This window comes from Agelaius phoeniceus, chromosome 6 (assembly GCF_051311805.1).
Source record: "Agelaius phoeniceus isolate bAgePho1 chromosome 6, bAgePho1.hap1, whole genome shotgun sequence".
Classification (NCBI taxonomy): domain Eukaryota; kingdom Metazoa; phylum Chordata; class Aves; order Passeriformes; family Icteridae; genus Agelaius; species Agelaius phoeniceus.
The window spans coordinates 500,397-568,826 of record NC_135270.1 but is presented as its reverse complement, the minus strand read 5'-3'; the positions used below and the strand labels follow the sequence as shown (position 1 = coordinate 568,826).

The following is a 68,430-nucleotide window of genomic DNA, read 5'->3' as shown; positions in this document are numbered from 1 at the left end:
GAGTCTTGACACAGCTGACTGTGATTGGTCATTAATTAAAAACAATTCACATGGCAGCAATCAAAGATGCACTTGTTGGTAAGCAACCTCCAGACCCCATTCCAAGCAATCAGATAATTATTGTTTGCATTTCTTTTCTGAGGCTTCTCAGCTTCTCAGGAGAAAATCCTGGTGAAGGGATTTTTCATAAAATATAACCGTGACAACAGAGGTGGCTGGCACTGGAACAGGCTCCCCAGGGAAGTGGCCACCACAGCGAGTCTGACAGAGTTGAGGAAGTGTTTGGGCCATGCTCTCAGACACGTGGTGTGACTCTTGTGGTGTCCTGTGCAGGGCCAGTGATTGAACTTTGATGATCCTTGTGGGTCCCTCCCACCCCAGCATGTTGTATTCTATGATCAGGCTTTAGGCACAGTGCAAGATGAACAAGACTGATCAGGCTAAGTGTAGCTGTGGTAAGGAGAGAAAGGTAAAGCCATAAAAGATGGCCAGCACAGTACATTGCTCCATGAATACTAAACCAGTGGCAATCCTGTTTTTCAGTCTCCTTTTGTGCTTTTTAAGAGAAAAAGTGATTTCTTTTACTTCCTGTTGCTAACATCAACTTGGCAACGCAGTGATTGATGTGTGGGTTCTTGACTGTGCCTGGCAATGAGATGGACACACTTGGCAGAGAACTGGATGGGGCCCTAAGTGACCCTTGCCATGTGTTACCTCCAAGTAACACAGGTGGAGAGTGGTTCCTGCAGTTCCAAGGAGCAGCACACCATGCATAGTTTAACAGTACACTCTAACAGTTTCACAGCTCATGAAGATACATGCAAAATTAATCCCTGCAGAACAAAACAATTGAAAAAGTACATAATGAAGCAATTAGCTAAAAGAGGAAGACAAGTAATGACCATTTAATTTGTGAAGAATCCTTACATGGATTAGGTTTTCAATAAGAGTGTTCTATGAAGGCACAATTAATGTAAAATGAGGCCTGTGAGGCAATTAATGATGACTTCAAAAGTTAGATTTAAGGGATAATTTACATATTAAAACTGAAGAGCAGCTCTAGTTATGTTAAAGTCTTTTATTTTTCTTTTAAAAAGCCTTTTAGATTGTGAGGGGGTGTTTTTGTAGGTTACTTAGAGTTTCACATTAATCTGTCAGCTTGGTTATGAAAAAAGGCTGTTCTTCCATACAAATAAATAAGTTTACCTGAAAGTAAGTATGACAGGATTGTGTGATGATCAGACATATTAATAAAGGTTAACTGAATTCAGCGGAGATATTACCTAAATAAATATTAACATATTCCATCCAGTGGGTATAGTTTCTAGCTCTGCAGAGGCAGATACCCAACAAATGTGCACGACAATCCAAAAACTTCCAGGGTGTGATGGAAAAGCCACTGATAGCAACTAGAAATATGAGCCTTGATTTCAGTGATCTTTGTGTCTGACACTCTCTCTGTCCTTTCTGCAGTCACCTGTCCAGATACCAAAATAAAAATGCAGATTCAAAATGATTATGGTATGAAATGCACATAGCTTATTCCTACTTGTCTGTAGAACATCAGGCTCATTACTTTTATCAGTAAACAATTAATGGTAATGACAAAGGATGACAAGATTTTACAATAAATTGTTCCCAAAAATATATTTCAAAGATACTGGTAACTAATTAGTTTGTATCCACAGTAGTAATTAATTTACACTGACTGTTTTTTTAACTCTGGGGCATCTTTAATGAGTACTTCTAATTTTGTAATCTGATAAAAGCAGCTCAGCCACGAGGGTTTGCAGGCACACTGCCTTCTCTGTGCAGACCTCAGGCCACAGAATGCACTTCTCAGAGTTACAGCCAAGCCTGCTCATCTGTTTCCAGCAACTGATATGTGTAATTAAGAAAACAATGCAACCCCCCTTTATGTTCTTACATCATGTTTTCTGTAGTGACAACATGCTGAAATGGAATATCCCTTCCTGTTAGTTAAAAATTTAAATAACCAACAATTTCCCTTTATGTTTTCTAGTCGTAATTTCAGGTAAGAGGTAAACGAGCTGCAAGAAAAAGTTCATCTGTAGGGTGTCCTAACAATCCCTTTGTAAGATCATCTTGACCTTTTAGCCTTGCTCGGTCACTACCTCAGTTTCTCCAAAAAAAAAAAAGTCTAACTAGATCATATACATGTCTAAAATAGTTGCTCTGGGCCTGTCTAGAAAGTGCATTCTTCATGTTTAACAGTTTTCTAAGGCATCAGTTTTGTTTGCAGGAATGTTAATAACCTGAGTTGTGGATGCAGAGTGATCTTGTTATAGTTCTTAGAGTTTACTTCAGTCATAACCATCCATTCTGGAAATGTGCTCTGCCAGTTCCTTTATTACCCTGCTCTCCTCCTGTAGGGCATAACTAAACTATTGAGCTTTTCTCTGTTCAACCTCTTAAAACTTCCACTCACCTCACTTCAGCCAGCTCAAGCTTGTTACTGGGTCTGTGGGGTGAAAACAATGAAACTTCATTAAGGGGGCAAAACCTGGGCTTAGTCTAAACCATTAATGGTAACGTAATTAACTTGAGTGCAGCTCTGGCAGGTTACATCTGCCCTGGCAGTGCTACAGGAGGGTAAACTGGGCACACAGTCTTGCCCAGAACACCACCATTTGTTGTGGTTGTATTCAATCCCTGAGTTGACTACTTACAGCATTCCATTTTTTTTTTAATTTTATTTTATTTATTACATGAAGCTCCGAAATCTTTCATCAGACCTGGCTTGTTCTGCTTTTCTGCTTTCTCTCTTATTTTACCAGAGTGTTCACAAAGGAGAACACTCACACATAAAACAGTTCACAACACCAACAATGAACAAATACCAGGAAAATCTGGGCACCAAAAAGATTCCCAAATACACCCAGCAGAATTTCCAGTTTCCCTTTTGTTACAGACAAATAGAATAGTTACAGTAAATGGCAGGGGCATTAATTTGGTGCTTCTGTCCACTCTTGTCTGTTGTGACTCTGCCACCACTGAGTTACCACAGACTTAAAACCTGGAGCACGATGTTTCCCTTTAATCTTTCTCATGGTCCTTCCAAGAAAAAGGTCTGATTGTAGCAAAATAAATTCTATTTGTGATTAGCAATCAGGCAGTCCTGGTATAATCCTGTGTTACCTTCCTGGGCTTACACGTAACCTGCCAATCTGAAAGGGGACATATCCCCTCCATCCTTCCCCTTCTTTCCTTTCTTCCAGAGAAACCTTCCACATATCTTTGTAGTCAAACAGAGTAGAAAGAATTTGTATAACATAATGAACTCATGTCTTTGGTCCCAGGTGTAATCCCTGAGGCCTTTGAGGGCCCTTCTTTGCTAGAAATACAGAGCAGCCAGTGTCTGTCCCTTTTCCTTGTCTCTTGTATCTGTGTGTATTGTCTTAGAAAATGTAAAATGAGAACAAATGCCTTGAAATGTGGCCATTCTGTTCTCTCTCATGCCTGTATCTGTCACCAGTTGCTAACAACTTTTTCTTTCTATATAGTATCTGCTTCAAGTGTGGATTTTAGCATTTGTTTGCAGAAAACCTTAATGTATCTTTGTATCTGTCCTATAAAAGACGGAGATGCTCTGAACTCCTGTGCTGCTGTTCTCTTTTTTTACCTCTCCAGTGAGGTGTTATCCTCAGATGAAACAGTCTAATCAGAGCTGATGGCCATATTCAAGCCAGTCCCAGGGGCTCTATCTTCCTCTTTGAAGACCCTCAGAAACAGAAGGAAAAAGTCCCATGATGAGACAATAATCAGTTGTATTTGCATATTTCCTCTTAAATACTTAACCAATATTTAAGCAGTTAATTGTTAATTTAGACCAACTTTTAAAATGTTGTCTTGCTTCCTGCATGAAAGGAGATCCTTTCAAAGCCACCATGGGGTCAGCCTATTCAGCATATTTATCTTTGCCATTAGCTTTTGGGTGAAAGTGCTGCTTCTGTGTAGAGGCCACAAATGCTGTTTGTGCTTCCTGTTGCAGAATGTTCATTACACGAGCAGTCAGCAGCTCCACGTGGGTGTTCTGAGCCCCACCATCGACGACGATGACAACAGATGCCTGGTGGATGTCAGCAGCAGGCCCAGGCTCATTGAATGCAATTATGCCAAAGCCAAGAGAATGAAGCTTTACTGGCAATTTACTCAGGTAATTTTTGCCCAGCAGCCATTTCAGAAAGTTTTAAAGCTCTGTTTCTGTGTTGAAGTGTGAGTAATCTGTTTATTAGCAGAACAGAACCAGATTTATCCTCGCTTGCTTTGCACAGAGCCAGGAAGCTCTGTGCAGGTTTAGTTTTGATCCCAATGTCAGCTACCTCAGTAGGGTACAAAACTTGTATTATATTTTCTGAGTTCACCATGAATAACTCCTAAGGCACAGCACTGTTATGGGGAGTGGGAAAAAAAGGTTATTTCAGTGGAGTCAAATGCAAAGTAACCTATTTAGGAAAGAGGAACAGAAATCTGTTTGGTTTTCTTTTAGAAGTAGCTGTCACAAATGGTGGTAGTGGCTCATTGGTGCTAACAGCCTCATAATGAGCTAGTTCTGCAGTTTCTTTTGTAAAAAGGCTCAGGCTTTTACACATGAGTGTGAGAGAGGCAGAAAGAGGCTCGAGGAAAGGCTGGGAGGTGCTTTCACAGGGATGAGAATGCTGATAGGACACTAAGGCCAGGCCTGGTGTCTGCATTCCTAACTGATTTAGAAACATGAGGGAGAGTAAAGAATCCACACAAGTTCTGGGGCTGGAAAAGGTGCTCCAACACTTAGGGAGATCACTCTGGTTTAGCTAAGAGGAAACAGCAGGGTGACTCAAGGCATCTCAGTGCTTCCACAGTGGAACACTTCCAACCACTGGAACCTGTTTTGGCTTCAGGCTAACCTATACCCTGAGGACAAAACAGGTTCCAATGGTTGGAAGCCAAAGACAGTCAAATTCTGTTTTTCAAAGAAAGATGAGTTTTTCCCAAGGTAAGTTTAACACAGTGGAACTTTGCCATGTCAGGTGCTGGCATGCAGATTTGTGGTGGTTAGTGGTGAAAAAGCCATTTTCAATAACTAGACACTATGATCAGAGTCCCAGGGAGCTCAGCCTAAATTCCGTGTTAGAATATGCAGATCAATTGAAATACTGGTGCAAATTCATTTCCTAATTTTCTTCACTTTGCACTCAATTTATTTCTTAGGCCCTAGAGACTGGTTTAATCATAAGCATATAATGATAATGCAAGTAGTTCAGTTTCTGGGTTAAAATGCATGAAGCCTCCTTCTTATGAAGCATTCAGATTAGAGAACTTAGATTAATTAAATACAACACCCACACAAACGAAATAAAATCATCATTCAGTATTTTTTTTTCCAAGGGAGTTATTTCTCACAAATAATCTCATCTAAACCCCATAAACCTTTGGAAGTCTGTTAACATGTCTGGGAAAGAGATAAAAATCTTGGGTTTCCTAGTTGTGCTGAAAGGAGTTTCTCATTTATCTGGCTGAAGAAGAGTACCTAGGTATAACCTATGCTAAGGCTGGTAAATAGCAATGTGAAGTTGTGTTCCTCACATCACTTGTGCTATATTAGGACAATATTTTCATCCATGGAGAGAAAAAGAGAAAGAACAAGGCAGTGAGGTGCTCCTAGGCATGAGCTGCAGCTGCAGGATGTGAATGTGTAAAGGTTTGGACCCCTCACTGTCAGCAGGACATGGAGATGCTGGGAGGTGCCCAGAGCAGGGCAGCAGAGCTGGTGACAGGTCTGGAGCACGAGGCTGAGGGAGATGGGGATGTGGTGTTTGTGAGGGTCCCCAGGACGAGGTGAGAGATGAAAATCTGACTCCATGTTCCCAGAGGGCTGATTTATTATGATAGGCTATGCTGTTATTCTATTCTATTCTATTCTAGAATGCTATACTAAAACTATACTAAAGAAAGAGAAAGGATACATCAGAAGGCTTAACAAGAATGAATAATAATAAAAACTTGAGACTCCTCAGAGCCTCAACACAGCTGGACCATGATTGGCCATTAAATTAAAACAATTCACATGGAACCAATCAAACATTCACCTGTTGGTAAACAATGCCCAAGCCACATTCCAAAGCAGCAAACACAGGAGCAGCCATCAGATAATTATTGTTTTCCTTCCTCCCTGAGGCTTCTCAGCTTCCCAGGAGAAAATCCTGGGCAAAGAGGATTTTTCAAAAAATGCCATGGTGGCAGGGGGTGTATAGTCAGAAGAAAAGGAGGCTCCTGGGGCCCTCATTGCTCTTTGTGAGGGGAGGCTGTAGCCAGGTGGGTGTTGGTATCTTTTCTCAGAGCTAGGAGGAGAGGAAATGGCCTCGAGCTGTGCCAGAGGAGGTTTAGATTGGATATCAGGGAAGGGTTGTCAGGCAGGGGAATAGGCTGCCCAGGGAAGTGGTGCAGTCCCCATTCCTGGATATTGAAAAGACACCTAAAAGTGGCACTTAGGGACATGGTTTGGTTTGGTTATGAAATTGATAGTGTTGAATTAATAGTTGAACTCAATGATATAAAAGGACACTTCTGTAATTCTGTGTACCACAGTGATATTACTTTTATTAAAACCAAATAGGAAGGCAAAACCTAGGAATATACAATTTGCTGCATCACAGATCACAAAATTAATGAAGTGGATTATTTACCTAATCCAGAAGACTGTCCCAGGCAATGGGCAGTGCTTGCAGTTTCACAGAAATGAGCTGTTGTGAGCCAGCAATTCACTGCAAGTCCAAGAGGAGGATTTCCTTCTTGACCCCTGATTTGCTCTCTTGGAGAAGATTGAGGCTTGATTTGTCTGAATGATCATCTCAGCATGCCTAAAAAGAGCTATCAGCACTCTTAAAATTAACTCAGCCATCAGAAACATCTAGTCAGTCACTGAACACTGATGTCTGAGACAGGGAATTCAACAGGTTTCCTGTACTCTGATAAATCACCAATAGCTGTAGCAAATTTTTAACCTAACACTTATTTTCCTTAGAAGCTTTGTTCACCAGTTCCTCACTGCTATTCACAGGTATGCATCCTTTGGAATGCTAAAGGCAGGTCCCACTGATGTCCATTCCCCTACTAAGCAAAGTCCTGGTTTTATTTCATGTTACTGTATTTTGTAATTCCCCACCATCTGAACAGTCCATCACACTTCAAAACAGCTTTGTTGCCTTCCTCTGTCTTACACTTTGAACATCTTGAAGCAGGCCTAGATCACAGCAGATAAATCAAGCCTGAGTTGTTTGCAGAAATAATTTATGTAATCTCAGAATGAAAAAGGTAACTTTTCTGAGAGTTTCACAAAATGCAGTGCTAAAACAAATAAAGCAAATGTCTCCAGCACTCCTGGTTTTTTCTTGGTTGTATCAAGGTATTGTTTCACTACAAAAGCAGCTGTTGCATGGCACAATAAATGAAAAGATAGGAAAGAATTCTGGGTTTAGTTAGAGAAGAATTACCCTGCAGAAAACATTGGGCAAAGCATTAACTTTGGATATTTTCCATAGGTTGAGTCTCACATATGACTCCAGAAGTGTTTAAAATGCAGGATTTGCCTATATCCAACTCTTCTACTAGAGGGAGTATAAAATGTAGCAGTTGTTGCTGTGAACTGACATAGTTTAGAAACACATCTTAAGTTCTAGGTTAGTGCTTGAGTATCAGAGCTGGAGCACAGAGTAGCCAGTGAGCCCTGAATGTGGTGGGTTCTGCATATGGAGGTTTCTGAGTGCTGCCCAGTAGCATAAGCAGGCAGATTAGGGCAAGGGAGGACACAAAAGACAAGTGTGAACATCATCCCCTTTAGTGATGAGGAAAATAAAATCAGAAATACCCATCTGTGAATCATCCCCCATCAGCATGCATCTCTGCAGCTTACTCCTTCAAGTTCCCAAACAGGCAGTTCTTGCTGAGTGCTGGTAGGGGTTGCTCAGGACAGCTGTGGTCAGAAAAGCCCAGCACAGCATCCTCAGCTGCAGGGCATGGAGCCAGTCCTTCCTTTTCACAAACGGCTTGCTAGGCAACCCTGGCTCTCAGAGCATCAACACAACCCAGCATCATCTGGGTTTGCTGCCACATAAAAACCAACAATGCATGCAGCTCTAAGTTCTGCATTTCCCATCATTATCAGGGCCATGTAGGGATAAAGGATTCCCTTTTTAATCTGCTTTCCACTCTGCCACAGCCACCCCCCAGCCCTGAGACAGTGTTCAGTAATTAATTACAAAAATCTCATCATACACCTAGAATAGCTGTTTCTGCGTGTTTTTCTAGCATGTCAGGAAGATTTCCTGGCCACTGCTGATTGAGTAATAATTCATGTTTACTTTCTGTAAAATATCTTAGTCTGGCTCATGTATTCTTCTCCAAAACTTCTGGTTTTGTAGTCTTATCCCAATTTTCTGTAGTGAAACACATTTCCAGCTGTGATATCCTGAAGAGCTTCTTGGTATTTCAGTAAAGGCTTGAATTTAATTATTTTCAGGTTATTATTTTTCTTAATCTTGCTATTACCAGGACTGCAACCTGTTATAAATCTGTGATAATTTTTTTTATATGTGGAGAAATGTTAGTGATAGGTAGAGATCCACGTGTTCCATTTCTGATTTTTATGCTGCATCTCTCTAATTTCTTTTCTATTCCAATTACATTCTCTGAATGAAGCTGCATTTCCTTGTACCAGGTTTAATTGCTTTTATTTTAAAACCTTAATTAACAGTATAGTGTATTTCTACATCCTGGAGAGAGTAAGCAAATCAGACCATCCAGTCTAGAGTAAAGAAAACAGAAAATGATTGCACAGATGTCTAGTTATTAAATCCTGCTCTGGACATGCAGATGAGGCTGCTTCATTTGATTTGTCACAGCTGCAGTATTAAAAATTTAGTGCAGCATTAGGAAAATGTAGCATTTATGATCATGTAAAACCTGAACACTCAGATGTCTTGGGAAAGGAATGAGACAAAATTGTGATGCAGACATTGAAGCTGTGTAACTGATGAATGGTGTGCCTAATCCCTCTGTCAGAGGATGTTTCACAGTGTTTACACACTGAGTACCAGCAAGTGGATGCCAGTGCTTGGGTGGCTACCTGACAACAGAACTGGAGTGCAGGAGGAGGGAAAGAGTTTACATTTCCCTTAAGAAATGGTTTGGCTGATCCCTACTATAGCACTACTTAAGTTTACATTGTACATCGTAATTAGTTTTGTTTAGTACTGGAAAAATGAATTCAGATTTTAAGTGAGTCTTGTAAAAATTCTCATGTGCTTAGCTACCCTTTAAACAAAGATCCAAATAGCTGAACAGATAACAATATATTTTTAATATATAAACCTGCTGTATATGATACTTCATATACATAAAAGCAGTTAAATGCACCTCATTTTCACAGTACTCATCTAAAATATATTAGGAAGCATGTGTTTGAGTAAGGGCAGCTATCAATATACTTGAGTGAGAAATATTTGAATTAAAATAGTTCAAGTTAATTGATGAAACATTTGAACAGGAAAGGATATGTTAAAGAGCCTGCTTTACTTCCAGCACACCTGTTAGACAAAGAGTTGGAAAATTTGTCATACTTCTTTGCATTCAAGAAGAAGTTAATTCATTTCCTCTATGTTATATATATATCTGTGTCCTTTATACAGCTAAAAAGCAGAAAATTTAAACTGAATAACATCATCCAATATTTCTAAGAAATGGGCAATACTGAAAATGCATAAATTACTGGATGGGATAAATTATTCCCTTCTTCCTGTGAACATTTTTTTATTGCTTCCACATCCATACAGAGGTGAATCACACGGAGGAAAAAAATAGATATATTTTTTGTATAATTTTTGAGTAATTTTCTTTAGGTTTAAATTTGGTGTACTAAGAGTCACTGAAAATGTAGCCCAGTATTCCTGGGAAATGCACAAGGAGATCAAGTGTTCTGTTTGAAGTGGAGATTGTCTCATACACCTCACCATAATTCTTTGATTCAAATGTATCAAAGCAACAGCAAAGATTAGAGTTTCTGCCTCAAAGGCAGAGTGAACATGTAAATATTTGAGGTCACTGGTTGAGGTCCACATAGAAAATTAATAGACTGGAGAATGCAGTGATCTATACAGTGTATGTGATAGGAGGCTGGATATACTTATTAACCTTTAAGGACCTTTTTCTGAAAAATCCAGGTTTAGGCGAGCATGTTTTTTCTCTTTCAGGCAGAATAACAGGAGCTTTAATATGATGAGCAAAAAGCAGGTGTAAACTCTGAAAGGAAAAGTGTTCCCTTTAGAGTAAGTCCTTAAAAACAGCCATCAGTCTGATTTGCAGTAATGCTGACAACCTCCAGCCCTCATCCTTCTTCTCTGCAAGTGACTGGGCCTTACAGAGTGATCAGGTTTGGTACCTGTGCATCTGCCACCCCCAGTAAACCAAAACAGATCCCATAGAACAGTTCAGCAAAAACTAGCCTGTCTAAACTGTCTGATTGCTTTGCACAACTTTGTACTGCAAGGGTTTGCAGGCACAGCAGATGGTGTCCTTAAATGCCATGGCACTGGATAAATTCTGCTTTAGTGAAGGACTGGGAAGGAACCCCCTTCCATCCAGTAGAAATGCAGAAAGTGCAGTAACTCTGAAGGAAGTCAGAAGCGTTGCTTTCCACTCTGTGTACAGGATGTTGACTTGGGACAGTGTTAGCATTAACAGTACACTTACAAATCACCCAGTCAGCCTTCTGTGTGTCTGAGTACCAGCAGGAGCTGAGAACATTTGTGTTTCTCACAGGAATTGCTTCAATTTGCTTTGCAAAAACCATGCAGTTCCCAGTCAAACCTGTTAGTGCTGACACGTTCAGTCCATTTTTTACAGAAGAGTTGACCTGGATGCTTATTTATCCTCTTGAGACTCCTTCTGCCATTGAGCTGTCTCTCATCATCAGTGCTCTTAATCCTAATTCTGTTCAATTGCCCACAATGCCTCTTGAAACTTCTTTCAGTCTACAGAATTATGTTTAATGTTTCATGCTTAAAGACATTACTCTAGGCTATCAAGTTTTGCCTTTAAATTGGAAAGTAGAGATCTTGCCTAGAATGGGGGAAGGAACCCAGATGGGCATCTCTCCTTTCAGTGAGCATGAAGTGTAGTAACACAATAAAGCCTTTTGCCAAGCATGCAGTAAATCCAATTATGAGAGTTTTATACAAGTTTGGATAACTGCTTACTATAAAAAAAGGCAAAAAATAATTCACTTAAAGGGCACCTTTGCTTGCATTTGGCTTTAGGGTTCCAAATGCTAATGATGGCAACAGACTGCAGAAACCATTCAGGAATGCTGGAATTTGGAGGCCAAATTCCAGTTAGAGGAGCACAAGACAGTGTTAGCTTTTGATGCCTCAGTCCTGCCTGCTCATTTTTTTCCTGGAGTTACTCAGTTTGTGTGCTTTAATCCTTACACAGCTCACTAGTTCAGGCTTTGCAGCCTGTATTAGGTGCACTGTCAGCAGTCCAGAGCTGACAGGACAGTACCACTGTCCCAGGCTTGGATTGGGCATATGAAGGGGTGAAAACAGACACAGTAAGTAGAAAAATAACAGGAAATTTTAAGTAATGTGTGTGAATTGAATATAGAAACCTTCCTCCCTGTACTTCAGAGCAGTTCTAAAGCCAAAGCAGAGGCAGAGCTGAACCAGGCACTGCTCTTGTTCCTCCCTGTCTGTGTGGATCTGAGAGCCAGCCGTGCTCATCCTGCCTTTCTTCCTTGCTGCACCCCAGGCCATTGCTGTAGGACACATTCAAGGCCCTGTGCAGAGGAGAACAAGTGGCTCTGTGGGGGTTTAAATGATCTGCCCAGTGCCCTGAAGAGCTGCTGTGCAGGTGAGCTGGGAGTGCTCATCCAGCTGTGCTGCAGCCCCGTCCTCACACGTTCACCACAGCTGGATTTCACCAGAGCCCCCGGGGCAGAGTGCAGCCACTGGCTTTCAAAACACTTGCAGAATGTTTGGGCCTAACTCTTTGGGGAGGATTTAATTTTCTTAATGACTCTGAGTAAAGTGTGCACTGCACCCACTCTGAAGGCTGAAGGCTGAGGCTCTGCACAGGCCTCTCATCTCTTGGAAACAGAACAGCTTAGCTCCTCACAGGGCTTGAGCCTTCACATTTCCCTTTTGTGGTTAAAAAAAGCACATCTTGCTAGAAGCATCTGTGCTCCCTACAATACTCAATTCACACACATGAACCACTACTTAATTTTGGTGTCTCTTTGTATTCCATACAGCAGCTCCAATGTACTCAGCTGGCTGGTTTTCAGTAGCCAATGCAGAGCACTTTCCCCACATCAAAAAGAGCTTCCTTGGCTTTTTATCTCCCAACTCCCTTGTTTCTGTTAAATAAAAGCCAGATTTTACATGAGGGCACTTCAGAGAGAGTGAAGGAGTGTGAGGGGGCTTTTAATATGGTTTTTTGGTTGCTTGTTTGTTTTGTTTTTCCTTAGGAATGGTTTACACTTAGTTTGTGTAGCTGCCTGTATTAGTGTTTCTCATGAACACATTTACTATAACACCTAGGTCTGCGCTACAAAATTTAGAAAAAAGGAAAAAACGTTGTCTCCACAGTGAACATCCTCCTTCCTCCGCCCCCAAATCCACATGGCATTTCAGCCCATTCAAGTGAAAGAAACCCTTAACCACTGACACAAATGGGAATTAAGCAGAAAAATTCCAACTCCTCATGGCAGTCTTTAAGTTTTAACCCTGTGCCTTCCTCTACCTAACAGAGCTCCAAGTGCTGTACTTCACAAAAACATGGAGAGAGGGAATTCTGTTCCTGTTCTTACGCCAGTAAATTAGAAATGACAGGAGAAGCCTAAGAGTGCCATGCACAGAGTCATATCCCAAGTCCAGAAATCAGGCAAATAATGGACCCCAACTAAGGCAGTTTTCTAACAAGACAAAGTGGGACAACTTTCCTCAGCTTCAGTGCAGGTTCCGAGCTGAGAATGTCTCAAGCACCAGAAGTCGGATGAGAGACAACCAATAAATGGAAGATGCAAAACTGCTTTACATAGCTAACAGCGACACAAGCACCTCCAGCATCAGCTGAGAACACAGGGAAGTTCATCTTGATTTTGGCTTTAGGCAGAAACACTTGTAAGGTGTAATTCCCAATTGCCAGTTTAAGCCAAGAGAGCTGAGCCTGGGTGCCATGCAACCCTGAGTCTCCCCAGTGGAAAACCACACTCTACAGCTTTCATCAAGGATAGAAATGTTATTCTGGAAGAAAACAGGATAACTGCTCCTTTCACAATGAGAAAATATCCATTACCTCAGAGTTTCACATGTGAATAATCTGGTTCAGAGCTCATTAACTTGGAGAAAAAAAAATCAACCTCGCTGCAGTGATCTCCAGAAGGCCAAAGTAACAAAGGGAATGGGGGAATGAGATTGGTGGAGGGGCAGGGATAAAGTGTGAGTGTCTAGGATAAGACAAGAAATGGCATATAATACAGAACTGAAAAAAATTTCATCTTAGTTTCTTCAAATTTCTTGTATGTCATGCAGTGTTATTACTTTTGGATAGTTTGGAGTTTATTTTCCCACCAGGCAGCCAAATTTAACTACTGTTATTAATACAAATGTCAATAACAGTTACACAGCAGTGGGAAAATACAGTTCATTCAGCATTTCATTATGGAGGTGTATTAAATGCCTCTGCAAGCCTGTCTGTCTGGTAAAGTAATCAGTGGGAGTTTTATCAAGGCTGCACATAGGCCTACCAGGAGGATTTATGGGAGCCACATGTTTCAAATTTTTGTGGATTATTCTAGAAATGTCCCTCTTGTCCAAAGCTATATTTAAAATGTGGAGCTTTCAAACCTAATTCTGTATTTCATTAACCAGGCCCAAAATGGTATTTTAGAAGTCCCATCTCAGAGAAAGTTCTCGCTAAGCATTACTGGTGGGATAGGAGGGGACCCTGAGCCACCTGTGTGCATGAAGCAGAACCTGCCCTGAGTGGCACAAGCTGCCCCTGGCTGGGGAACAGCACACAGCCTTTCTGTGGGGTTTGTGCCAATGTCCTTCCACTTTGTAATGACTTTATAATACAAGGGACAACACAGACTTGAACAGAGCTATGAGGTGGTGGGCTTTTGCATGGAATTGGGTATTCAGTTTGGGTTTTTTACAGAAACTCTTTTTTCCCATCGTACCTATAAGCGATTTGAATGCTTCTGCTCCTTCCATACTTCAGGTGTACCAATCTGCACCAAATCCTTTCTTTGATTTACAGATTCAGCCAGTGATTCTCTACACAAGCCCAAGGTCCTTTTTAGAGAAAGCCACTTTCAGACCTGTGTGCAATTTACTCTATCTCCATGTATCTTGGCAGAAACCTCCCAGACCCTGATGTGTACACGTTATCTGTTGCCTTCCTTAGACAGGAGAGAGGAGGAGAGAACCAACTGAAAATAGATTTCAAGAGGGGGAAATGTAATTTATGTCACCTGCATGACAATTTAATTGTAATTGAGGTCTATAGGTTTTTGTGCGATAGCAGAGATTTAAAGCTTGATGCAACTCAACAATGAAGGCAAGGCTTTAATAAGGCAGCATTAAGCTGGGAATTGAACAGAATCAATACTGAGAATTAGCAAGAAAAGATTATAAAAGACATTTCAGTATTCAAGGAAAAAACAGTTTTTGCATTTGATCATTTATGCAGCATACCATGGCTGTGTTTTGCCTTATTTTGGTGTTCAGAAGTGCAGCAGAACCACAAAATCAGGGAACTCAAGCAAACAGGAAAGCTTTTGGCTTTTTTATGGTTAAAATGCATGGGTAGAAACACAGCTCCATTCCAGAAATCCCATTTGCTGAAATGGAAACCAGGCAATTGAGACTATTGCAAACTGCATCAGAGATTAAACCAGCCTGCAACAAAGGAACCTTCATTCCAAATCCAGCAAATCCTCACCTTGTCTCTAACTGTAAAGGTTTTCACAGTAGATGGACACTGGAATGTTCTATAACTTCTGTTACCCCGCAGGAGCAATGCAACAAGGTCAGTGTTTAACACAAACTCCTCTTTTTCTTTTTCTTCTTCTTTTTGCCCCAATCTCTACAGGGAGGTCCTATCCAGAACCGAAAATCCAAGCGCTGCCTGGAATTGCAGGAGAACAATGAAAATGAATTTGGATTTCAAGTGGTCCTTCAGAAGTGCACTGGACAACGCTGGTCCATAACAAATGTCCTGAGAAGCTTGTCATTATAGCAGACTAAATTTTGTACCCATTTCTTTTGCTACTGTGTAGCAAGTACTGCATTGTCGCCTGCTGTACTGTATCCCTCCCGCTCCCCGTCCCCCCAGCTCCTTCTCTCCCCTTTTTGTCTCTGATTTGATTTTGTGAGTGTGTGGAAATAGGGTTTGTGGGCTGGAAATAAGAAGTTTTTATTTCACCATGATGTTTTCACGACATTTATAGAGATGCTGAATGACAGGTGACGGGTAGGCTATCCTAAAATATTTTACAACTGTAACTATTAAGCAAATGGAGAATATTTATATCTCAAACTTTTATTGAATAAAAAAGCCCAAACACTATTACTGGGTAGGTGTCTCCATGGAAATCAATTTGGAAGCTAAGTGCTGGTTTCATTGCTTCATTAACCCAAGCCTGATCCTGGCATGTTGCTGCAGAGCATCAGAATTCTGCAGACTTTGGATAAAGAGTTCTACCTGCACACCAGCAGCTACAGCAAGGGAGGATTTTCTCCAGTCTCCCTCCAGAGCTCTGTCTAGGCCACGGTAGGTACCGGTGTGCAAATACAGGGGAAAGGTCTGGGGTGTGGAGGTGTTATGTCCCCAAGTATTTTTCCTCTCCAGTACCACTTAATAAAACCCCAGAGAAAGCTCCAGGGCTCAAGTGAGGCAGGGAAGAGAATTTATTAAAAAGAAGGGAAAAAATATCCCAAGAGAAAAGCAGCAGCTACTGGAAGAAAAGTAAAATATAAACCCTGACATTTCACAGTGGGCTGGCCTCCATTTCAGTGGCTGAACCTTCCTTCCAATTCTTCATTGTTCTTACAAGTCTTTTTTTTTTAATGCAGTTGTTCCCTGGGTGCTGCAGACTTGGGTAAAAGTGGCTCCATCCAAGAGAAAAAGGGATGAATTCACTCTGCTTTTCTTCCTGCCTTGAAGGAGGTGTGAATGCAATTCCACATCTCTTCATCTCTGCTCAGACTGGCGAGGAGAGGAAATTTGATGAGGTAAACCAGAGCACTGGGATTACTAGAGTTCATTTCCAGCAGCTTTTATTTGTATGTAAATTCCCCCATATTTTGATCAGTTTTTCTTGACAATAACAGTACACCTACCACATCTACCAGCTGATAAGGAGATACTGACAATTAAAGGAAATAGAACATTGCAAGAAACCCCAAGCCGCCTTCCTACAGTACTTGCTTAAATATTTATGGACAGCAAATATCTTGTCAGGTATCATCCCTCGTGCCAGGATATCACCTAGGGTGCTTTCCCAAGGTCTCCCACTGTGTGTTCTCTCACCACATTTGCACCTGGGGCAAGCCACCAGCACCAAGGAGGAAAAAGTTGTGCTGGTGATGTGAGGAGAGCCTGCAGAGCACCTCCACATCCTCAGGGAAAAGCTGTTAGGGCTTGGTTGCTATCAGAGACCCTGGGTAATACTTTTGAAGATGGGCTGTTCAGAAGGGATCCAGCTTCCAGGAATTTATTCATTGATCTGTTTATATACTTATTTTTACAAAGCTACCGGTTTCAGGAGCACAGATGACTGACACCATACCCAGTCATTCCCAGCTGGAACTCTGACAGGAGAATTCCTGATTATCCTTGCCTGCCTGATCTTTCCAGGCTGGCCAACATCTGCTGGGAGTGACTGTGCAGGGCATGGTTTAGGATTGTCCTCTTTTGCTGGGGAAGGTTCTTTGGCTTCATCTTTCTGAAGGACCAGAATTTCATCCTCCAACACCATGTGTCTTTTTCTCTGTCTTTTATAAACAGAAGTTAATCAGTCAAAACTAATCACTGAGCCTTTTTGTGTATGGTAATCAAGAGGTAGTTGCAAAAATTATAATTAAGCAAGTAGCTGTCATATGTCATTTTATACTGGGTAGCACTGAATACTTATTTAGCTGGAGATATAAAGGGAAACAGATTTTAGAAGGTCATCCTTACATTTTACAATCAATGTAAAAATGTGTCTGTAAGCATCATTTTGTTTGCAGACCTAAATTATGTGTATTTGTGTGTGTGTATCTCTACATCATCAAATACATGTAAATTTATATGTAAAACATCAGCATGCATGTACACAGACAGCTCACTGGCCAACCACAACAGAAGCAAAATTACATTAAAGTGCACTTTCTCCAACTAGAGCCTTTTGAGACGTGCAGATAAGACACCAAAATGTCAGCTTTGGTTCACAATTACATCACTGCTACACAGATCACCTTCAGCACTGCAGCTATTTTTAATGCTGACAAAAAACACAGAACACATGATCCTTTTTCAACATTTTTTCAAGTGCATGTTGGAAGTTTTCCACAACAACTTCTCCAACCAGAATACAAAATAGCTGTGTTCACGCAGAGGCTCTGGAGGCAATTAGCAAGGCTTTTATCTAACAGTGCATTTTCTACTGATTTTCTAAACTTTCCCCCTGCTGCACACCTTGCTTTAAAAATACTTAAAAGTGCAAAAGTTGAGTCTCAGGTCTGTCCTTCATGGCTACATTTTGACAGCAAAGCAGTGTATTGTTGTTTACTGGCTAAGATGAGCTTTGCATTGTCACATGAAATGACAGTTTTACCTGAATTCAGTCTTGTTCTGAACAGTCTGAGGGGATTTTTGTGATAAACCAGCTGAAAACTGTTTAGCACTACAAAAACATACTTTTCATGATAATATATTGTTTCCAGTGAAGTCGTCTCATTTGAGGTGCATATATGATAGGATAGTTTTTCAATTGAAGAATATAATCTTAGGATATGAAAACAACAAATATATATTAGTTCAAAAGGCCAAAGGTGCATGAAATTTTAATTCCAATTTTAAAAGGAAAGAAACTGAGTAGTCTAAATAAACTAGACCACAGTTTAGAAGGTGGTGACTGCTCAGGCCTAAAAGTATGAAGAGTTCAGCCTTTAAACTCTGCTGACATTCTTGATCAGAAGTCTGTGTGGGTGGCAGTTTTGGGGTTTCTTTAATCAACAATAGCAGGCAAACATTTTAACATAGAGACTCTTTCTTACTCCTAGAGAACCAAAGCTCCTGTAAGCACACACAAAGAATGGTGTGAGCCCCAGCTTGTCATTTGGACTGATAGTCCCTTAGCTTCTCTCATTGCTAAAATCACTTGATTTCAGTGTTTTATTTCCCCATCTGCTCTAGAAGTGGCATACCAACAGCTAACCTCAGGAAGATCTGCCCATTTTCTGCAAACACAGATAGTAAAGAACCATATTTAAGTGCCCATAAATGCCAGTTATTCTCATAGCAGTTAGGAATATTTTGCTGCATATTTTGCTGCAGATGACAAGAGCACTCATTCAAATTCAAAACAAGCCACCAAAGGTTACATTCTTATTTTCAGCATCTGTTAATAAGGGTTTTCTGTGCATCATATTTTTGTGATTTACCATTATTTTATAGTTTTCTGTATTCTCCTAGACATTGTTCAGCTGTTAACACAAGAAGTATCACTTGAGTTAAATGCTCTGGAAATGCTCACAATTAAAGAGGAGATTCTAAAAATATGTCCCAAACTTGTGGACAGATCACCTTGAATAAGCACTGACAACCACAAAAAGCATCCTGTTGCACAAAAAGGACCTTGCCACCAATATTGGATGCCGAGACCTTTCTAAACAGTAGAAAAAGTACAACACAAGCAGTGCAAAGACAAGAATCAAAAGCTGTGCATGGGCAGCACTTTCCAGAACAGGTCTCGTGCTTTAGGCATTTTTGCTGACCATATCTCATCAGATCTGGCAGCCATTCAGAGAGAGCTTCTTTTATTAAGAGATGAAGAAAGATCATCACACTAAAGAAGTGAATTGCCTTGACTTTTAGTGTGCCTAACGTGCTTTGCTATTGAACACCTTTTACCTGGGCATGCATTGCAGGAGGGAAAAAAATACCACAAAACCACCAAACCTGTATCAAAGGTAGCTTTACATTTCTGGCAGGCATCACTTTCCTAATCTGCCTCACTTTCCTGTTCTTAGAAATCAGAGTCCAAAGTTCAATTGAATATCTTGGAAGGCACATTGGGTATGTGTGAGATAGCTAATCCTTCTGCCTGCAGCTGAATGCAATGTGTACCACCGCCATTTTTCTAACCTGTGTGTATTGTGCCTAGGCACTTCAATGTTAGATTTCTGTGTATTTAGCAATGAACAAAGTTAAACCCCTCTCTTACACCCAATTTTTTTAGCAGAGAGACAGGAACATTCAAAGTGTCAGTTCAGGCTTGAACCAGTTCATATTTAAATCATTTTATTGTTCCGCAGCATGACTTCCTCTACTTGGTCTCACAATCACAACTCCTGTCAAGGATGGCAAATTTAAATGATTCTTCTTGAGAGTAAAGCTTTCAGATATTAAACCCTTGACTGAATTTTCCTAGGAGAGATTGAATCACTTGGAGATTTCATCATCTGGGGAAGGGCTTGGGGGAAGCGCTGCGCTGCTGTCCAGGGCAGTCGGACTCGTTCTGAGCCTTCTTTGGGGGTCAGGGAAAGGGGGGGTGAAGGCTCGGGGCTCTGATGCCGTTGGGGGCAGCCCAAGGTGCCCAGGAGAGGGAGCCCCACGGCGGTGCAGGAGCCGGTGGGGGGCGGGCGAGGGGCGGGGGTCACGCTGGGTGCCGTCCCCCAGAGGGACCCAAAGCTGCCACCAAATGCACAGGGAAATTGCATTCCAATGTCTTGGAACAGAGGCTCATCGGGAGTTTTCTCAGCTATCCAAGCACAGAGCCCTGGAGCCAAGTCAGCCTGAGCTGCTGCATGCTTGCTGTGAGCCTTGAGGTGAGCGCGCATCATTCCGGCCTGGGATCGATTGAAATGCGCTAAGGAAACCAGCTCTGGGGAGGGAGGGAGGGAGGGAGGCAGGGAAATGCTCTCTTAACATGTGCCAATGCTTCTGTCAAACTCATCAGGGCAGGACAGCGTTCAGACTGAAAGTGTAAGAAGATGTGGAGGGAGACAGAGAACCTGACAGGAGCACCGGACTCACAAGTGCACGAATTTTGCTTTTGGCTTGGATTGAAACTCAGAAGTTGTAAGGAATTTGGAAAGGAGAAGGGACGTTTCAGAAGGAGAAGAAGAAAAAGAAGTTGTTGGTTTTTTTTACAGCCCTGGCAAAATCTTTGGTTCTAGCTAATAAAGGAAGCTAGTTGAAATAAAAAAAAGAAAAAAACATGGGTTTTTCTCCTTCATTGTTGTATTTGTTGGTGGTAGATGGTGTGTTGTTTTATTTCTTGGTCTTATTAACTCTGTGTAAATAGTTTTTTGAGTGAAGCTAACTTTCTGGACAGGTTGGTTTGTATTTGAGGTAGGATTAATTTCAAGAGGTTTCTTTCCTAGACTTCTGATAGGTATTCCTGGGATTTTGGTTTTATTTACTGCATGTATCAACAGAGAGATTTGGTAGGGCCAGCTGGGCTGCTGAAGTTCTGGGTGTTAATTTATTAGATGGCTTTTGTTAAACACAGATTAATTAAGTAAGTTAACAGCAAATTACCCAATTTATCTAGGTATGCTACCTAAACACAATGCTTTATGTCTTACCATTTTTCTGTTGTTCTGCTCCAAGTAGTTGTGTCAAAAAAGAAAGCGCTGTTATTTTTCTGAAGAGCTTTCTTCTATAACAAGGCCTTTACTCCCTTTGGATTTGAATCAGAGGAGCCAAACAGCTGCAGCTGCTCTGAGGGCTTTTCTATTCAGTGGGATTAGCCCCCTCCCTTTTCCCAGGCATCATGGGAATGGGAGGCGGGCACCATCAGGGGTATATTAACCCCAGCCTTTGCTGAGGGGTTTCATTCCCTCTCTGGGGTGTGCTGGGGTGAGGGCTCTCCTGTCATTTCAGTGACGAGGCTCTTTCAGCTTATCTCAGCTTGCTTTCAGCAGGTGTTTCTGGGCATCTAAAGCAATAGAGGCTTGGAAGATCCTGTGAAGAAAATGGCATGGAATACAGGGAGTATTTAAGGTGACAATGTCAGATTTTGTGTTTAGGGGTGATAAAGTGCATTTGCAATTTCTGGTTTTGTTCTTGTTTTGTGTTTTTATTGTTTTTAGGAGGTGCACAGCTTCCAGAGATCCCAGGTTGTGTCCAGCACAGCACTTCTTTCAGCAGATTGATCATGTCACAGGAGGCATCTGCCCAGTGTCAAAAATGATGTTTGAGATGGAGGCTTCAGGTGAGTTGAGGGTTGTGACTGGGAGAGGGAGGGTGAGCAGGTGTCCAGTTAGGAGTTATTGGGGGGCAGGGGGGTTTGCAGGCAGCAGGGTGAGAAAGGGTGTTTATTTGAGGGCCCCCCCACACAGGGCTTTTCAGAAGCACAGCAGAGGCATTCCCATGTCTTCCTCACACAAGGTCCACTGCACTCACAGGAATGCCATTGAACTTTGCTTTTCTCTAACCCAGGTGTCACTCATAATAATGCCCACAGCCTTGGAATCAGGATGAAGGTGGAGCCTGAAGGAGCCAGGCACACTCAGGAGAGGGCAAGTAGCTGACTTGCTGGGATTTGGCCCACATAACTCTGAACTCATACTTTGGTTTTGGTTTTCTTTATTGTAGCTGACCGAGAGGCTAACAGGCGATCACAGGGCCCTCCGAGGCAGACTCATTTCAGGTGCAACGTGGATTCACATCACTGATCATCCAAAAGATAAGTCTGGGTCACGGCCTGGAGAAGGGAGAGCAGCGGGTTGGGAGTTCCTGGGACAGATTGAAAAATTAGCAGAGGGAAAAGCAATCTTCTCCAAGGGGCCTCTTAGGACAGCTAAGGGGAGAGACTCCACATTTGATGGCAGCGTGCAGGCGGGCAGGGCAGAGCAGTTCCGGTCCACGTCGTGTTGTCGGGTGTACCGTGTTACCTACTGTGTCTTTGGGGTCCCTTTTGCCTTTTCCCCTCGAGGCCCTCACCACAAGCATAATGTGTCGTGTTTAACGTCCCCCCGTTTGTCACGTTCTGTGTCACGGGTGTCTGCACATATTTGTGCCGGAGCTGCTCTGCCCTGCCGCAGAGGCTGCTGCAACAGGACAAGGCTCAGGGACACGCAGTTTGTGGGGTGTGGCCGGACTCTAGATGATATTCCTAGATAGACAGAAGATGTTTGGAGCTGTGAAGATATCTTGCAGCCCTTTGACGTTTGTCCTCGCTTTCTTTCAGATGCAGAAGGATAAAATCCAGGGCAAAATCCATCCGCCCATCCCGAGTGAGGAGGTTCCCCTGAGCAGGTCAGTCACCGTTTGTCTCTGCAGGGGGAGTGTCAAGTGTGACTCTGTTACAGCTCTGTTCTTTTTCTTTTTAGGAAGCTGGACATCAGCAGGCAAGGTGAGATGGGCAAGGTGAGCATTGAGTAGCGTACAGAAGCAGTTAGTTGTTATTGCTCCAGTCTCACTTTGTGGTGCAGCTCTAAGCATCCGTTCCTGTTTCTGCGCTTCAGGCAATCCACTCGGAGTACGCCAAGCCCCAGTCACCAACCGGCCGACGCGCCGGGTTTGCCGCTCTCCCGAGCCCTGGGGAAGAATCCCGGGACTCGGCGATGAAGCCTCTGCCTTTTCTGTTTAAAGGTGTCACCAGGGTAGCCTTCAGCAATGGCCGAGGAGTTGCGGTGAGTCAGGGAAGTAGGGAGGAGGAGCGAGGCTCCGCTCAGGTTTCAGCAGCGCCACATCCCCTCGTCTCCTCTTAGCCCAGGCGTGCCCCACGACGATGGCGTCAGCCTCCGAGTGCGGCTGAAGCGTGCGGCCCCAGGAGCCGGGCATTCTTGGGAAAAGAGTGAGTGGCAGAATTGTTGGGTTTTGGCCAATGTGCTGCTGAGGTTATGCATTGATATTTTGTTTACTTTATTGGAGCAGATGAAGAAACAACAGGAAGTTGTTGAACAAGAGTGCCAGCAGGACCTTCCCAGCTGTCGAGGCAGCCTTCCCTTGCACCTGACACAGACCGGCATCCCCAGATGTCTGAGAGATAAGTAGAGGGCCACGACCCACAGAGGGGATGAAACCAGGGCGCAGGGCAGGGACCCACCGGGAGGGGTTTTTGAGTCCACTTTGGAGACGGGGGTGTGCACGAAGCGGCCCCTTAGGCCTGGGGGGGAAATAAAAGCAAAGTCTCACTTTTGATCACAGTGCTGAGGTGCGCAGGGCAGAGCAGTGCCGGTGTGTACTGTGTCATTTGTCTATTGTGTGTTCTGTGTGGTTGGATGTGTCATGTCCTTTACCTTAGGCCTTTGAGGAGCCTAGCAGAAACCCTGGCATCATTGTTAGCATCTGTAATCTCTGCATTCCTTGGCCTGGTACCCAGGCCATTGACCTTTTGACTCGGGAGCTCAGACAGGCATCAGAATTGCATCTCTCTTTGGAAGCATCCAGTCAGGTGGCTTGTCAGGTCTTGTTCTGAGCTGCACGGACAGCCGTGCTCCTCAGTGCTCCGTTATGACGGATTAGGCTTTGTAAGAATGCGAGGTTAGGGAGAGGATTCTGACCGTAGGATTCCTGGGTGTCCATCTTTGCAGTTCTTGGAATAAATCTTTCAGCCAGCATCTTCCTCCAGGGTTCTCTGAGCCTCATCAGTTTGCCATCAGTCTCACCTCGGTCATCTCCTTTTGCATTCTCTGAGTCCTTGCAGCCACTTTCCTTGCCAGGAGCTTTCTGTTCCTGTTGTGTCCCCCCTGTCTGTCACGTCCTGTCCCGTGTCACAGGTGTCAGCACACACATTTGTGCCGGAGCTGCTCTGCCCTGCCGCATAGCCTGGTGCAGTAGGAGAAGTCCCTGGGAGTTTGTAATGTGGGGTGTAGTGGGACTCTAGATGGGATTTGTAGATGGACACAAGACGTCTGGAGCTCTTAAATTATCCTGCAACAGTTTGAGTTTTGTCCTAACTTTTTTTTCAGATTCAGATGGATTAAATGTGTGCCAGAGGGCCCCATCCCGAGTGAGGGGTTTCCCCCGTGCAGGTGAGGCACCGTTTGTCTCTGCAGCAGAAGTGTATATGGTGACTCTGTTACAGCACTGTTCTTTGTCTTTCTTTTTAGGAAGTAAATGTGGATACCAGCAGTCAAGGTGAGCAGTGGAGAGAAGTAGTTGTTATTGCTCAGGTCTCAATTTCTGGTGCAGCTCTAAGCTTCCGTTCTCGTTTGTGTACTTTAGGCAATCCACTCGGAGTATGCCAAGCCCCCGTCACCAGCCAGCCGATGCTCCGGGTTTCCTGCAAATGTGAAGCCTGTGGATGTATTACAGGACTTGGTGATGAAGCCCTAAACTTTTCTATTTAAAGGTGCCATCCGGGTGGCCTTCGGCAGCTGCCCAGGAGTTGTGGTGAGTCAGGGATGTAGGGGGGAGGAGCGAGGGTCCACTCAGGTTTCAGCCGTGCCAAATCACCTCATCTCCTCTTAACCCAGGCGTCCCCTGTGGCAACGGCCTCGGTCTCTGAGTGTGCCCGAAGCGTGCAGCCCAAGCAGCTGAGCGTTCTTAAGAGAAGGGTGAGGAGCAGACTTGTGGGGTTTTGGCCGATGTGGTGCCACGATCAGGCATTGATGTTTGGTTTTCTTTAATACAGCTGTCTAAGAGACACCAGCCCGGTGCCAGCAGGACCTTCCCGGCTGACGAGGTGGCCTTTCTTTGCACCTGAGACCGGCATCCCCAGATGTCTGAGAGAGAAGTAGAGGGCTACGACCCCCAGGGGGGATGTAAGCAGGGTGCTGGTTTGGGAAATACTGCGACGGGTTTTTGAGTCCCCTTTGGAGGTGGGGGGGTGTCCATGAAGTGGCCCCTTAGGCCCCATAAAAGCAAAATCTCACTTTTGATCACAGTGCTGAGGTGCGCTGGGCAGAGCGGTCCCGGTGTGTATTGTGTCCCTTGTCTATTGTGCATTATGTGTTGTTTGGGTATCTCATGTCTCTTACCTTAGCCTTTTCAGGGTCCTGTCAGAAACCTTGGCATTGTTCTTATCGTCTGTGATCTCTGCATTTCTTGGCCTGGCACCCATGCCTTACAACCTTTGCCTGGGGAGCTCAGACATGTATCAGAATTGCATCTCTCTTTGGAAGCATCCAGTCAGATGTCTTTTCAGGTCTTGTTCTGAGCTGTATGGACAGCTATGCCCTGCCAGGATCCATTATGGCAGATTAGGACTTGAAAGAATGTGAGGACCGGTAGAGGCTTCTGACCGGTCTGATTCTCGGGCATCCATCTTTGCAGGTTCTTGGAATAAATCATTCAGTTAGCATCTTCTTCCATCAGTGTTTTCTGAGCCACATCAGCTTGCCATCAGTCTCACCTCGGTCATCTCATTTGGCATGCTCTCGTTGCTCGCAGTAATCCTTTTTGCCAAGAGATTTCTGTCTGTGTTGTGTGCCCATTGTTTGTTGTGTCCTGTCTGTCCTGTGTCACGGGTGTCTGCACATATTTGTGCCGGAGCTGCTCTGCCCTGCTGCATAGCCTTTTGTAATAGGACAAGCCCTGGGGAGTTGAAATTTTTCATGTGGGGTGTACTTGGACTCTAGATGCTGTTCCTAGATTGATATAAGGTGTTTGCAGCTTTTGAGTCATCCTGCAGGTGTTTGACATATGTTCTAACTCTCTTGCAGGTGCAGATGCATTGCATCCATGGCAGAGCACCCCATCCCGGGTGAGGGGGTTCCCCATAGCGGGTCAGTCACCATTTGTCTGTGCAGGGGATGTGTCAAGTGTGACCCTGTTACAGCGCTGTTCTTTGTCTTTATTTTTAGCAAGTATAGCAGGATCTCAGCAGTCAAGTTCAAGAGGGTAAGGTGAGCAGTAGCCTTTCTTGTTGCTGAGGTCTCAATTCCTGGGGCAAGTCTAAGTCTCCATTCTCATTTTTGTGCCTTAGGCCATCTGCTCGGAGCATGCCAAGCTCCCATCCCCAACGGGCCGCCAGACCGGGTTTGCCGCTCTCGCGAGCCCCGCGTTCCGGGCAGCCGTCAGGAACCGCCGAGGAGTTGTGGTGAGTCAGGGATGTAGGGGGGAGGAGCGAGTGTCCACTCAGGTTTCAGCAATGCCACGTCACCTCCTGTCCACTTAACCCAGGCGCACCCCACGACGATGGCATCGGCCTCCGAGCGCGGCCGGAGCGTGCGACCCGAAGAGCCGGGCCTTCTTAGGAGAAGGGTGAGTAGCAGACTTGTGGGGTTTTGGCCAATGTGGTGCCAGGATCAGGCATTGATGTTTGGTTTCCTTTGATATAGCTGTCTAAGAGGCAACGGCCCGGTGCCAGCAGGACCTTCCCAGCTGACGAGGCGGCCTTCCTTCGCACCTGACATGGACTGGGATTTCCGTATGTCCAAGAGATAAGTCAAGGGCTACGACCCACAGAGGGGATGAAAGCAGGGTGCTGGGTTGGGGCTCCTGGGGGGGAGGGGGTTGAGTTGTCTCTGGAGATGAGGGTAGCCAAGATGTGGCCCCTTAGGCCACGTAAAAGGAAAGTCTCACTTTTGATCACAGTGCTGAGGTGCGCAGGGCAGAGCAGTCCCGGTGTGTATCGTGTCCCTTGTCTTTTGTGTATTATGTGATGTTTGGGTGTCTCATGTCTCTTATCTTAGCCCTGTGAAGGGCCTGTCAGAAACCTTGGCGCCATTCTTAGAATCTGTGATCTCAGTGTTCCTCAGCCTGGTGCCCAGGCCATGGAACCTTTGACTCAGGAGCTCCGACAGGCATCAGAATTGCATCTCTCTTTGGAAGCATCCAGTCAGGTGGCTTTTCAGGTCTTGTTCTGAGCTGCACGGACAGCCGTGCTCCTCAGTGCTCCGTTATGACGGATTAGGCTTTGTAAGAATGCGAGGTTAGGGAGAGGATTCTGACCGTAGGATTCCTGGGTATCCATCTTTGCAGTTCTTGGAATAAATCATTCAGCCAGCATCTTCCTCTAGGGTTCTCTGAGCCTCATCAGTTTGCCATCTGTCTCATCTTGGTCATCTCCTTTTGCATTCTCTGAGTCCTTGCAGCCACTTTCCTTGCCAGGAGCTTTCTGTTCCTGTTGTGTCCCCCCTGTCTGTCACATCCTGTCCCGTGTCACGGGTGTCAGCACACACATTTGTGCCGGAGCTGCTCTGCCCTGCCACATAGCCTGGTGCAGTAGGAGAAGTCCCTGGGAGTTTGTAATGTGGGGTGTAGTGGGACTCTAGATGGGATTTGTAGATGGACACCAGACGTCTGGAGCTCCTAAGTTATCCTGCAACAGTTTGAGTTTTGTCCTAACTTTTTTTTCAGATTCAGATGGATTAAATGTGTGCCAGAGGGCCCCATCCCGAGTGAGGGGTTTCCCCCGTGCAGGTGAGGCACCGTTTGTCTCTGCAGCAGAAGTGTATATGGTGACTCTGTTACAGCACTGTTCTTTGTCTTTCTTTTTAGGAAGTAAATGTGGATACCAGCAGTCAAGGTGAGCAGTGGAGAGAAGTAGTTGTTATTGCTCAGGTCTCAATTTCTGGTGCAGCTCTAAGCTTCCGTTCTCGTTTGTGCACTTTAGGCAATCCACTCGGAGTATGCCAAGCCCCCGTCACCAGCCGGCCGATGCACCGGGTTTCCTGCAAATGTGAAGCCTGTGGATGTATTACAGGACTTGGTGATGAAGCCCTAAACTTTTCTATTTAAAGGTGCCATCCGGGTGGCCTTCGGCAGCTGCCCAGGAGTTGTGGTGAGTCAGGGATGTAGGGGGGAGGAGCGAGGGTCCACTCAGGTTTCAGCCGTGCCAAATCACCTCATCTCCTCTTAACCCAGGCGTCCCCTGTGGCAACGGCCTCGGTCTCTGAGTGTGCCCGAAGCGTGCGGCCCAAGCAGCTGAGCGTTCTTAAGAGAAGGGTGAGGAGCAGACTTGTGGGGTTTTGGCCGATGTGGTGCCACGATCAGGCATTGATGTTTGGTTTTCTTTAATACAGCTGTCTAAGAGACACCAGCCCGGTGCCAGCAGGACCTTCCCAGCTGACGAGGTGGCCTTTCTTTGCACCTGAGACCGGCATCCCCAGATGTCTGAGAGAGAAGTAGAGGGCCACGACCCCCAGGGGGGATGAAAGCAGGGTGCTGGGTTGGGAATTACTGGGAGGGGGGGATTTGAGTCCGCTTTGGAGGTGAGTAGCTTTGGAGGTGGGGGGGTGTCCATGAAGTGGCCCCTTAGGCCCCATAAAAGCAAAATCTCACTTTTGATCCCAGTGCTGAGGTGAGCGGGGCGGAGCAGTCCCAGTGTGTATTGTGTCACTTGTCTTTTGTGTATTATGTGTTGTTGGATATCTCATGTCTTTTATCATAGCCCTTTGAGGGGCCTGTCAGAAACCTTGGCACCAGTCTTAGTATCTGTACTCTCAGCGTTCCTTGCCCTGGCACCGATGCCATGGAACTTTTAACTCGGCAGCTCAGACAGGTATCAGAATGGCAACTCTTTTTCGAAGCATCCGGTCAGATGTCTTTTCAGGTCTTGTTCTGAGCTGTATGGACAGCTGCACCCTGCAAGGTTCTGTTATGATGGATTAGGACTTGTAAGAATGTGGGGACAGGTAGAGGCTTCTGACCGTAGGATTCTCGGGCATCCATCTTTGCAGTTCTTGGAATAAATCATTCAGTTAGCATCTTGTTCCTCCAGGGTTCTCTGAACTTCATCAGCCTGCCATCAGTTTCACCTCGGTCCTCTAATTTTGCATCCTCTTGGTGCTCGCTGTCATTTTCCTTACCCAGAGATTTCTGTTCCTGTTGTGTCCCCGTTGTTTGTCCTGTCCTGTGTCACGGGTGTCTGCACACATTTGTGCTGGAGCTGCTCTGCCTTGCTGCATAGCCTGGTGCAATAGGAGAAGTCCCGGGGACTTGATGTTTGTAATGTGGGGTGTCGTTGGACTCTAGGTGGGATTTGCAGATGGGCACAAGATGTCTGGAGCTCTTAAGTTATCCTGCAGCTCTTTGATTTTTGTCCTTTCTTTCAGGTGCAGAAGGATGAAATCCAGGGCAGAGCCCCCCATCCCGGGTGAGGGGATTCCCCCGAGCAGGTCAGTCACTGTTTGTCTCTGTAGAGAGAGCATAAATGATGGCTCTCTTTTTAGGAAGTCAAGGCCGAGTGGGCGAGGTGAGCATTGAGTAGTGTACAGAAGCAGTTGTTTTTGCTGATGTCTCAGTTTCTGGTGCAGCTCTTAGCATCTCCACTTTTTATTTTAGGTGGTCTGCTTGCCATCTATCCTGGCCGAGCATGCCCATTCCAGGTGTGTGCAGCTTAAGGTATCAGTGTGGCATCCTTGTCAGATTTGGGAGGTTGTGTTTTCACAGTGTCTCAGCATGCTTTTCTGCTTTGTTTCTTTGCAGGTGCTGTCGCTGCCCTAGGCATGCCAAGGAACAGAGGAGGGCAGGTGAGTCGGTGTTTAGGCAGGCTGACTCACAGGTGAGTGTTACACAGCAGCATGCTAAGTGTGTACCTATTCTTTTTGCAGGTATCTTCTGGGCACCCTCTGGAGTCAAATCAAGATTTGAGGTGGGCCGGGGCAGGGGTGCGGAGGAGCCCTGGGGATTACTGTTTTTGACGGCAATAGTCACCTTTTCTGTTTTGTCTTAGGTACCCTGAGGAGCCTCGTAGCCAAAGGTTGGAAACAACAGCACCGAGGCACACACGGAGCACATTTCACCATCCACGTCCGACCGAGGATGGATTTTGTCTGCTCCTTTTCCAAAAGATAAGTGTCGGGGCCAGCAGTTGGGAGAAGGGGAAAAACCTTTACTATCACAGAGGGCAATTTGATGTCAGCTTAGCGGAGAGGTCTGTAGTGGGACCAGCTCTCTGGAAGAAAAGGGAGAGGGTTTCTCCTCAGCCTGACCAGAGCCTTTGCTGGGCAGGGCAGTTCCGACCCATCTCAGCATTCTCGTGAACTTTGCGTTGTCCGCCTTCCTCGGCCCGACGTCGTCACGGATCATTCCCCCGAGGAGCTCGCCTTCACGTCCGGAGCTACAGCCACGGTCACCCGGCCGTCGGCTTCCTTCTCTAGGCTCGCTGAGCCTCTCGAGCATCCTCTTAACTGCTTTGGCACTAACTTCTTTTAACGAGTTACATTTCATCATCACATGCTATCGTCATAGGGCTTCCTCTCCTTTGGCATCATCAGCCTCTGGCACATCTTGCGCTAGGCATCTCGGGTGCCTAAGGGGACAGTGCCAGGCAGTTGCCACTTGTCTCTGTGTCTATGTTGTCCGTGTCTGTGTTGTCCGTGTCTGTGTCCGTTGTCTTCCACGTCATAGGCCTTTATTATGTCTCAATGCTTTATCGGCACTATTCTGTGCCATCTAGGCTGTGTTCTACTCACGTTCCTTTCTGGATATCCCTTATTCTGGCATCTTTACATTTTTACTCTTTGAGACATTCCTGTCTCAAAGGGAGAAGATGTTCTCATCCATCTTCCTTCTCACTACCAGCTTTGGTAGTGCCTTTTTTTCCATGCCATTTTCTTGGACTGCTAGAGGGAGTGTCTTGCACCCTCCTCATGTGACTGCAGTACTTCTATAGGTTCCATCTTCTGAAGGGTATAGGACTCAAGAATTCATCTTCCAGCGAGTTATCTCAAGTCCTGGCTTATATTGTGTGTACCTGTGCTGGCTTATACTGTATGTACCTACCCTCTATGTACACTTGCACTGTATGCATCGACTTAGATTGTTGTGTGTACTTATATTGTACCACTTATGGTTGGAGCTGCCCTGCCCGGGCACGTAGTCACAGTCAGGTAGAAGAGTTATAAAAACTTTACTGTTCATCTGTCTTTTATGGGATTTTGGGTAGAAAACTTATTGGTCCAGAGTGGAGACAAGTCCTAGCTGTCAGATAGCCACTCGTTGACCGCTTCCTGTCGTCTCACAGGTCCCCGAGGCTACCGATTTCCCCAGAACCTACCAACTGACGTCAAGGAGCGCAGCCAGAAGATGTGTGGCAGCACGTTCTTCAGCGTCTCGAGTAAGGGCCGCAGCGAGTGTGTAAGTGGGAAGAGCGTGTGAGCGTGTGTGAGAGCATGTGTCTGTCTGCGTCTGCTCGTCTCTGCGTGTGTCAGCGCATGCCGACTGGATTACTGGATTTAACCTTGTGTGTGTGACTTTTGCTTTTCAAGTTTTTCAACTCATTTTCAAATTTAGAATAAAAAATCCCCAGCTGGGTTTCCCCCCCCCCCCGGCTGTTTTTTTTTTCTCGGTCCCGGTCGGTCTGTGAGGTGACGTTCATCACCAGAGTTTGGGCGCGGACTGTCCAGGGACCGGGGTTTTTGTCAGGCAGGAAGATTTTTTTGAGGCTCCCGGGAACCACGTTCCCGAGGACCAATGATTGCTGGGGTGTAATTTAGCAGTTGTGATGAGAGGGATGGTGACTTCGTGTGTCATCTGAAGGGGGTGTTAATTGTAGATGAGTGTTGTTTTTTGCGTGCTTTTGTTGTTTTGGGTTTCCTGTAACAATAAATCCACATGTAAAGAAAATAGAAAAAGGTTATCATCTTGTGTTAATATGTGTGTTGTGTTGTATTGCTCTGTATTGCAGGGTGAGCACAGGGTGAACTCTCTCCTCCTTGCTGTGACACCTGGGCTGGCAGGGATGACACAGTGACCTCGGCCGGCCCATGCTGCCTGTGCCATCACCTGGCACTGACGTGTTTGATGAAAATCCTTTTGCTGGGATTTTTCTCCTGAGAAGCCTCAGAACAGAAATGGAACCAATAACGATCTGCTGGCTGTGGAGTGTGGGCTGGAGATGGTTTAGCAACAGGGGCATCTTGGATTGGTCTCCTGTGCAGTGTCTACTTGATGACCAATCATGGTCCAGCTGCGTCGGGGCTGTGAGCAGTCCCAGGTTTTTATTATTCATTCCTTTCCAGCTTTCTGATGTCTCCTTGCTCTTTTAGTATAGTTCTACTATCTCATTTTCTTTTAATATAATAGAGATCATAAAATAATATTTCAGCCTTCTGAGAGGTGGAGTCAAGATTCTCGTCTCTTCCCTCGTCCTGGGGACCCTCAAACACCGCCACAATCAGCGGCCGAGCGGGTTTGTGCGAGCCTCTCAGTAACCCTCGGCCGGTCCCGAGTCGGCAGACACCGGGGGGCAGCCCTGACACGGCCGAGAGCGGGGAGACACTGTCTGTGCCCCGAGGGTGCTGAGGGCACCTGGGCTGGGGGGAGACACTGTCTGTGCCCCAAGGGTGCTGAGGGCACCTGGGCTGGGGGGAGACACTGTCTGTGCCCCGAGGGTGCTGAGGGCACCTGGGCTGGGGGGAGACACTGTCTGTGCCCCGAGGGTGCTGAGGGCACCTGGGCTAGGGGGAGACACTGTCTGTGCTCCGAGGGTACTGAGGGCACCTGGGCTGGGGGGAGACACTGTCTGTGCCCCGAGGGTGCTGAGGGCACCTGGGCTGGGCCCCTGTGCAGCACAAGAGACACCAGAGACAGCGGTAGATGATAAAGGGCCGACTCTTAGCAGGGGTTAATCCAAGGTTTTATTAGGAGTCCCAAAGGAGCTCCTGCACCTCAGGGGCCTCCTGCCAAGCCCCAGGGAGATGTGCCAAGGTTACGTTTAAAGGGAGGTGGTAACCCAAAGTAGATAACATTTTACCAACCATTAAGTGACCCTAAGGGATGGATGCTGGGCCATAGACATTTAGGACAGCGTATGGGGCAAGGCTCGGGGGGCTGACCCCTGGCCTCTGGCTGATCACTGGACGACTTGGACCGAAACTTCTGCATGGAGGGGATGGGAGGCTGAGTGATTGACAGAGAGCCAGGGTCGGGGTTTGGGGATGATCTCATCCCGGGAGAGGGATAACACAGGGAGAAGGAGGGGGGTACAGTTTGGGATAAACCATTTGGGAAAAATATGGGGATACAAAACAAAATGACTTCAAAGTATTATAAAGTATAAAAATGCACTACAGCAGGTTTGGGCAGCACCAAATGAAATGTAATAAAATGCTTTAAAAATAGAAAAATTAAAAATAAAAATTAAATAAAAGTAAAAAAACAAAATTAATTTAAAATAAATGAAAAACAAAACAAAAACTGTAAAGTGCTGTAAAGTGCTGTAAGAGTTCCATAAAAGGTAGTGCCGTAATGCAAGACCCTCAAACACCACCACAATCACCAGCTTGAGTTGGTCTGGGCAGCACTGAATAAAAAAAAAATAAAAACCTTTAAAAATAGAAAAATTAAAAATAAAAAATAAATAAAAAATAAAATTAGAAAAATAAAATAAAAGCTTTAAAAATAGAAAAATAAAAAATAAAATTAAAAAATAAAATTAAAGCTCTAAAAATAAAAAATTAAAAATAAAAATTAAATAAAAAATAAAAAAATAAATGCTTTAAAAATAAAAAAGTTTAAACTTAAAAAAATAAAAATCTTTAGAAATAGAAAAATTAAAAATAGTAAGTAAATTTAAAAAATAAAAAATAAAAACGTTAAATATAGAAAAATTAAAAATAATAAGTAAATAAAAAATAAAATTAAAAACTAAAATAAAAATGCTTTAAAAATAGAAAAATTAAAAATAAAAATTAAATAAAAGTAAAAAAACAAAATTAATTTAAAATAATTGGAAAACAAAATAAAAACTGTGAAGTGCTGTAAGAGTTCCATAAAAGGTAGTGCCGTAATGCAAGACCCTCAAACACCACCACAATCACCAGCTTGAGTTGGTCTGGGCAGCACTACATAAAAAAAAAAATAAAAACTTTAAAAATAGAAAAAAATATAAATTTAATCAAAAATAAAATAAAAAAATAAAATAAACTCCTTATAAATATAAAAATTAAAAATAAAAATTAAATAAAAAATATAACTAGAAAAATAAAATAAGTGTTTTAAAAATTGAAAAATAAAATTAAAAAATAAAATTAAAGCCCTAAAAATAGAAAAACTTTTAAAGAATTAAATTAAAAAAAAAAGCTTTAGAAATAGAAAAAATTAAAATTAAATAAAAAATAAAATTAAAAAAAAAAAGCTTTAGAAATAGAAAAATGAAAAATAATAAGTAAATAAAAAATAGAATTAGAAAAATAAAAGCTTGAAAAATTAAAAATAAACATTAAGTAAAAAAAAAAATTTAAAAAAAATAAAAATAGATTAAAAACAAAATAAAAACCGTAAAGTGCTGTAAAGTACCAAAAAAGTTCCATAAAGGGTAATGCCATAAAGCGCGACTGTCGTAAAAGGTGCCGTAAAGCGCGGCTGTCGCAAAAGATACCGTAAAGCGCGACTGTCGCAAAAGGTGCCGTAAAGCGCGGCTGTCGCAAAAGATGCCGTAAAGCGCGGCTGTCGCAAAAGGTGCCGTAAAGCGCGACTGTCGTAAAACAGCCGTAAAGCGCGACTGTCGCAAAAGGTGCCGTAAAGCGCGACTGTCGCAAAAGATGCGGTAAAGCGCGGCTGTCGCAAAAGGTGCCGTAAAGCGCGACTGTCGTAAAACAGCCGTAAAGTGCGACTGTCGCAAAAGGTGCCGTAAAGCGCGACTGTCGCAAAAGGTGCCGTAAAGAGCGGCTGTCGTAAAACAGCCGTAAAGCGCGGCTGTCGTAAAATCCGTAAAGCGCGACTGTCGCAAAAGGTGCCGTAAAGCGCGACTGTCGTAAAAGGTGCCGTGAAGCGCGACTGCCGCAAAAGGTGCCGTAAAGCGCGACTGTCGTAAAGCTGCCGCAAAGCGCGACTGTCGCAAAAGGTGCCGTAAAGCGCGACTGTCGTAAAAGGTGCCGTAAAGCGCGACTGTCGCAAAAGGTGCCGTAAAGCGCGACTGTCGCAAAAGGTGCCGTAAAGCGCGACTGTCGTAAAACTGCCGCAAAGCGCGGCTGTCGCAAAAGGTGCCGTAAAGCGCGACTGTCGTAAAACTTCCGTAAAGCGCGACTGTCGCAAAAGGTGCCGTAAAGCGCGACTGTCGCAAAAGGTGCCGTAAAGCGCGACTGCCGTAAAATTGTGCCGTACAGGCTGGCGGCGCCCTGGCCGACACGGGGTGCCGTACAAGATGGCAACGGCCGCCCGAGTGGGCGTGTCCTGGTCGGGGCGCCGTGTCGACGGGCTGACGTCATTAGGCGGCACTCTGCCTGCAGTGCGCCCATGCAGACGGCAGGGGGCGCTGTGCCTGTAGTGCGCCAAAGCAAACGGCAGGGGGCGCTCTGCCTGCAGTGCGACAAAGCAGACGGCAGGGGGCGCTCTGCCTGCAGTGCGACAAAGCAGACGGCAGGGGGCGCTGTGCCTGCAGTGCGCCAAAGCAGACGGCAGGGGGCGATGTATAAATAGAGTATAAAGTATAATCTATATAGAAGAAGAAATAAAAGCTCTATGTTACCTGCAGCTGTAGAAAATTTCAGGCTCCCATGGAGGAAATAGTTTTCCTAAAATCATTGCCGTTTTGGGGTTTTTTGCACTCCCCAGTCGCCTGAACGTTTCTACTGCTGCTTTTTTTTATTCTAAAGCTAGAATGGAAAGCCAAGATTAGAAATACAGCGAAAGAAAGAGAGAAAGAATTAAAGAAAGAGAGAGAGACAGAGAGACAGAGACAGAAAGAAAGAGAGACAGAAAGAAAGAGAGACAGAAAGAGAGCGAAAGAAAGAGAGAGAGAGAGAGAAAGAAAGAGAGAAATAGAGACAGAAAGAAAGAAAGAAAGAGAGACAGAAAGAAAAGGAAAAAGGAAAGGAAGAAAGAAAGAAAGAGAGAGAGAAAGAAATAAAGAGAGACAGAAAGAGAGCAAGAGAAAGAAATAGAGAAAGAAATAGAGAAAGAAATAGAGAGAGAAAGAAAGAAAGAGAGAGAGAGACAGGAAGAGAAAGAGAGAGAGAAAGAAATAGAGAAAGAAAGAAAGAAAGAGAGAGACAGGAAGAGAAAGAGAGAGAGAAAGAAATAGAGAAAGAAAGAAAGAAAGAAAGAAAGAAAGAAAGAAAGAAAGAAAGAAAGAAAGAAAGAAAGAAAGAAAGAAAGAAAGAAAGAAAGAAAGAAAGAAAGAGAGAGAAAGAAAGAAAGAAAGAGAGAGAGAGAAAGAAATAGAGAAAGACAGAAAGAAAGAAAGAAAGAGAGAGACAGGAAGAGAGCAAGAGAAAGAAAGAAAGAGACAGAGAGAGAGACAGAAAGAGAGACAGAGAGAAAGAAAGAAAGAGAGAGAGAGACAGAGAGAGAGACAGAGAGAGAGACAGAAAGAGAGACAGAGAGAAAGAAAGAAAGAGAGAGAGAGACAGAGAGAGAGACAGAGAGAGAGACAGAGAGAAAGAAAGAAAGAGAGAGAGAGACAGAAAGAGAGACAGACAGAGACAGAAAGAGAGACAGAGAGAAAGAAAGAAAGAGAGAGAGAAAGAAAGAAAGAAAGAAAGAAAGAAAGAAAGAAAGAAAGAAAGAAAGAAAGAAAGAAAGAAAGAGAGAAAGAGAGAGAGACAGAGAGAAAGAAAGAAAGAAAGAAAGAAAGAGAGACAGAGAGAGAGAGACAGAAAGAGAGACAGAGAGAAAGAAAGAAAGAAAGAGAGACAGAAAGAAAGAGAGACAGACGGAAAGAGAGACAGAAAGAGAGACAGAGAGACAAAGAGAGACAGAAAGAGAGACAGAGAGAAAGAAAGAGAGAGAGAAAGAAAGAGAGACAAAGAGAGAGACAGAGAGAGAGACAGAGAGAGAGACAGAGAGAGATAGAGAGAAAGAAAGAGAGACAGAGAGAAAGAAAGAAAGAGAGAGAGAAAGAAATAGAGAAAGACAGACAGAAAGAAAGAAAGAGAGAGACAGGAAGAGAGCGAGAGAAAGAAAGAAATAGAGAAAGACAGAAAGAAAGAGCGAAAGAAAGAAAAGGAAACAGGAAAGGAAGAAAAAAAAAAGGAGGAAGAGAAAGGAAGAAAAAAAATGAAAAAGGAAAAGGGTGAGAGTGAAAAAGAAAGAGGGAAAGTGGAAAAGGGGATGAAAAACAGAGTGAAAAAAAGAAAAAAGAGTTGGAGTGGAAAAGAAAGGACATTCGGGAGGGGCGGTGCTGCCTAAGGTGCTTCCGCGCCCAGGAGCGAAGGAGCCGTTTGATCCCCTGGCGGGAGCGCAGCTCCCGGTGGCGGAGAACGGAGCGGTGGCTGTCAGTCCGAGACTCCAACTCCCGGCAGGCCCTGCGGCCGTAAAGCGCGGCGTCTGACGCAACGGCCGACGCGCCATATGAATGGCTGGCGGGCCGAGGCGGCCGCGCGCCGGGGGAGCGGGCAGCTCCCGGCGCCTGTGCCACGCGGGACGGAGCCGCGGCAGCGACGCTGGAGGGGCGAAGCCTCCGTCCGGCCGCCCGCACGGAGCCGAGCGGCGCGGAAGGGGCGTCCGCCCGGTGCCTCGGCCTCGCTCAGAGGTCCCGGTGGCGGGGGCTGAGCTCGGGCGGGGCGCGCTGCCGCCCGCCGATGGCGGAGCGCCAGGCGGTGCTTTGCTGCCGCGGGCCGGGAGCTGCAGGAGCCGCCCCGGGCGAGCGGCGCCGGGCGCTGCCGCGGTCACTGTGCGGCGGCTGCCCTCGGGCTGGCGGAGGCGCGGGAGCCGCCGAGCTGCAGCGTCTCCCTCGGGCCGCTGCCGCTGCTGCGGGCGGGGGCGGACGAGCGGCTGCGGAGGCGGCTCCGCGGCGGGCTCAGCCTTGCGAGCAGAGAGCGCTCGACATCGCTGGCATGACACGGCTGCTGAGTGCCTCAGTGCTCGTGGCTCTTCCTTCCACGCAAACGGATGGAGCGGCATCGCTGAGCAGTAAAACACAGCGATGGCCCGGAGAATGGCGAGCGCAAGGAGCGCCGGGCAGGATCCTTCTGATGGCACAGGTGCGATCGGCAAACTCAGCCCCTTGTGCCCCTGCCCTCCCGACCCCCAGGGGAAATGCTCTCCAGCCTCGAGCTGCTGAGAGACAAAACGTGTGATTTGACACTAGGGTCCGGAAAAGGTTTCCGTTTAGATTAGCAAATGCCTCCATTGTTCTCGGTTACATCCTAGGATCGGTTTTAGGCAGTGACTTTCTACCGCTTGTCGGATTTTCTTGTGCAATGGTAAGAAAATAGGCAGGTCTGATACTGGTTTCGCTTTTTTTCTACTTCATGTTCCATGAGCTGCTTTTATCCAAGCAATTGGTTTAAAGTTCTACTGTAGGCGTTTCTGGTTCACTTTTTTTTTTTTTTTCCCTCTAAATCGGCAGTAAATATAGCTGAGTAAAATTACCTTGGTTTTCTTCCTTCTTAAATGTTTTTATTGATAATCCTATTTGAATATGCAGAACACGTGGGTATGTCCTGTAATATATCCTAGCTTTTCTTGTTTACAGGGTACTCAGAAAATATTTTTCCCTTAGAGTCCCACTGAAACATTCTCCGTGCAATGTCCGTTAAGGTCTGTGTTTGCAAATAAGCCACCATCAGCTGAGATATTTGCCTGTGTACCTTTTCCTGTCATTCAGAGCTTGCGTTCTGTGGTTTTTAGGATAAACCTATCAAACTTGCGAAACCGTTTTGCAAGTCTTAACCGTTGAAGGCAGCAAGAAGTGGTTTTAAAGGCTGTTCTTGAGCAGACAAAGGGGAAAAGTGTGAATTTGCTGCTGAACTTGTCCTTTTTCATTTGACTTGCCTTGAATTATTTAGGAAGAGAGAGCACTAGAAAAAAGAGAGAAATAGAATTGGTTCTTGAGCCCTCCTAAAATGCTCCCCGTGATTCCGTGTGGAGCCAAAGTGAAGGGTGATGGAACAGAGCCCCTGTGCTTTAGAAGGAAATCAATTTCAACCTGATCTCCACCCTGAGTCTCCCTAATTTCTGTTTTTAAAATGCAAACTCAGTTTAGGAAGTGTTGGGAGTTAGTATTTTGGGGAAGAAATGGCAGTTGCACAAACCGTTCCATTTCCCAGAGGCTCTGGGAAGGATTCATTTTGTAAGCGCTGTAACTGCCATCAGTTGGGGGTTCGGGGTTGGAATGTGCACTTGCCCTCCTATAAAGCACTCGTTCATTTGCATTTCAGTGCCAGGAGTCTGGAGAAACTGGAGAAGAGCCCAAGAGACATTTTTCATCCTGAGATACAAAAGGTAGGAAGTGACTTTTTTTGGTTTGGTTCTTTTTCTTTATGATTTCCTGGAAATAGAAGTAATTAAGTATAGATCCTACTGGTTTGTTTCTTCCAGTAGCTAATAATAATAATAATAATAATCTAATACTACTTAAACTGTCTCTTTATCCATTGAGCTGGCCATTTCAAATCCAAACTTCTAAACACCAATAAAACCATCATCCTTGTAGAATCCTTAATAGGAGGGGGCTAAAGATGCTGTTTCTGTTGACAGGATTTATTGGTTCTTGAAGGGCAAGAGGTGAGTACAAGCCTAACTACTTCTTGCTCACAGACCCGTCCGGTGAATACGGCTTTGTATTTGGATGGGCTTTTGATGAGTTCTAAATCAATTGCTCGTTACAGTAAAAAGAAGTCATGTTTTTTTGAACCTGACAGCAAAAATAACTTGAAGCACCAACTTAATCATAATTGATCACCCATCTAAGTTAATGATTTTATGCTATACTATCAAAGTTTAAAGGTAAATTATTGTGTAGTAGGAGATGGTATAAAATGTATGTTCTAACGTGTAGGATGTAGGCAAAGATTAGAGGAACCAAATTTTTATGTCTTCTGTTTGACTGTTCACCAAATAATATTTGGTTTTATTTTCCAGGGATCGGTGAATTTTAAATTTGGAGTCCTCTATGCTAAGGATGGTCAGCTTACAGGTGATGAAATGTTCAGTCATGGTGAGGTTTTCACCTTCTCCTTAATTGTTTTGCTCATCTGAAAAAAAAAAAAAAAAAAAAAGGTATGTTTATTATTTGTTACCCTGTTCTGATCGTTTCCTCGGTATTTGCTGGAGCTCTGCTTACCCAAGCTTTGGGTAAAACAAGCTTTGGGTTCCTTCTGTCCCACTGGGAGTTGCCCAGTTTGGTTGCATCTGGTGAAATTCACCCTGAGCCCTTACAGAACCAGCTCAAACCAGGTGAGAGCCATTCGCAGCTCTCTCAGGACACCCGGAGGAGGATGGGTGACGTTTCTGAGCATCTGGCAAGTGTACTTCTATCAAAACTCGGCCTGTGACATTGCTGGGGAAAACCCTTCTGTATCCTGAAGGGTTCCTCAAAGTCTGTTGAGGATCCAGTTAGCAGTTGCTCACCTGGATGGTTCCAGCTCCTCAAGCTAACACTTGTACTCTTGCCCTGTAGTTTAGATCTATTGTAGTTTTGGTATTTTGCAAGATTTTACGTCTTTGGACAATAACGTGCATTTCACTCTTTGGAACCTCTCGGATCGTGCTTTGGTGCAGCACCACCTAATGGGACACTTGGCTGCTGTGCTGAAGGGCTTGGTTACTGGAATTGTAAATCCCGGAGAGTTTGTAAGTCTTCTGTCCCCAGGGAGGTGTCACGCTTTGTTCACCGTTGCTCTGTTTGTCGGGTGCTGCTTCTCGTCGGAGGTATTAACTTCAAACTGCCCTGTTCTTTTTTTAACTTTTTTTCCTGGTTCTCTCCGTAGGGCAGGGAAGGACTCTCGTATCCCGGTCGTCAGACTCAGCGCTGCCCGAGAAGATACAGAGACTGTAAAAATCATAAGGAGCAAATGTGACTGCAGAGAAAACAAACTGGAGAGAACAAAAGGTGATATTGTTCTCCTTAGCCTGGATTAGAAACATCCACTGCGCTTTGATGCCAGTGGCTGCCAGGGGCTCGTTAGGTCTCTTTAGGCAGGTGTAGGTGTTCACTTGTAGGTTCTATTTTTTGGCAAAGGACCACGAGAGAAGTTTATTTATAGATCCAAATAAACATTCATCTTATCTGAACATAACCTGTCATCCCCTTTCTGACATTAAGGACTCCTGTATAAATACTTGGGGGGGTTTTCTTTGTCATTTCTGAATGGTTCCATTTTGCCGGCTACTTGAACAAATCTGAGGGGGTTTAATTGCATACTGCTTCCTTGAAATTGTGTTGGTCTCTGCTTGGAACCCTTCTTGTACTGCTTAATGAAAGACTTCTGATGGTGTTTTCTTGCCTGTTTGTGGTTAAGGTCGTGCTCTGATGCATTTACAGAAGCCATGGCAGGAGAGTCAGCTGCTGGAGTAGAGGAGACAGTACTATCCCTGTGCAGCACAGAACTGTGCTGCTGCTGTGTCATCAGCTGTGTCTGCACTGAAAGTAGCCACCTTCACTTGTAGGTAGCTCCTTGGTGCTTTAGGACACGCTGAGGGATTTATTCCTTTTGGGATCCACGATGAGAATTCCCAAGAGAGGTAGTAGTAATAAGGTCTGAGATTGGAAAAAAGCCTGTGTCCTTGGAATGTTGTTGTTGTCGTCAAAAGTTAATTTTTCCTTCTTTCTTAGCCGGTAGTCAGCTTTTTGCTTTATTTTTTGTGGTATCAGTATTTGATTGTTTAAAAAATTGCTTCAAAAGAACTGCAGTGGCTGGCCACCAGGACCTTGTTCAGATTTGCCTATTTGCTTGTAGCTAAAATGTTTCCATATTGTTTATCATTCTATTGAAGAAACTGCTGCCCAGGCAACTAAGAACTGAACATCTATCTGTCTAGGACACGGGGAGAGGATTTAGGTCATGTCTTTGTTTGCAGAAAAAAGTTCCAGTGTCGTTTCTAACTAGAGGAAAAGGGGGGGGGTGAAGACTCGGGGCTCTGATGCCACTGGGGGCACCCCGAGGTGCCCAGGAGAGGGAGCCCCACTGCGGTGCAGGAGCAGGTATGTTATCACGTACTAGAGAGCAAATTATAAATAGAAATATGAAAATTATAAATATAAAAATATTTTTTAGATCGTTAAAGAAAGCGTTTTTTTTAACTTGTCAATAGGCAGGGTTTTGATGATAAAAATGATAAATACAAAGAATATGAAGGTAGAAATCTAAGTCTAGAAAGATATCATAAATACATACAGATAAAGTTTAAAGCTAGAAGAAAAAATCAGTTGCAGCAGTAGATACGATACATAATATAGATAATACTTTAAATACATGTCTAGAATTTTATAGATATTATAGATAATTATTAATAGATTGCATCAAAAGAAACGATAAATATAAATGTGAGTATAACTATACAAAGTATAAAAATATTTCGATACCATTTAAAAGAAGGTGTTTTCTTGTATTTATTTGAGATGGGGTTAGAGATGGGGTTTTTATTTGGATTAATAGAAGTATTCTAGAAATATAAATCTAACTGTAGAGAGATCCAATCGATAGAGGAGGATATTTCTAAAACCACAACCGAACGCCGCCGCCTTCGGGGGAATCGCACGAGCTCGGCCGAAGCAAAGGCGAGAGCGGCCGACCCTGACGGCCTCGAGCGAACCGAGGCGAGGCTTCCGAGGCTGCCTGAAGCGAAGCGAGCCGAGCTCAGGCGAAGCGAGCCTGCTGCTCTCGTGCGCGCTGCTTAGCGCCAGTGCGCTCCCAGCCTAATGAGCTCCTGCCCGAGCCCGCGCTCCCGGTCGTGTCCGCGCCGTGGCCGGGCCGCCCGCGGGACGCGGCAGCGGGAGAGCCCCGAGCCGGGCGAGCTGAACGGGAGGCGGCGGCGCTTGCCCGCCCGCCGTCGGGGAGCCGAGGCGAGGCGAGCGGAGCCGAGGCGCGCCGAAGGCACAGAGCGGCTGGGAGTTGGGCCGAAGCGAGGCGAGCTCGGCCGAAGAGGCGAATGCAGGCGCCAAGAGCCGAGTTGAGGCGCCAAGAGCCGACCGGAGCCGAGCGTCTCCGGAGCGAGCCGAGCTCCGCCGAGCGCCGCAGCATCCCGGGCAGGGCGAGGCGCCGGGCCGGGCTCGGGGTGCAGCCGGGGCTCTGGGAGGCTTCCCCGCCTGTCCCTCTCTCTAGCCCTCCTTCCTTCTCCCCGTATTCGCCTTCTCTCGCTCCCTTTCCCCCATTCCCTCTCCCCCCGCAAAGCCGGCTCCTTCCTGTCCTGTCCCTAGCCCGCTACTCCCTTCTGTTCCCCCTGTCTCCTTCCTGTGCCCAGCCTCCGTGTACCCTCGTCCCGGGCTTTCCCTTCCCGTGCCGCTTTCCTGCACAGCCCGAGCTCCCTCGCCGCCCTTTGTCGTGCCCTGCTCTCGCTCCTCTCTTCCCGTGCCCCCTTTCCTTCTTTGCCCCGCAGCCGCGGGGCTCGGGCTGCCGGAGAATAAAGCCCCGAGGGCCGGAGCCCGGCGCCCCTGGGCCCTTGCGGGAGTCCCCGCGCGGGGCCGGAGGCTCTCGGCGGATCCCCCCGTGCCGCTCAAGCAGCGCGGCCGACAGCGCCGGAGCTGCGGCTTTGCCGGCATCGCGCTGAGAGCGGCCCCCGCTCCGTGCCGGGCCGTCGCCGCCGTCTGTGCCGCTCCCTCTCTCGCTGCCCCTGGCCCGTGACAGCGAGGCTGGGCAGGAACCTCAAGCCTTCTGGGGGCTGCCCCCCCTTTCTTGTTGCAGCAGAATCCCTTGCTGGGGCCATGCACGTGTGGGAAGGGCTTGGGGGAAGCGCTGCGCTGCTGTCCGGGGCAGTCGGATTCGTTCGGAGCCTTCTTTAGGGGTCAGGGAAAGGCGGGGTGAAGACTCGGGGCTCTGATGCCGTTGGGGGCACCCCAAGGTGCCCAGGAGAGGGAGCCCCACGGCGGTGCAGGAGCAGGTGGGGGGCGGGCGAGGGGCGGGGGTCACGCTGGGTGCCGTCCCCCAGAGGGACCCAAAGCTGCCACCAAATGCACAGGGAGGGGTGAGTGGGTGTAGGATGCTAAAACCTGGCAAGGCATTCGGTTTTCTAGGTATTGCTAAAGAATAGGAATTGGTCTCTAAACTCAGCTGGGGAGAAACCCTCTCTATGCACTCATTTGTTTACAGGAATGTAGAAGGTTCCGACTGGAGATGCGTAGTAGTTCTGAAGATATTGCCGTGAGGTTTTGATCTAGGAACGGACCGAGCTGTGCCCTGGAACCCTCAGAACAGCTGCAGGGGCTGAAGGCGATAGAAAGGGCTCTCTGGCACCTTTTGCCTCCGTTCTCTGCCAGCGCCCAAAGCGTGTCGCAGTCCCGGAAGAGGCGCTTGTCATCCCGAGAGCCAAAAGGAAGACGTGTCAAATCCCAGCTCTGCCTTGTGTTTCGTGTGGGTTTTTTACTTCGTATTGATGTCATTCCAGAGAGCAAGGAAAGAAGAAATGTGACCGGCTCCCACTATTACTGTGTGAAGGCTTTCTTGAAAGGCTGCTGTATTTATATTGTCTTTTTCCACTCCAAGCTTGACTTTTGCCCTCGTTTTTCGAGCTCTGCTGCATTGGGTGTCCCAAGGAGGGCGGGGTTCCTCAGCAGGGCTCTTAGGAGGCGGCGCTGATTCTGCTTTTTCTGCAGGCGTCTCAAAGCGTGCTACCAGAATGACAGTTTTGTGCACTGGAAAGCTTTCCCTCAGTGCCATCAGCGCACGTCCGTGTCTGAATTGTGGAAGCAGACGGACTAAGAAAAGCCAGCACCCGGAGCAGATTTCTGTTGGCTCTGTGTCTGTGAGAAGCGGGCTGTGTGCTGGACGGGGAGAGGCGCTGTTGGAGAGTGGCATCAGCGCCAGGTGTGAGCTGTGAGGATGATGGGGGGCTCGGAGCAGCGCCAGGTGTGAGCTGTGAGGATGATGAGGGGCCGGCTCCTGCCGGGGGGGCGAGGCTGTTTTAGGGGGAGGCTTCGCCTCAGCTGCCTTTTGCATGGAGCTGCTGAGTAGAGGGGTTCATGGGGGGGCTCCCGGGGCTGTCTCATGGAAGGACTGCGAGAGCTTCTGGCAGCGTCTGGGCGAACACCTGGATACGCGCTTGGATCCGCGGAGCATCGCTTCAAGGAGGTGCCGAGGGACGAATCTTTGTGCCGGGAAGCAGCAGCCGAACGGGTGAGCGCGTGTGGATTTGGAGCGGGGACTTTGGTCCTTTCCCTTTTCAATTGGATCTTGGCAGTCCCCCCTCCCCGCTTCCCCAGGAACAAAAAGGGAGCTTGTGAAGACAAAAGAAATGAAGGAGAGGCAAGCAGCTACTCTCCTAATATTGTCTGTGTTTGAACTGGGGGGGATCCGCTTTCGCTTGCGGTTCCAAGGATGTCGGTTGAAGGAAAAGCTGCCTTTTCCCGGCTGTTAGGGGTATCCCAGGGGTGACAGGGAATCCCTGCGTTCCATTTGAACGGGAATGGGCAAAGTATTGTTGTCATCGGATGGCTTTGATTTGAAGGTAACCAGCCCATTTTCATCATCCTAAGGTTTAAATGGAGGGGACAGCGCTGGTGTCCCTCCTTTGCAAGGGTTTGAATGGAGGTCAAAATCCCCCTTTGCACATGGCTTGCAGGATTTCATTGGAGGAAAGCCCCTTCTTTTCTGCGCTCCTAGGGGATGAATTTGAAGGGGAGAAGCCATTTCTTTGCCCTTGTTGAAGCGAGGTGAGCGCCGCCCGCGGCGTCAGTTTCGGGGTTGAGTTGCGGGAAGCCGCAGCTCTGGCGGCGTTTGCAGGGCTGCAGTCGGGCTGTGCCGCTGCATTTGAGGGCGCTTCTTGTGGCCGCGGCCCGGCCCGGAGCGTTGCCGCTCGGGAGCGCTGCCGGCCCGGGCCGGGCGGGTGCCGAGGCGCACGGGGGAATTTGGCGCGGCAGCGGCGGAGCCGCTTTGCCGGTGCGAGCCGCCGTGCGGAGCCGAGGGCAGCTGGCGCCGGGCCGGCCAAGGGCGGCAGAGGCGGCGCGGGCGCTGCTGCGCCGGCCCGGCCGGTGCCGGCCGCTCTGTCCGCTCCGGGCGCGGGGCTCGGGCGCCGCCGGGGCCCCCCGGGCAGGGGGAGCGGGCGGGGGCGGGGGGGTCTCCGGGGCGGCGCCGCCCCTGCGCGCCGGAGCAGCCGCCGGAGGAGCCGCTTTGCCGCCGGGAGCCGCGCTCCGTCCGGGGCCGGCAGCGCGGGGTTGGGCTGCCGCAAGTTCTTGGGTGTCGTGGTTCGGAGGTGGCTTTGTAGGGATGCATCGCACGGGTTTGTTCTGGTCGCAGTGGGTGTGCGCTAAGGGCTATGGCGTTCTTCCTGACCGGTACGGTTCTCGGTTCTTCGGGTGGTGACGATAAAGGTTTGGTTTGAACTGAGTTCTGTAGTCGGATATTTTTTTTTGCCGGGCTATTCTGTTTTTAAAGGCGTGCAATGGTTTCTACGGGTCGTTGCGTGAAGCAGCGGCTCGGATTTTAATTCTGTCGCGGTGGCTTTTATTAGCGTGGGCGTGTAGCGTTTGTTTCGGTGGGTTCGAGGTGGCGTCGTGTCGTTAATAGCAGCGGGGTTTTTAAAATCTCTCTAATTGCGTTTGTGTTTCTCGTCTTCCAGGGCTTTTATTTCTTTGGTTTGTTTGATTGTAGTGTATGTTTTATTGTTACGGATCATTTGGGAGATCTTGTGAATGGTTACGTTTCTCTTTCGGCTTTGTGTTTATTTCTGGGTGGTATTTTTATTTTGATCGAATGAGGTTCTATGCGTTTATTCTTCAGTTGGGAATAATTTTTTTGACGTAAATTGAAGTTGCTTTGGTTTGGGGGACTTTTGTTTTACAAATGTATTTTCTTTTTTTTTTTCTTTTTTCTTTTTTTTTCGTTTCTTGTTGTCCTTTGACGTATTTGGTGGTTATTGATCAGTTTTATTTTTGGGAACGTGGGTATTTATATGGTGGGTCTTTTTAAGTAGGGGTTTTTTGTTTTTTTTTTGGGGTAGTTATTTTCTTATTTTTTAGTGGTTGAGATTTTTTGGTTTTTTTCTATTTCGTTCATTAGTTCGCTTTCTAAAGTTCTTTTGACAGAGTATTGCTTATTCTTTGAGTTAGTGTAGATGTAGAATTTTGGTTAGTTTTTAAAATAACGTTCAGGGTCAGTGGCACTGATTGGAGTTGAGCGAGTTGGTTTGGGTTTTTTTAGAGGTTTTTGTGATTTGCTGCGTGTGTTTCTCAAGGGTTTTCTTTTCGTTTGGTTCCATTTTTCTGATGTGATGAGAACTGTTAGTGAAAAGAGTGTTGTGTGTTTTTTTCGCTGGCAGTTGTTTGGCTGGTGGAGGTATCTTGATGGTTTTGGAAGACATTGGTGGGAATTCGCTGCTGTTTGTTTTGTCATTGCATTTAGGAATTGGATTTTAAATGTAAAATTCTAAGGATAGCTATCTTTAAACAAAACGAGTAGATGTGTAGAAATGGGAATAAACTTTTATTTTGATCTAAAATTTAACAGGTAACTTAAGTCATGATATATTCCAATAAGATATTGTATTTTTCAAAGAGCATTGTGTATGTTGATAGATATATCAATAGAGAGGCTAAATATAAACACAGCTCAAAGGAAATTTTAAATCTAGAAATGTGTTGCGAATCTATGCAGATATATAGATCAAATTATTAAAGGATTGTAAATGTAAAGTGACATAAATCCATACAACACGTAATACAAGTGATACCGTATAGATCTTATGATGGTATATTATAGGAAACAGCTATAAATCTAGTACGTCGCTATGATATAATATCTAAAACATTATAGATATGGTAACTGTAAATACAACAACATTATTAAAAGTAGTTTAAAAGAAAGGATGGTTTTGTTTTTTACTTGGCAAAAGCAGGGGTTTTATTATAAAAACTACAAATACAAATGATAGAAAGGTAGAAATCTACTTGTAAAAAGATCTTATGAATACATCAAGATGGATATAAAAATTGAAACTATTAGAAAAAAGAAGTTGTAGCAGTAGATTTGGTACATGATAAAAATAATGATTTATCTCTATGATGTGAATAATAGATATGTGATATGTAATGATGAATGGAATGCATCAGTATAAACGGTGACTATAAAAGTGAATCTAATTATGCAAGCTCTAAATATAAAACTATTTCAATAGAGTTGAAAAGAAGGGTTTTTTGGTATTTGTTTGGTTAGAGATGGGATTTTTTTTGGAAGAATAAAAGTATGATAGAAATCTAAATGGAAGTCGAGAAATATACAATCAATAGATAATGATATTGCTAAAACCACAAAGTATGAATAAATACAGATAATAGGAATAGGCATAATAGATGGTATAAACGACGTAACACATCACTGTCCGGTATAAATATGGGTGTGAATAGAACTAGGAAAACTAGAACTATCAAATTTATTTCAAGAAGGCATGAAAGAAAGGGGGCTTATTTGGTTCTTGTTTGGTAAGAGGCAGGTTTTTGGCATTTATTTTTAGAGGAGTTTTTGGGGGGGATGGCCCCTGTTCTTTTTTGCCGCCTTGGCCGCCCGCAGCCCCTCGGCGCGCGGCGCCCCCGGCTGGGGTGGGCGGCAGTGCTGCCGCCTTGTGGGCAGAGCGCGGTACTGCAGCCCGCCGCCGCCAGGCAGCCCTCTTGGGCGTGGCGCGTGGCGGAGTTTGGTTGACCTTCTGAAAATGGCGGCGAAAAGGGCGGGAAAGCGGAGGGCCCCCGGCGGTGTGTCTATGCGGACTGCCTGCACGGAACACCGACGCCGGCGCAGTCCCGGCGGAATTTTTGTGGCGTTTTAGGTGTACCCGACACGGGCTGTGGGGTCAGCGGCGCCGCGGGCGGGCGTACTTTTGCGGGTTTCGGACCGGCATGTGAGTAACCGCCTCTCTCGGCCGAGGTGGGGGGGGGGGGGGGGGGGGGGGGGGGCTCTCTCGGCCGCCATGTTGGGAGTGGCGCGTCACCACTGTCGCGGGAGTTTGTTTGACCTTCTGAAAATGGCGGCCAAAAGGGCGGGAAAGCGTAGGACCCCGGTGTGTCTATGCGGACTGCCTGCACAGGACACCGACGCCGGCGCGGCCCCGGCGGGATTTTCTCTTGTGTTTCAGGTGTGCCCGACACGGGCTGTGGGGTCAGCGGCGCCGCGGGTGGGTGTATTTTGGCGTGTTTCTGACTGGCATGTGAGTAACCGCCTCTCTCGGCCGAGGAGGTCCTCTCTCGGCCGCCATGTTGGGAGTGGCGCGTCGCCAATGTCGCGGGTTTTTTTTTTTTTTTTTTTTTTACCTTCTCAAAATGGCGGCCAAAAGGGCGGGGATATCGGGGACCCGGGAGTCTGCAGCCCTGTGGCCAGAGCGCGGTACTGCAGCCCCCCGAGCCAGCGCCCTGCCCCTCGCCGCTGGCTGCCGGGGGCGGGGCAAGGACGCGGCTGCCGAGCGAGGCAAGGGCGAGGGGCGGGAGCGAGCGGCGGGCGGGGCGGGAGCGAGCGGCGGGCGGGGCGGGCTCGGTAAATGGCCGGGAGGGGTGAAAGACGTTCAGGAGTGCAAAAGGGACACGATGGCTGAGAAGAATGGCCGGGGGGGGGGGGGCGGCCCGGCGGGGCCGCTTTCGGCGGGCGGCGGAGGCGCGGTCGCAGCGCTCCGCGGGCCGGGGGCAGCGAGCGGGGGGCGGGCGAACGCCGTCGGAACGGGGCTGCACCCCCCCCGAGCCCGCGCACGCGCCTCTCCAGGCGGCGGAAGCGACGGCGGGCCGGAAAATCCCGGCGGGGCGGCGGCGCTGCCCGCCCTTTCTGCCGCCAGCTTTGCAAGGTAAGACCGCCTGCCCCGCCCCGCCCCGTCCCGCCGCCCTCCGGTGTCTGTAAACAGACAGACTCCCTCTGGCCTCCCACTTCTCCGTGCTGGAGAGTGGGAGAAAGGTCCGTGCTGCTTGCCGTGTCCTCGGTGGGCAGAGAGCTCTGACCTTGCCTTGCATGGGCTGCTGAGGATTGGATCCTTGGGGATGTGCTTGGATGCATTTAGTGACCTTTACAGATTTCTTTCCCCGCTTTTTTCAGTTCACAGAATCATGGAAGAATTCAGGTTGCAAGGGGCTCTAAAGATCACCTCATTCCAAGGCTGCTGCCGCCGTGGGCAGGGACGTGCTTCCATAGAGCAGCTTGCTCAGAGCCTCATCGCAGAGCACCGAGGGGCCTTGAGCACTTGCAGCGATGGGGCAGCCCCAGGACCTCTGAGCAACCTGTGCCAGCCAGGTGCCAGAGGAGGAAGGAAGCCCTTCCCACCTGGAGCAGAGGCTGCGTAGCCTTGTGTCACCGAGCGTGTGAGACAGAAAGGCCCTTCCTTTCTGGAGGGGTAACAACACTCAAAGCTCTTTCTCGGGACAAGCCGAGCAATGGAAGGCCAAAGGAGCCTTCAGTTCTTCCAGCAGCTTTGGGAACAACTTGAAGGAGGAGCAGAGCTGGCCTGGTGCCTGCCGGCTCTGCAGGCAGTGGGCATGGCGAAGCTGCAGCTGCATCTGTCTTCTTGGCTGAGGCTTTATAAATGAGGCGCTTTTCTGTAGTTCCTTTTCAGGCATGACGTGCAAGTTGCCCCTAGAAGTCCAAAGGCAGCTGTTTTCTTAGCAGAAAGAAGTCAGGAGGAGGCAAAGCCAGCAGCTAAGTCTGGATAAAAAACTTGGCTAACCTCTTTTCCCCCCCTCCTCCAAACAGGCAATTGTGAAGCACTCAGCAGAGATCTGCCCGGGAGGAAAAGCAGAGCCAATCTCTGAGAAGAAGGGACGTGCGAGCTCTGGCGAGGACGGCTGCTCCCCCTGGCCTTGGTGTGGGACCTCCTGAGCTGCCATTCCTGTGGTGGGAGTGTTTCTCCTCTCCTCCAGCCAAGCCAGAGACCGCCTAGGGAAGGAGCAGGTAAGGTTGAAGTACCGAGGTCTCCCAGGTAAGAAGTGACACGGCAAAAGGAAATGGCCTCAACTTGCAGCAGGGAAAGCTTAGATTGGATTGGAGGGAAAATTTTTTCACTGAAAGGGTGCTCAGGCATAGGAGCCCAGGGAAGTCCCCATGCCTGGAGACATGTCAAGGATGTCAAGATGTGGTGTTTAGGGACCTGATTTGGGGGGGCAGCAGCTGGGCTCGATGTCCTTAGAAGGCTTTTCCAACCGCAAGGATCCTATGGTTCTGGAAAGCCTTGACCCCTCTGGCTCTAGCACAGCACCTGGATGCTGACAAAATGAGGCTGGTCCTAGAGCCTGGAGGTCCCTGTGCCACAGGGAGAGGACAAGCCGGTGTCACCTGCAGGGAGGGTCTCGTCCCCAGAGAGCCGTCAGTGACTCCGTCCCTGCCCGGGGCTCTGGGTGCGCCCTCGGGGGGCGGGGGACGACACCTGCCCTCGGGTGTCCCTCTGGGCACCTGGGAAGGGAACCAGGTCCATCCGTGCGGCAGCTCCAGGGCTTGCAGGCTTTGGGGCTTTGCAGCTGTGTGCCTTGTCACAAGGTGGCAGGGACGTGACACTGCCTGGCAACGCTGCTGGCCTCGGATCCTTGCTGCTCTCATCCTTATCCCATATGGATTTAGCAGCAATCTTCTGTCTTTGCTTTCAAACTGTCCTTGGGAGAGTTCCAAGAGAGGGTCATTAGTTATTTCAAAGCCTACATCTTTTACCTCTTGGCACTGAAGAGAAAAGACACAAACCTGCTTTGCATCCTTCTGCCTGGAAGTCATTGTGACACACAGGGAAGGGAGGAAGGGGCTGGCCGGGGTCAGCCTCTGCTGAGCCTCAGCTCTGGCTGCTCCTGCTCACAGGGTAAAGCCAAAAGCTGTCGTGATCAAAAACGCAGGCCGCCCTTCTGACCTGAGTCACAGGGGCCGTTTCTTCTGAATGAATCAAGGTGGGAAATCATTCTTGGAGCTTCAGAAGAAAAAAAACCCCAAAACCCTAGGTACGTTTGTAAGAGTGTGTATGTACGGACATTTCCTTTGATGAAGAAGAAAATCTCAGAAATATCATGTCACGTCTGGCTTCCTAGAGAAGATCCTGAACTCTGGGCTTCTGAAAGCAAATGGCTGTGCATTTATAGGAGCGTTTCCCTTCTTTTTATGTGCCTCCCCCAGTCATCTTCTACCCTTGCCCACGGCAAGGAGAGTGCGGTGATTTGGCTGCTCCGCTCTGCCGAGGTTGTTGCAGGCTGTGTAGCAGGGAGTGAGGCCTTTTGTGGCTGCTCATCAGACATTTTCCTACAGCCTTCTCCCTGCAATGGTAAAATGAGACTTGTGTTAGCGAGCAGTCAAGTAGAGCAGGTAACATTAGAAAAGAATTGTTTCTGAGCTGCTGTTCACTAGCACGTGTTTCCCCTTTCCGGCAGAGCGCGCATCATTGCGGGCTTGGGATCGATTGAAATGCGCTAAGGAAACCAGCTCTGGGGAGGGAGGGAGGGAAATGCTCTCTTAACATGTGCCAATTCTTCTGTCAAACTCATCAGGGCAGGACAGCGTTCAGACTGAAAGTGTAAGAAGATGTGGAGGGAGACAGAGAATCTGACAGGAGCACCGGACTCACAAGTGCACGAATTTTGCTTTTGGCTTGGATTCAAACGGAGAAGTTGTAAGGAGTTTGGGAAGGAGAAGGGACATTTCAGAAGGAGAAGAAGAAAAAGAAGTTGTTGTTGTTGTTACAGCCCTGGCAAAATCTTTGGTTCTAGCTAATAAAGGAAGCTAGTTGAAATAAAAAAAAAGAAAAAAACGTGGTTTTTTTTTTTCCTTCGCTGTTGTATTCGTTGGTGGTTCGTTATATGGTGTGTTGTTTTATTTCTTGGTCTTATTACCTCTGTGTAAATAGTTTTTTTGAGTGAAGCTAACTTTCTGGACGGGTTGGTTTGTATTTGAGGTAGGATAAATTTCAAGAGGTTTCTTTCCTAGACTTCTGATAGGTATTCCTGGGATTTTGGTTTTGTTTACTGTGTGTATCAACAGAGAGATTTGGTAGGGCCAGCTGGGCTGGCGTGGCCGGGGCGGGGCGCCGTGTCGACGAGTTGACGTCATTCGGCGGCGCTCTGCCTGCAGTGCGCCCATGCAGACGGCAGGGGGCGCTGTGCCCGCAGTGCGCCCATGAAGACGGCAGGGGGCGCTGTATAAATAGAGTATTAAGTATAAACTATCTAAAAGAAGAAATAAAAGCTCTATGTCACCTGCAGCTGTAGAAAATTTCAGGCTCCCATGGAGGAAATAGTTTTCCTAAAATCATTACCGTTTTGGGGTTTTTTGCACTCCCCGGTAGCCTGAACGTTTCGACTGCTGCTTTTTTATCCTAAAGCCAGAATGGAAATCCCAGAGTAGAAATACAGGGAAAGAAAGAGAGAAAGAAAGAAAGAAAGAAAGAGAGACAGAGAGAGAGACAGAAAGAGAGACAGAGAGAAAGAAAGAAAGAAAGGAAGAGAGACAGAGAGAAAGAAAGAGAGACAGAGAGAGACAGAAAGAGAGACAGAGAGAAAGAGACAGAGAGAAAGAAAGAAAGAGAGACAGAGAGAGAGAGACAGAGAGAAAGAAAGAGAGACAGAGAGAGAGAGACAGAGAGAAAGAAAGAGAGACAGAGAGAGAGAGACAGAGAGAAAGAAAGAAAGAGAGAAAGAAAGAGAGACAGAGAGAAAGAAAGAAAGAGAGAGAGAAAGAAAGAGAGACAGAGAGAGAGACAGAAAGAAAGAGAGTGAGAGAAAGAGAGAAAGAAAGAGAGACAGACAGAAAGAGAGACAGACGGAAAGAGAGACAGAAAGAGAGACAGAGAGACAGAAAGAGAGAGAGACAGAAAGAGAGAGAGACAGAAAGAGAGAGAGACAGAAAGAGAGAGAGACAGAAAGAGAGAGAGAAAGAAAGAGAGACAGAGAGAGAGACAGAGAGAGATAGAGAGAAAGAAAGAGAGACAGAGAGAAAGAAAGAAAGAGAGACAGAGAGAAAGAAAGAAAGAGAGAGAGAGAAATAGAGAAAGACAGACAGAAAGAAAGAAAGAGAGAGACAGGAAGAGAGCGAGAGAAAGAAAGAAATAGAGAAAGACAGAAAGAAAGCGAAAGAAAGAAAAGGAAACAGGAAAGGAAGAAAAAAAAAAGGAGGAAGAGAAAGGAAGAAAAAAAATGAAAAAGGAAAAGGGTGAGAGTGAAAAAGAAAGAGCGAAAGTGGAAAAGGGGGTGAAAAACAGAGTGAAGAAAAGAAAAAAGAGTTGGAGTGGAAAAGAAAGGACATTCGGGAGGGGCGGTGCTGCCTAAGGTGCTTCCGCGCCCAGGAGCGAAGGAGCCGTTTGATCCCCTGGCGGGAGCGCAGCTCCCGGTGGCGGAGAACGGAGCGGTGGCTGTCAGTCCGAGACTCCAACTCCCGGCAGGCCCTGCGGCCGTAAAGCGCAGCGTCTGACGCAACGGCCGACGCGCCATATGAATGGCTGGCGGGCCGAGGCGGCCGCGTGCCGGGGGAGCGGGCTGGGCGCGGGGAGCTCCCGGCGCCTGTGCCGCGCGGGACGGAGCCGCGGCAGCGACGCTGGAGGGGCGAAGCCTCCGTCCGGCCGCCCGCACGGAGCCGAGCGGCGCGGAAGGGGCGTCCGCCCGGTGCCTCGGCCTCGCTCAGCGGTCCCGGTGGCGGGGGCTGAGCTCGGGCGGGGCGCGCTGCCGCCCGCCGATGGCGGAGAGCCAGGCGGTGCTTTGCTGCCGCGGGCCGGGAGCTGCAGGAGCCGCCCCGGGCGAGCGGCGCCGGGCGCTGCCGCGGTCACTGTGCGGCGGCTGCCCTCGGGCTGGCGGAGGCGCGGGAGCCGCCGAGCTGCAGCCGTCTCCCTCGGGCCGCTGCCGCTGCTGCGGGCGGGGGCGGACGAGCGGCTGCGGAGGCGGCTCCGCGGCGGGCTCAGCCTTGCGAGCAGAGAGCGCTCGACATCGCTGGCATGACACGGCTGCTGAGTGCCTCAGTGCTCGTGGCTCTTTCTTCCACGCAAACGGATGGAGCGGCATCGCTGAGCAGTAAAACACAGCGATGGCCCGGAGAATGGCGAGCGCAAGGAGCGCCGGGCAGGATCCTTCTGATGGCACAGGTGCGATCGGCAAACTCAGCCCCTTGTGGCCCTGCCCTCCCGACCCCCAGGGGAAATGCTCTCCAGCCTCGAGCTGCTGAGAGACAAAACGTGTGATTTGACACTAGGGTCCGGAAAAGGTTTCCGTTTAGATTAGCAAATGCCTCAATTGTTCTCGGTTACATCCTAGGATCGGTTTTAGGCCGTGACTTTCTACCGCTTGTCGGATTTTCTTGTGCAATGGTAAGAAAATAGGCAGGTCTGATACTGGTTTCGCTTTTTTTCTACTTCATGTTCCATGAGCTGCTTTTATCCAAGCAATTGGTTTAAAGTTCTACTGTAGGCGTTTATGGTTCACTTTTTTTTTTTTTTTTTTCCCTCTAAATCGGCAGTAAATATAGCTGAGTAAAATTACCTTGGTTTTCTTCCTTCTTAAATGTTTTTATTGATAATCCTATTTGAATATGCAGAACACGTGGGTATGTCCTGTAATATATCCTAGCTTTTCTTGTTTACAGGGTACTCAGAAAATATTTTTCCCTTCGAGTCCCACTGAAACATTCTCCGTGCAATCTCCGTTAAGGTCTGTGTTTGCAAATAAGCCACCATCAGCTGAGATATTTGCCTGTGTACCTTTTCCTGTCATTCAGAGCTTGCGTTCTGTGGTTTTTATGATAAACCTATCAAACTTGCGAAACCGTTTTGCAAGTCTTAACCGTTGAAGGCAGCAAGAAGTGGTTTTAAAGCCTGTTCTTGAGCAGACAAAGGGAAAAAGTGTGAATTTGATGCTGAACTTGTCCTTTTTCATTTGACTTGCCTTGAATTATTTAGGAAGAGAGAGCACTAGAAAAAAGAGAGAAATAGAATTGGTTCTTGAGCCCTCCTAAAATGCTCCCCGTGATTCCGTGTGGAGCCAAAGTGAAGGGTGATGGAACAGAGCCCCTGTGCTTTAGAAGGAAATCAATTTCAACCTGATCTCCACCCTGAGTCTCCCTAATTTCTGTTTTTAAAATGCAAACTCAGTTTAGGAAGTGTTGGGAGTTAGTATTTTGGGGAAGAAATGGCAGTTGCACAAACCGTTCCATTTCCCAGAGGCTCTGGGAAGGATTCATTTTGTAAGCGCTGTAACTGCCATCGGTTGGGGGTTCGGGGTTGGAATGTGCACTTGCCCTCCTATAAAGCACTCGTTCATTTGCATTTCAGTGCCAGGAGTCTGGAGAAACTGGAGAAGAGCCCAAGAGACATTTTTCATCCTGAGATACAAAAGGTAGGAAGTGACTTTTTTTGGTTTGGTTCTTTTTCTTTATGATTTCCTGGAAATAGAAGTAATTAAGTATAGATACCAATGGTTTGTTTCTTCCAGTAGCTAATAATAATAATAATAATAATAATCTAATACTACTTAAACTGTCTCTTTATCCATTGAACTGGCCATTTCAAATCCAAACTTCTAAACACCAATAAAACCATCATCCTTGTAGAATCTTTAATAGGAGGGGGCTAAAGATGCTGTTTTTGTTGACAGGATTTATTGGTTCTTGAAGGGCAAGAGGTGAGTACAAGCCTGACTACTTCTTGCTCACAGACCCGTCCGGTGAATACAGCTTTGTATTTTGATGGGCTTTTGATGACTTCTAAATCAATTGCTCGTTACAGTAAAAATAAGTCCTGTTTTTTTGAACCTGACAGCAAAAATAACTTGAAGCACCAACTTAATCATAATAGATCACCAATTTAAGTTAATGATTTTATGCTATACTATCAAAGTTTAAAGGTAAATCATTATGTATTAGGAGATGGTATAAAATGTATGTTCTAATGTGTAGGATGTATGCAAAGATTAGAGGAAACAAATTTTTATGTCTTCTGTTTGACTGTTTACCAAATAATATTTGGTTTTATTTTCCAGGGATCGGTGAATTTTAAATTTGGAGTCCTCTATGCTAAGGATGGTCAGCTTACAGGTGATGAAATGTTCAGTCACGGTGAGTTTTCCACCTTCTCCTTAATTGTTTTGCTCATCTGAAAAAAAAAAAAAAAAGGCAAGTTAAAAAAGGTATGTTTATTATTTGTTACCCCGTTCTGTCCGTTTCCTCAGTATTTGCTGGAGCTCTGCTTACCCAAGCTTTGGGTAAAACAAGCTTTGGGTTCCTTCTGTCCCACTGGGAGTTGCCCAGTTTGGTTGCATCTGGTGAAATTCAGCCTGAGCCCTTACAGAACCAGCTCAAACCACGTGAGAGCCATTCGCAGCTCTCTCAGGACACCCGGAGGAGGATGGGTGACGTTTCTGAGCATCTGGCAAGTGCACTTCTATCAAAACTCGGCCTGTGACATTTCTGGGGAAAACCCTTCTGTATCCTGAAGGGTTCCTCAAACTCTGTTGAGGATCCGGTTAGCAGTTGCTCACCTGGATGGTTCCAGCTCCTCAAGCTAACACTTGTACTCTTGCCCTGTAGTTTAGATCTATTGTAGTTTTGTTATTTTGCAAGATTTTACGTCTTTGGACAATAATGTGCATTTCACTCTTTGGAACCTCTTGGATCATTCCTTGGTGCAGCACCACCTAATGGGACACTTGGCTGCTGTGCTGAAGGGCTTGGTTACTGGAATTGTAAATCCCGGAGAGTTTGTAAGTCTTCTGTCCCCAGGGAGGTGTCACGCTTTGTTCACCGTTGCTCTGTTTGTCGGGTGCTGCTTCTTGTCGGAAGTATTAACTTCAAACTGCCCTGTTCTTTTTTTAACTTTTTTTCCTGGTTCTCTCCGTAGGGCAGGGAAGGACTCTCGTATCCCGGTCGTCAGACTCAGCGCTGCCCGAGAAGATACAGAGACTGTAAAAATCATAAGGAGCAACTAGGACTGCAGAGGAAACAAACTGGAGAGAACAAAAGGTGATATTGTTCTCCTTCCCCTGGATTAGAAACATCGACTGCGCTTTGATGCCGGTGGCTGCCAGGGGCTCGTTAGGTCTCTTGAGGCAGGTGTAGGTGTTCACTTGTAGGTTTTCTCTCTGGACAAGTCAATTCAGACTTTGCTAAGCTTATATTTGAAAATTACTCTCTAGTTCAGTCCAGCATGACATTTTTGAATGTTGTAAAAAAAAAACATGTTACTTTGAATTTGCTAATGATGCGAAGCTTTAGGGAAAAATAAGATTTTGGTGTCAGGAGATAGGGGAAGAATTTAGTGGGGACGTTAGACTGGCGTAAAGCCTGCTTTAAGCTGGACTGGCACACTGGCAGATCCCCTATCCAACAGGAGTGCTTAGATTAGCCCGGGTGCTGCCCATTGTTTCTGTAGGAATAAATGTTTCCTGGCCTTCAGAAGTAAGCTGCTTTGAAAACCTGGAAGCTGCAGTACGGTGACAATCCACGTGCTTGGGATTCAAAGGAGATTTCAGAAGGGTGATGGGCTTTTGTCTTTTCCTACAAGTCCATGTAATCCTACGGAGGAGTTTTTAATTGCGTGCTGCCGAGTCATCCATCAGAGCCCTGTTGTACCGATCATCGTGCAAATACAAAACAAAAAATCAGAGCCTGTCCCAGCCCTTAGAGCCCAGCCCATTATTTCCTCAGGCTGCCTCTGTGTGCCATTGATACTCACCACGGGAGCGAGCTGAGGGTGGCTGCAGCTGTTGGGAGCAAACTCTTTCTCGGCACACAGCAATAGAACTGGGACGACGCCTGGGCCAGCGCCTCTCTGCTCTCGTCTCCCCAATCTCCAGCAGAGCAGCTCCGGCCCATCCGGGTGTGCGTGACCCAGTTCCCGATGGTCTGAACGCGCTGGGCAGCGCTCGGCTGCTGTGGGGGTTCAGGGAAGGCAGAGTGTGCATCATCATCCTCCTGAACCTAAGACAAACCCAAGGGAGAAGCCATAGGGTGGCAATCAGTCGCATCCATGCTAAATAAAACTCGCAGGTGTTTGTAAGGATTGTTTCTGCTTGTTCTTTGTTGTGCTTCTGTGCTTAGAAAGCGTCCCTTGAAAATGAGTTCAGTTCATCACTGGAAACTTTGTTTGCAGACCCTCACTGAGCAGAATTTGTTGCAGACTCGGTGCACGCTGTGCTGCCCTCCTGGGAGTGTGAGGAGCTCCAGCGTGCTACTTTGTGCTTTAGGACACTCTGAGGGATTTATTCCTTTTGGGATCCACGATGAGAATTCCCAAGAGAGGTAATAATAAGGTATGAGATTGGAAAAAAGCCTGTGTCCTTGGAATGTTGTTGTTGTTGTCAAAAGTTAATTTTTCCTTCTTCCTTAGCCAGTAGTCAGCTTTTTGCTTTATTTTTGTGGTATCAGTATTTGATTGTTTAAAAAATTGCTTCAGAAGAACTGCAGTGGCTGGCCACCAGGACCTTGTTCTGATTTGCCTATTTGCTTGTAGCTAAAACGTTTCCATATTGTTTATCATTCTATTGAAGAAACTGCTGCCCAGTCAACTAAGAACTGAACATCTCTCTGTCTGGGACATGGGGAGAGGATTTAGGTCATGTCTTTGTTTCCAGAAAAAAGTTCCAGTGTAGTTTCTAACTAGAGGAAAAGGGGGGGGTGCAGACTCGGGGCTCTGATGCCACTGGGGGCACCCCGAGGTGCCCAGGAGAGGGAGCCCCACTGCGGTGCAGGAGCAGGTATGTTATCACGTACTAGAGAGCAAATTATAAATAGAAATATGAAAATTATAAATATAAAAATATTTTTAAGTCGTTAAAAAAAGCGGGTTTTTTTACTTGTCAATAGGCAAGGTTTTGATGATAAAAATGATAAATACAAACAATATAAAGGTAGAAATCTAAGTCTAGAAATATAAATACATACAGAAAGTTTAAAACTAGAAGAAAAAATCAGTTGCAGCAGTAGATGCAATACATAATATTAAATAGATGTCTAGAATTTTATAGATATTATAGATAATTATTAATAGATTGCATCAAAAGAAACTATAAATATAAATGTGAATATAATTATACAAAGTATGAAAATATTTCGATATCGTTTAAAAGAAGGTGTTTTCTTGTATTTATTTGGTTACAGATGGGGTTTTTCTTTGGATTAATAGAAGTATTCTAGAAATATAAATCTAACTGTAGAGAGATCCAATCGATAGAGGAGGATATTTCTAAAACCACAACCGAACGCCGCCGCCTTCGGGGGAATCGCACGAGCTCGGCCGAAGCAAGGCGAGAGCGGCCGACCCTGACGGCCTCGAGCGAACCGAGGCGAGGCTTCCGAGGCTGCCTGAAGCGAAGCGAGCCGAGCTCAGGCGAAGCGAGCCTGCTGCTCTCGTGCGCGCTGCTTAGCGCCAGTGCGCTCCCAGCCTAATGAGCTCCTGCCCGAGCCCGCGCTCCCGGTCGTGTCCGCGCCGTGGCCGGGCCGCCCGCGGGACGCGGCAGCGGGAGAGCCCCGAGCCGGGCGAGCTGAACGGGAGGCGGCGGCGCTTGCCCGCCCGCCGTCGGGGAGCCGAGGCGAGGCGAGCGGAGCCGAGGCGCGCCGAAGGCACAGAGCGGCTGGGAGTTGGGCCGAAGCGAGGCGAGCTCGGCCGAAGAGGCGAATGCAGGCGCCAAGAGCCGAGTTGAGGCGCCAAGAGCCGACCGGAGCCGAGCGTCTCCGGAGCGAGCCGAGCTCCGCCGAGCGCCGCAGCATCCCGGGCAGGGCGAGGCGCCGGGCCGGGCTCGGGGTGCAGCCGGGGCTCTGGGAGGCTTCCCCGCCTGTCCCTCTCTCTAGCCCTCCTTCCTTCTCCCCGTATTCGCCTTCTCTCGCTCCCTTTCCCCCATTCCCTCTCCCCCCGCAAAGCCGGCTCCTTCCTGTCCTGTCCCTAGCCCGCTACTCCCTTCTGTTCCCCCTCTCTCCTTCCTGTGCCCAGCCTCCGTGTACCCTCGTCCCGGGCTTTCCCTTCCCGTGCCGCTTTCCTGCACAGCCCGAGCTCCCTCGCCGCCCTTTGTCGTGCCCTGCTCTCGCTCCTCTCTTCCCGTGCCCCCTTTCCTTCTTTGCCCCGCAGCCGCGGGGCTCGGGCTGCCGGAGAATAAAGCCCCGAGGGCCGGAGCCCGGCGCCCCTGGGCCCTTGCGGGAGTCCCCGCGCGGGGCCGGAGGCTCTCGGCGGATCCCCCCGTGCCGCTCAAGCAGCGCGGCCGACAGCGCCGGAGCTGCGGCTTTGCCGGCATCGCGCTGAGAGCGGCCCCCGCTCCGTGCCGGGCCGTCCCCGCCGTCTGTGCCGCTCCCTCTCTCGCTGCCCCTGGCCCGTGACAGCGAGGCTGGGCAGGAACCTCAAGCCTTCTGGGGGCTGCCCCCCCTTTCTTGTTGCAGCAGAATCCCTTGCTGGGGCCATGCACGTGTGGGAAGGGCTTGGGGGAAGCGCTGCGCTGCTGTCCGGGGCAGTCGGACTCGTTCTGAGCCTTCTTTGGGGGTCAGGAAAAGGCGGGGTGAAGGCTCGGGGCTCTGATGCCGTTGGGGGCAGCCCAAGGTGCCCAGGAGAGGGAGCCCCACGGCGGTGCAGGAGCAGGTGGGGGGCGGGCGAGGGGCGGGGGTCACGCTGGGTGCCGTCCCCCAGAGGGACCCAAAGCTGCCACCAAATGCACAGGGAAATTGCATTCCAATGTCTTGGAACAGAGGCTCATCGGAAGTTCTCTCAGCTATCCAAGGAGCCCTGGAGCCAAGTCAGCCTGAGCTGCTGCGTGCTTGCTGTGAGCCTTGAGGTGAGCGCGCATCATTCCGGCCTGGGATCGATTGAAATGCGCTAAGGAAACCAGCTCTGGGGAGGGAGGGAGGCAGGGAGGGAAATGCTCTCTTAACATGTGCCAATGCTTCTGTCAAACTCATCAGGGCAGGACAGCGTTCAGACTGAAAGTGTAAGAAGATGTGGAGGGAGACAGAGAATCTGACAGGAGCATCGGACTCACAAGTGCACGAATTTTGCAGAGCGCCGCTTGGATTTAAACTCAGAAGTTGTAAGGAATTTGGGAGGGAGAAGGGACATTTCAGAAGGAGAAGAAGGAGAAGATGTTACAGTCCTGGCAAAACCTTTTGTTCTGGCTAATAAAAGAAGTTAGTTTAAAAAATGAAAAATAAAATTTAAAAAGTGGTTTTTTTTCCTTCACTGTTGTATTCGTTGGTGGTTCGTTATATGGTGTGTTGTTTTATTTCTTGGTCTTATTAACTCTGTGTAAATAGTTTTTTGAGTGAAGCTAACTTTCTGGACGGGTTGGTTTGTATTTGAGGTAGGATTAATTTCAAGAGGTTTCTTTCCTAGACTTCTGATAGGTATTCCTGGGATTTTGGTTTTGTTGTTTACTGCATGTATCAACAGAGAGATTTGGTAGGGCCAGCTGGGCTGCTGGAGTTTTGGGTGTTAATTTATTAGATGGCTTTTGTTCAATGCAGTTTTGAATTGTTGAATTGTTGAAAGGGTTTTTAATGTAGTGGTTTTAAGGCGGTTTTTAAGAATTGTTTGTATCGTTTCACGTTGTTTGTAGTTGGTGTATGATCAGGGATATGGTGGAACTTCTTGAACGTTCTGGTATTAGTGTTCCTAAGTTCCGATTTCTTTCTGGTTTGATTTTTTTTTTTTTAGTTTTATTTTTTGAGACAGGGGCATTTATATGGTGGGGTTTTATAGGCAATATGTTTTTAAATTTGGGTAGTGATATTTTTTAGTATTTTAATAGTATAGATTTTTTATTTTCATGCTTTTTTTAAATTTTAAAATAATTTTTAAAGATTATTGGTTATTATTTGTGGGTTAGCATAAATGTAGAGCTTTGGGGGCTTTTTTTAGTAATGTTTAGGGTCAGTTGTAGGGTTTTGAGTTTAGTGAGTTGGTTTGATTTTTTTAATTGGTGTTTGTTTTTACTAGCAGTTCTGTCATTTTCCATGTGTATCTGAGTCTTTTGGGGTTTTGAGCCATTGGTTTAGGAGGAAGTTTATGATGAGAATGTACAGAGCTTTTGGGCTAGTTATAGTGGGATTTAAAGTTTCTTTACAGTTAGGTTGGTTTGAGTTTTCCTTAGGGTTAAATGTCGTGGGGTCTTTGTTCTGTTAGTCCTAGAAATAGGTTTGGTTTGGATACGCTGCGATGGGATGAGCGTGGGCTGCGTACCGGTGCTGACGAAGGTGCGGTATTTTTGTGGTTCTGATGTGTTGGGTTAATGAATTGATATGGTCTAATATATAGATTAACGTAGAAATAAATACAAATATAAAAATAAATATAAAATGATAGTGGTAAACATAAATATAGAAAACAGATAAATATAAAAAACTATAATATATAGTATATTATTGTAACACACCATAATATATATAAATGATGGTCTATTTTATATATATATATATCTAAAGATATATAAATATAGATTGTAAATATAAAAATATTTAAATACAGTTAAAATAAATTGGGGTTTTTTTGATTTGATTTGGTTATAGGCTGGGGTTTTTTATAAATAATATAAATAACATAAAAATAGAAATACAAATATACAAATATATATTATATATACTGATATCTATAAATATTTATTATAAATAAATATAAGAAATATACAATATAAAAATTATATATCTATTTTCATATTATTTATATTATTTATAGAAAACCCCCTCCTCTGTGCAGTCTGTCACAGTTGCCCACAGTCTGTCGTGCTGCTTACAGAAGTGCCAAAAGCCAAAACCTTGAGGAACAGACCTTAATGTGACTCTATAAATGGCTTTAATAATCCCCTCCTTTCTTGTTTTCTTTTTGAGGCAATCCTGATTGCCTTTGGTTTTCTCCAGCCAGAGTTAATCCAAAATCTGTCTCTTTGGGCCCCTTTCTGGCCTTGCCTAGAGCACAGCACACTTTGTTCCCCCTTGAATGTTTCTCCTGGCTGGTGAGGCCATGAAAGGAGTGGGAGATGATGTGAGAGGAGCTCAGTGCGGGGCAATTGCAGAGTTCCTCGCTCTCCCCTGTGCAATAAGGAGGGGAGCAGTGCCCAGCAGGCAGACGATGGAACGAGTGGAGATGCCTTGTGAGGAAGGCAGAAGGAATTAATGTCTGCAGGAGCCCAGGGAGCGCTGGGGCTGTAACTGGGAGATGCACAGCAGACATTCTCCCCACACAGGGCAGGGCCGGTTTCTCCTGTTTCTGGGCAATGCCGGGGTGGCTGTCACTGCTGCTGCCACTGGAACTCTCAGCCCAGGGCTCAGGCCATCAGCGCCAGCAATCATCTCTGCCAGCTCATGGGCATTGCTGAATGTCTCCTGTGCTGCTCAGTGACGCTCAGCAGCCTCCGTTCTGCTCAAAATCATTTCAGTGGGAGCTATGAGGCACAAAAATGCTGAGACCGATTTCACAGAGCCACCTGTCCCTCGTGAGTGCAGGGTGCAATCCCAGCAGAGCAGGGGCAGCTCTCCCTGGCTGTGCTTTCTCTCAGCACCTGAATGACCCTCAGTGGTTGGCAGGAAAGGGGCTCCAGTAAAGTGCCTCCTTTCTCCTCTTCCTGGAGTCCCAGCTGCAGAAAGAACTGAGCAGTGGGGTGCAATCCTTGTTTGAAATGGCTGAGAATGAACCTCGATCCCAGCCTCAGAACTGAGCCCCGATCGTTGCGTTTGCCTTCTCCTGGGTGCGCTGCAGTCGCTGCCGTGCCCCAGGGCAGGGATTTGTGTGCCAGCCTTAGCAGGCTGAAGTGTTGGAGATCTCTGGGTGGGCAGGAAATGGAATGGGCTGCCTTGGCCGCACCTGCTCCTGCCAGCTGGATCCAATATCCATGGGGGACTTTGCAGGCACCGCGTGCGTCAGTCCCGCTCCTTAGGACAGGCTCCCAGCTCTGCCCTGGCACTGATCCGGGAGCTCTGGGACACCAAGGGTTTGGAGCGGCCCCTGAGCCTCGGCAATGCCTGCAGGGCTGGAGGCTTCCCTGGGCCAGGGCAGGGAATCCCTGCTCGTTCCCAGGCGGGAATGCCCGGGCTGGAGCAGCTGGGAGGCGTGGCCCATGGAAAGGGACGCGAGCTAAAGGCCGAGAGCTCCGGGGAAAGCAGCGGCTGCCAAGGGAGCTGAGCCAGAGGCAGCCCGGGCAGGGCAGAGGATGGGAATCCTGAAAGGTGAACGCGCCCAGACCGGCAGAGGGCAGAAAGCAAAAGTCCAAGCCAGCAAAAGACAACGTAAACCGTGGAGATAAAAAGACTCTTGAATTTGCCTTTTCATAATGAAATAAATCCAGCTGGAACAACAGAAATAAAAGCAGTGGGAAGGATCATAGCAACAGGTGGGGTTTTGCTCAGCTCTGCTTTGCTTTGATTCCACTACAAAAGATCAAGGCTTCTCAGGAAGATGGAAATGAACACATAGGTTGATCCAAGAGCAGTGAAAAGTGGGAATGAGGCACTTTTAGCCCCAGGAATGGCTCTTCCCTTGTGCGCTAAGAGAGCTTCAGCAGCAATTCCCGCTTTGGTGACATTTTCCAACAACGTGGATTTTCTACAGGGGCAGACTTGGAAAAGAGCAGCTCCACGTTGAGATCATGTTGAGAGCTGCTCATGAGTGTCACAGCTGCAGCTCCCCAGAAGCTGAACTGTTCACTGCAGAAAGAAGGAGAGGCAATTTGTTTTGCCATTCTCAGTGTGCTAACAATGTGTGCCATGCAAAGGTCACGAGCAGAGATGGCAGCAGGCTTTGCTCTGAGAAGCAGAACAGGTTGGATTTAGGGCATCCTAAGGAGATTGGAGTGAGACAAAAGCTCAGCTGCTAGGAGCAGAGGAGCACGTGGATCCATCCAGGGATTTCTCTCATGGAAAGCTAAATAGGCAAAGATCTGGCATCAGCTTTAATTGATGGCTGTCATCTTTCCGCTTTTGAGACCTAGTCAGTGGCACGGTATTGGCCAGAGTTTTAAACAGAAAATGGCATCAGGTGTTATGAATCTTAGCTAGGTGTGATTGCGTAAAGAAGGAAAGGAGAACAGCGCTGTTTCTCTTTGTTTTGGAGCCTGCAGCCATGGTGGCTGCTTTGCACAGTGCACGTTGGTAGCGGTCGGTGTGCGAGAGTCTGTCAAATGAATATGAAAGCTTCTGGCCATGCCTTGATCCCGCGCAAGGAGCACAGAGCGAGTTCTCCCCTCAGGAGCAGCCCTGTCGGCCGGCAGTGCCGGCTCCTCCCGGGCACTGCCATGCGCCTCCTCCTCCTGGCGGAGCCCGAGCAGAGAGCCCGCGTCCCCGAGTCCCCGGGCGGGATGCGAGTCCCGGGCTCGGGCCCGTCCCTCTGCTCCCGCTCAGTGCAAGGGGCTCGGTGCCGGCTGCTGCCGAGCCCCGGCCGCTGGGGCTCCGCTTCCTCTGCCAAAGCTGCCGCTGTCCCTGAGCGAGGCGGGGCAGCTGCCATGGCCCGGGAGCGCGGCCATCCTTGGCGAGCTGCTCCTTCCCGGCGGCGGCAGCTGGGAGCTGCCTCAGCCTGAGCTCAGGAGCCGGGCAGGAGCGCCCGGATCGTCACCCGCTGCTGCCCGCTCCGGCCCGGGCACCGGGCACCCCTTCGCTTCCCCCGGGCCGAGCGGATCCGGGGCTGTTCCCCGCGCCGCGGCAGCGCCTGGGGAGCCACGAGCGGCATCGCTCCGTGAGCCGGAGGCGGCGCAACAAACCCGGCTGGGGATAATGGGATATCGCAGTGCTGGGATAACGCGGTATTGCAGACAGGCTGCATTTGATGGCATCCTTTCAGGGCAGGCTTCCTACCTTCTAATGCCACGGGTGGGTTTTTTGCTAGCCTGCAGCAGTTCTCCCAGGAGAATCAAATGTGTGAGAGGTCCATTCCCTGTGACCATCTGTGGGGATGGCCGCAGTCAATTCCACGACCCTGTGAACTGAGACTAATAAATTGGGCATTTTTCTGGTCTCAGAATCGGGAGTCCTGTGGGTTGTTTGCTTGTTGTTTTTTTTTTTTTTTTTTTTTTTTGGTTTTGTTTTTTTTGTTGTTTTTTTTTTTTTTGTGGTGGTGAAGGTGAGGAGGGCTCAGGGACAAAGTGCTCCGCTGCTGGCACTTGGACCCAGTCGCAGCTGGGCAGGCCGAGGGCTGTGAAGCCGGGACTTGAGCCCTGTGTTTCGGGGGTGCAGAACGAGGCTCGCCCAGGCCTGGAGCACAGAGGCCGAGTCCTGCATTTTGGGGCCCGGGGCCAGAGCCGAAATGCTGCGCGCGAGTGTTCGGAAGGCGGAGCCCCGGCCCGGCGCTGTCCGGGCCCGGCCCCGGCCTGACGGGGGCGGCTTCGGGGCTGAGAGAAGCGCTCAGGCGCTCCCTCGTGGCGCTCGGCAGCGGAGGCCGAGCTCCGGCCGAGGCTCTTCCCGGAGCCGGGACACTCGTGGGGCCTCTCCCCGGTGCCGATGGGCGGGGGGTGAGGAGCCGGGAGCGCGGCGTTGCGGAGCCCGTGGGGCCGGCGTTCGGGGGCTCGGGCCCAGCCCCCGCCGCGGTCTCGGGTGCCGGAGGCCCCGGGGCCGTTGCCGGGCGGGCGGGGAGGTGCCGGGGGCAGGAGGCGGGGCGGGAGCCGCGGTGTCCCCGGGCCTGGGCGGGTCCCGGCCGGGGCTCGGCGAGCCCGGGCCCGACGGAGCGGGACGGGAAGGCGCGGCCGACGGTTGCCGCTCCCTGCCCGCCACTCCCGCCCGCGGCGCCGGGACACGGAAGGTGACACCGGGACGGGGCTCTGCGGGCTCAGGAGAGCCAGGCCCCTCCCGCCCCATAGCGATGCCAGTCCCGATGGCGACGGGGGAGAGGCGGCACCGCCCGGGGCCCCCCGGCAGAGCCAGGCAGCGCTCGGCCCCCGCAGCCCGGGCCGCGGTCACGGCCCCGCCGCAGCGGCCCAGGCTCCGAGCGGTCCCCGGCGGGAGCAGCCGTCGGGCGGGGCTCGCACAGCGCCGAGCGAGGCTCCCGAGCGATAGCCCCGGGACCGGGGGGGACAGGGGGGCGGGGCCGGCACAGGTGCGAGGGGCGGGGCCACGGAGCGCGGGCACGGGGCGATGCGACGGTGCCACCGCCACCGAGGCCGGGGGTGGCGGGCAGAGCGCCGCTGGGGTGTGCCGGGCGGTGCCGCCTCTCCCCCGTCGGGCGGATGGAAGCGGCAGCGGGCCCGGGACCGGTTTGGGGCCCGGGATGGCCGCGGGCACGGGGCGCTGCCGGGTGCGGGATCGCGGCCGTTCCCCGGTGCGGAGCCGCCGTGTGGGGCCGGCACCACGCAGGGCGCCCTCTGGCGGACACGGAGCGCGGTGCGAGCGCGGCGCCCCCGCCTGGCGGGGGAACGCGGTGCGGGGGGCGGAGCCTGAAAACAGGGGGCGGGGACAGGGGCGGAACCGGGCGGCACAAGGGACGGGGCCTGAGAGAACGGGGGCGGGGCCAGGCGGCACAAAGGGCGGGACCAGGGGCGGGGCCGGCTCAGGTGTGCACGGCGGGCGCGGCTCAGGTGTGCGGGGCCCCAGAGCGGCTGCGCGGGGCGGGGCCGAGGTGTTTTAGACCCCGGAAATCGCCTCGGCC

At 47.8% G+C, this 68,430-nt stretch overlaps 2 protein-coding genes and 4 long non-coding RNA genes across 10 annotated transcripts; all 6 read left to right on the top strand.

Moving 5' to 3' along the window:
• Positions 1–22,745: 22,745 nt before the first annotated feature.
• On the top strand, positions 22,746–23,623 carry LOC143694202 (uncharacterized). The gene is made up of 3 exons (XR_013182554.1): positions 22,746–22,907; positions 22,986–23,071; positions 23,152–23,623. It is a non-coding gene; the product is annotated as an uncharacterized LOC143694202 (long non-coding RNA).
• A 1,229-nt stretch (positions 23,624–24,852) lies between these two features.
• Positions 24,853–26,307, top strand: LOC143694201 (uncharacterized). The gene is made up of 4 exons (XR_013182553.1): positions 24,853–24,983; positions 25,884–25,924; positions 26,025–26,066; positions 26,147–26,307. It is a non-coding gene; the product is annotated as an uncharacterized LOC143694201 (long non-coding RNA).
• A 1,885-nt stretch (positions 26,308–28,192) lies between these two features.
• Positions 28,193–32,223, top strand: LOC143694270 (uncharacterized). 4 transcript variants are annotated; one of them, XR_013182618.1, is made up of 7 exons: positions 29,339–29,359; positions 29,449–29,492; positions 29,593–29,636; positions 29,718–29,758; positions 29,840–29,866; positions 31,133–31,225; positions 31,796–32,223. XR_013182618.1 is itself a non-coding variant. In XM_077179452.1 (6 exons), exons 2-6 carry the CDS (start codon positions 29,318–29,320, stop codon positions 31,798–31,800), a joined length of 228 nt encoding a protein of 75 aa, XP_077035567.1. In that variant the 5' UTR covers positions 28,193–28,326; positions 29,220–29,317; the 3' UTR covers positions 31,801–32,223. The 4 variants fall into 4 exon arrangements, 2 of the variants coding, with proteins under 2 accessions (XP_077035567.1, XP_077035566.1); XM_077179452.1 differs by lacking the exons at positions 29,718–29,758; positions 29,840–29,866 and adding an exon at positions 28,193–28,326 and having other exon boundaries at positions 29,220–29,359; XM_077179451.1 differs by lacking the exons at positions 29,718–29,758; positions 29,840–29,866 and adding an exon at positions 28,193–28,326 and having other exon boundaries at positions 29,220–29,359; positions 31,133–31,245.
• A 5,182-nt stretch (positions 32,224–37,405) lies between these two features.
• Positions 37,406–41,174, top strand: LOC129122093 (uncharacterized). The gene is made up of 3 exons (XR_013182620.1): positions 37,406–38,033; positions 39,213–39,276; positions 39,916–41,174. It is a non-coding gene; the product is annotated as an uncharacterized LOC129122093 (long non-coding RNA).
• Positions 41,175–44,987: 3,813 nt separating this feature from the next.
• On the top strand, positions 44,988–52,660 carry LOC143694200 (uncharacterized). The gene is made up of 3 exons (XR_013182552.1): positions 44,988–45,104; positions 50,643–50,840; positions 52,409–52,660. It is a non-coding gene; the product is annotated as an uncharacterized LOC143694200 (long non-coding RNA).
• Positions 52,661–54,389: 1,729 nt separating this feature from the next.
• On the top strand, positions 54,390–58,890 carry LOC129121126 (GTPase-activating Rap/Ran-GAP domain-like protein 3). 2 transcript variants are annotated; one of them, XM_077179450.1, is made up of 5 exons: positions 54,390–54,987; positions 55,485–55,549; positions 56,170–56,233; positions 56,876–56,951; positions 57,733–58,890. In XM_077179450.1, exons 1-5 carry the CDS (start codon positions 54,841–54,843, stop codon positions 57,798–57,800), a joined length of 420 nt encoding a protein of 139 aa, XP_077035565.1. In that variant the 5' UTR covers positions 54,390–54,840; the 3' UTR covers positions 57,801–58,890. The 2 variants fall into 2 exon arrangements, 1 of the variants encoding a protein (XP_077035565.1); XR_013182616.1 differs by lacking the exon at positions 55,485–55,549 and having other exon boundaries at positions 54,396–54,987.
• Positions 58,891–68,430: the final 9,540 nt, after the last annotated feature.

Bases quoted from the DNA above. Each gene is read 5' to 3' on its own strand.
- LOC129121126 (XM_077179450.1), top strand. From the start codon at position 54,841: ATGACACGGCTGCTGAGTGCCTCAGTGCTCGTGGCTCTTTCTTCCACG. The intron at 54,988-55,484 runs GTGCGATCGGCA...TCTTGTTTACAG, and splicing joins GGATCCTTCTGATGGCACAG to GGTACTCAGAAAATATTTTT. The intron at 56,952-57,732 runs GTGAGTTTTCCA...TTCTCTCCGTAG, and splicing joins TGATGAAATGTTCAGTCACG to GGCAGGGAAGGACTCTCGTA.
- LOC143694270 (XM_077179451.1), top strand. From the start codon at position 29,318: ATGATGGCTCTCTTTTTAGGAAGTCAAGGCCGAGTGGGCGAG. The intron at 29,493-29,592 runs GTGTGTGCAGCT...GTTTCTTTGCAG, and splicing joins GCCGAGCATGCCCATTCCAG to GTGCTGTCGCTGCCCTAGGC. The intron at 29,637-31,132 runs GTGAGTCGGTGT...GTCGTCTCACAG, and splicing joins CAAGGAACAGAGGAGGGCAG to GTCCCCGAGGCTACCGATTT.